A 72,089-nucleotide genomic window follows, 5' to 3' on the forward strand; every position below is an offset into this window, starting at 1 on the left:
AATGTTATGCAATGGCCAAGTCAATCACCTGACCTGAATCCGATTGAGCATGCATTTCACTTGCTGAAGACAAAACTGAAGGGAAAATGCCCCAAGAACAAGCAGGAACTGAAGACAGTTGCAGTAGAGGCCTGGCAGGTCATCACCAGGGATGAAACCCAGCATCTGGTGATGTCTATGCGTTCCAGATTTCAGGCTGTAATTGACTGCAAAGGATTTGCAACCAAGTATTAAAAAGTGAAAGTTTGATTTATGATTATTATTCTGTCCCATTACTTTTGGTCCCTTAACAAGTGGGAGGCACATATGCAAACTGTTGTAATTCCTACACCGTTCACCTGATTTAGATGTAAATACCCTCAAATTAAAGCTAACAGTCTGCAGTTAAACTACATCTTGTTTGTTTCATTTCAAATCCATTGTGGTGGTGTATAGAGCCAAAAAGTTAGAATTGTGTCGATGTCCCAATATTTATGGACCTGACTGTATATAAAATTATATATATATATCTTTTGAAGGGCTTATGGGAAATAGCCCTCCCCAAACAGGATATTGAGCTAAACCAGGAAGCAAATAAGAGAATCAAAATCTTCTCTAGGTGGAAGAGTGGATTTGATAATGAAGTTGGCGGTGCCTCCATCCAGTACAGGATCAGGATCAGTACAGTATCTTCTGTGAACAGAGAGATTTCCCTTCCTGGGAAATGAATGAGTAGTCTAAACAAAGTATTATAACCTTTTTGAAAAATATATAAACAAATCCAAATAAATAAATATAAATAAATCCAAACACTTAAATACAATAATAAAATTCAAAAAAATAAAAAAAATAAAAAAATAATAAAAAAGTCCAATGCAAAGTGTCCCAAAATGTCCCAATATAACCAAAAATAGTGTCAAACAGAAATGGTGTCCAAAAATTGTCCAAATATCCAAATTTAATTCATCCAGTCAGAAGAAATTCCCTTCCATCCCGTAATACCTCGAAAAAAACAAATTCAAAAATCTAGTGCATTACCTTAATACATAATATATTCTCTCCATGCAAACACAAAAACACAAAAATGTGCAACCACTATATATGTGTCTAAACAAAGTAATTGTGAGCAGAAGAACTATTACAACCAGCAAATAACATGAACCATAAGTATACAGATGCACACCAGTATGGAAATAATACAATCTTTATATAAGAAGAGATTAATAACAGTACATACATTCAATGTACAAACTGGTAATATCAGAAAAGGGTCCAATAGGAGTCCTGGTGGAATTGTGCAGATATATTTGGGCATATAAAGTCATTAATAGAGATACCTCCAGATGAATGTTGCAGCAAAGCCCAGTTGCAAGGGATGATGATGTAGCATCTGTCTATTCATCAGAGATGTGAAAATAAGTCCTCCAACTGTTGTCCAACCTACCTGGAACAGAGCATCTCACCAGCAAGAACCATGGTGTGGCACTGGAACTCAGATTCAGCCTATCTACTTGGTGCTTTTGTCCCTCACTTATTATTTCTAATCTGACATAGAACCGAACCTCTAACTACAGAAGTGACCATTGCATGCCTGACCTGGCTCTAGCCTATGATTATTATTGAGCTCTAAGCTAAAACTAGCTACAGAATCCCAGACCAGAAGGAACATGGTTAACTAGAATAACAGGAGCTGCATAAAAATACTCTATTGCAATAAACAAGTTCACCTACTAATACCGTAGACTGGAAGGTGGCCACTACATGTATACAGTAGCACGGACCTAGCTATCTGGCCCTGTGCTTGTGAGATAATAACAATAGGACAGAGATATGTCTGTCACTTGGGTTCAGAAATACACTCAAGGTGCTTGCTTCGGCAGCACATATACTAAAATTGGAACAATACAGAGAAGATTAGCATCGTCCCTGCACAAGGATGACACGCAAATTCGTGAAGCGTTCCATTAAAAAAAAAAGAAATACACTCAAGCAGCTACGGGAAGCTGCAGTTAAACTACTGGAGCACAGGAACACTTGCATAATAGTTTCTGCTTCTGATCTGGGTGAAAATACAACAGCAGCAGCAGCCCATGTGTGCATTAGGCCATGTGTCTCAGTGATCTGCCTCTTTCTCTTCACTTCCTCCTTTCCCTCCTCTCTCCCAAGGCAGAAAGTGTTAGTACATATTTCTACCTGTGCATAACAATGTGATATTAGCAGCTAACAGTAGAGGGCATATATATTACAAGATAAATTCACCTTTCCTAACTTGTTACATGTTAAACCCATATTCAGGGTGTAACATGTTAAGATTAGACCAGCCTTCGTTGCCCCCGCTCCCCTCTTTGACAGCTAGTGGGGGATCTTCTCCCCCCTCGCTAGCTATCAAATTTTTAAAAAGTGTGGCCATGTGGGGCTCCGCCCGGCTGGCTGAATCACTCATTCACAGTCTCTGAAGTGCCATGGTAGTTCATTCATTCATGCTGTCAATACATCTGCTTGCTTGTACATCTTGTACAGGCAAGCAGATATACTGACAGATCTGCAGGGGAGACCTGCATGGCACCAGAAATCTGCTAATCGCTGGTGCATTGGTTTACACCAGGGTTATTGAACTAAAATTCAAGGAGGTATGGTCACTAAAATTTTCTTCTGGGCGAGGTCTGAATAGGGTGTGCCCATCAGTGTGCCCCCTTACATTAGGTGTCGTCATCAGAGTGCAACTTTACATCATGTATTCCCATCACATTAGGTGTGCTCATCAGAGTGCTCCTTTACTTCAGTTGTCCCCATCAGAGTGCCCCTTTACATCAGGTATCCCCATCACATTACCTCTATACATTCAGTATTCCCGTCAGAGTGCCCCCTTACACTCAAAGTACCCCTTTCTATCATATTTCCCCATCAGATTGCCCATTTACATCATATTACCCATCAGAGTGCCCCTTTCCATCACATATGCCCATCAGAGTGCTCCTTTCCACAGTATGTGCCCATTTGTGCCCCCTTAACATAACATGTGCCCATCAGAGTGCCCCCTTAACATAAAACACGCCCATCAGAGGGCCCTTAACATAAAATAAGGGGCATGCTGATGGGCACATTTTATGTTAAGGGGCACTCTGATTGATACATTTCATGTTAAGGGGCACTCTGATTGATACATTTTATGTTAAGGGTGACTCTGATTGATACATTTTATGTTAAGGGGCACTCTGATTGGTACATTTTATGTTAAGGGGCACTCTGATTGATACATTTTATGTTAAGGGTGACTCTGATTGATACATTTTATGTTAAGGGGCACTCTGATTGATACATTTTATGTTAAGGGGCACTCTGATGGGCACATTCTATGTTGTGCCCACCAGAGTGCCCCTTAACATTAAAGGTGCCCATCAGAGTGCCTCTTAACAATAAATGTGCCCATCAGAGTGCCCCTTAACATAAAATGTATCCATCAGAGTGTCCCTTAACATTCAATGTGCCCATCAGAGTGCCCCTGTAAGACTACACCCTACCTTGAGGGCAGACAGGAGCTGTGCCGGGATCCTTGCTGAAGTATGCTTGTGTATACAGGCAGGGAGCAGGAGCCGGAGAGACAGTGAGCTACAAAGGGTGAGGCGCACATGTGATGTCATATTGCCGTGATGACCACCCTACTCAGTGACAGATCTGTCGTTGTGGGCTGGCGGTCCAGAAGGAAGCGCTGCGGGAGTTGTTCTCGGACCGCGGTCCGTTATTTACTGACCAATGGTTTACAGGTTCCTGCAGACAAAAATAATAAATGCACATTTTTTACCTGCAAATAATGTGCATTTATTATTTTTTACTAAAAGACGAAATTAACCTTTAAGCTATTTGGATGTGAACAGCTGTGGTCGCAGTACAGACTTTAGGGAATTATGTGATCATTAAAATGAACAAATAACATCTCATCCCGGAAATATTGACTATGCTATGATTTAGAGAACTATCTCTGGTGTACAAACAAGAAAGGTGCCTCTAAGTTGGAAAATGTCCAGAACTTGCAGACCAATGCATGACATGACAGGTGAGCTTTCTGCCATCACACGTCCAGTAAACTGGAATTTTAATCCCTAGGTTACCAGGCACAGCCGCCCATCAGCAAATCTCACTGTTATGTAATACAATCAGGCTCTTGTGTAGTTTTAAGTTTTTTACAGAAAATATAAACTTTGAAGCTTAATTTCCGGCAGCTTTTCCAAGTTAATTATCAAAAGCTGAGTCAAAGTCCATTGCAGATCTCTATCTCCAATCTCACGTGTTCAGCAGATCCATGGTTGTAAGTAGCGGCTGCATTTGCTGTTTTTATTTCTGTGTTTTATTAATTGGAAAAAGTTGGTGACTTTTAACAATATTCATTCTATGACAAGATCTTCTGATCCTGTTGTGTCACTGTGCGATGTGAAGTGGACTGCAAAGGATGACTATCATGTCACCTGCTGAATGTAATGAGAACTGACTTCTCCACAACCATCTTAGATTGTCCTCAGATGCCCCCATCTAAGGCCATTGTAATATATTGCAACCTATGTGAGAAGACTCAGCTGGAAGCTTTTATCCTCCAAGTCCTGGGACATGTGCCAGTTCCAGTCTTGAAACTAGTATGCAGCCCTGGAAGCAGAGGATTGCAGCTTCCAGCTGAGGCTTCTCAGGCAAGTATTTCATTTTTTGACTGATTCCCTTTAAGAGGGTTACATAATAACTTATTTTCGAACACTTGAAAATAAATGTTTTATATAACCTTTATCTTTCAATTGTAATGTGTAATAAAACAGCCACTTGTAGTCTCATTCAAGAGCCTGTGCTGACAGGGGGACAATGCAGGAGCACAATGGAGAGACAGGACCAGTCTCCTGGTCCTATAACAGGAAGTGTCTGGACAAGGACCTTCATGGCAGAATCACCAGGAATTATTTTATTGAAAGATGCAGATTCAAAAGGATTGAAAATTAATTTTCGAATTTCATTAACATGTTAAAGTATCTATGAGATGTTATTGATTGGGTTTGCATCTACTTTACTGGTACAAAATCATTAATACGCTGTTTGTTTGACCATTCTAGCCCGTGGCAGGCTCTCTAACTTCACTCTTCTTTCTCCATTTTTCTGCTATTTTCAGGTTTTTACATCTGTAAGTTCTACGTTGATACCATTCCTGTTATTATAGGCTAGAAATTGAATTTTGATTATTTGCAGTATGTTGAAATGTTATTCTGTTTTTTTGTTTACAGAATCACTTGTTTTCTTAACCACCTGCCCTCCAGAGGATTTACCCCCCTTCCTGACCAGGCCATTTTTTTTATTTTTTGCGCTATAAAAAAAGACCGACAATTTTGAGAAAAAAAACAATATTTTTTATTTTTTGCTATAAACATGTCCAGTAAAAAAATTTTAAAAATCAAATTTCATCATAAATTTAGGCCAAAATGTATTCTGCTACGTCTTTTATAAAAAAAAAATCCCAATACATGTAATTGGTTTATGTGAAAGTTATAGCATTTACAAATGGCAGTATATATACTGGGATTTTTTTTTCATTTTTACTAGTAATGGCGGCGATCAACGACTTATAGCGGGACTGCAGCGGGCATTCTGACACTGGGAGGAACTGACTTGGTGTTACTGACATCCCCAGTGACACCAATACAGTGATCAGTGCTAAAAAAAAGCACTGACACTGTACTAATGATACTGGGCAGGAAGGGGTTAACATGAGGGGCATTCAAAGTGTTAACTGTGTGCTGTTTTACTATAAGCTGTGTCCATGTGCTTCACTGTAAGCACACAGCTATGCAAAGCAGTGTGCATGAGCTGACAAGGAGGAGAACAGTTTTGTTTACAAACAATTCAACTCCCCATCAGATATGCTCGGCAATCATCAGGCACCAGTGAGTAATTACCGGCCGGGACCCGCTGATTGACAGCCGTGGCCATGAATGGCGGCGTGGGTAGGGCGTGCGTGCGACTTGCGCACGCCCCCTACCCAGTAATGCAAAATCACGTGTATATATATATATATATATATACGTGATTTTGCGAACCCCTGCTGCCCTGTAGCAGTATTTCTGCTATAGGGTGATCGGGAAGCAGTTAAAGCACAAACAACAAGAAGAAATCTATCATAGTGCAGCACTGCGTGAAGACGTTCAAGTGTGAACCCAACCTTGGTTCTCTCAAGGTGTATTTCTAGATAGCAAGTGACAAAAAAAAATATAACAGCACTCACTCCACAGAATACACAGGAGCTGGACTCAAACTGGTATTATTTTATACATTTGTTTGGAGACAGAAGTACGGAAACTAACAAGGATTGTTATCTTTTGACTCCAAATATCCTAGCCATCCTTCTGGACCCCACTACACATAGCAGCCATGGTGCCCTATGCTGCCAGTGTTGCTGCCAATGAATACTCTCTCCAGAGAAAGTATTCATTGGAAGCTCTCATTGGTCTGCAAGACTATGTGACTGCACTGACCAATGAGAAACACTCCTTTCTTCTGGAACACCTTACCAGAAGAAGAAGCCTCAGATGTGTTTCTCATTAGTCAGCACAATCACATTGCTACACTGACCAATGACCGCTTTCCATGGCAAGCAATATCATGGGAACTCACTCCAGGGGTGTGTATTGTGAAGTACATTATATGGACCACTACACAAGCAGCAGGGGGCATCACAGTCACTAGGTGCAGCGGGGTCTGGAGGAGTGACCAGCATGGCCGGATCTAGGGGGGTGCTGGGGTAGGCTATGCCCCCCCAGATTTTAGTTGTGCTCCCCCAAGGCCAACCCTAACCTGCCACTATACTACCCTAACCTGCCATTATGCTGCCCTAAAATTGACACAATACCACCCTAATCTGATACTTTACCGCCCTAGTTTGACATTATACTGTCCTAGCCTCACACTATATTGTCCTTGACTGGCACTATACTGATCTCAGTTATGCATTGTGTGGGAAGGAGGAGCTCTGCTGCCTGTGCCCAGGCTGTGTGCAGTGCAGGGATGGGAGAAGGAGCTGTGCCTCTGTCTTTTGCCCTGCCAGCAATGACCCCTGTCCTCTGCCCTGCCAGCAGTGACCTCTGTCCTCTGCCCTGTTAGCAGTGACCCCTGTCCTCTGCCCTGTCAGCAGTGACCCCTGTCCTCTGCCCTGTCAGCCCTGACCCCTGTCCTCTGCCCTGCCAGCAGTGACCCCTGTCCTCTGCCCTGCCAGCCGTGACCCCTGTCCTCTGCCCTGCCAGCAGTGACCTCTGTCCTCTGCCCTGCCAGCAGTGACCCCTGTCCTCTGCCCTGTCAGCAGTGACCCCTGTCCTCTGCCCTGTCAGCCCTGACCCCTGTCCTCTGCCCTGCCAGCCGTGACCCCTGTCCTCTGCCCTGTCAGCAGTGACCTCTGTCCTCTGCCTTGTCAGCAGAGACCTCTGTCCTCTGCCCTGCCAGCAGTGACCCCTGTTCTCTGCCCTGCCAGCAGTGACCCCTGTCTTCTGCCCTGATGACCTCCCATCCTCTGCCCCCCTGACATTTTTCACTGCACCCCCACATTGGACAGGCTAGATCCGGTCCTGGTGGCCAGCATATTTGGAGTTAGTTGACCTTTTCATTTTTTCATTTTCTTTAAATAATAAGTATAAGTGACACTGTCACAAGTATCTTGTTGTAGTGAATGCTCATTGGTGATGTACCAGCAGTACTGGCATGTTCTACACTGTGGCCGTTAACTGTTTGTTTGTTGGGACTGTATAAGTAATGTTAAACTCTTTCTATACATGCACTCCGCTTTGTATGCTTTGCTTATATTTTGCACGACACCATATTTTATATGTACCCACTTTCCTGAGACCATGAGAAGAAACGACCCTGCCTCAGTCACCTTGTTACCGTGAAGTTATTGTATGCTTCATTTTTGTTTTATTTATAAATAACAAACGGGTTTATACTTGCAATGTAATTGCAATGTAATTGCAGAGGGGCCCCATACCTCCTCTTCTAGGGTCCCCTGCTGGTGCTCCTAGCTCCTCCTTTTCTCAGTGTGCCACCATAGGAAGCTGCTTCCTGCCATGGCACACCTGCAGGCTCAATCCTGAACCACGCTTCCTGTATTCATAAACACACACAGGGCGGCTCAGCCCCACCAATGGGCACAGTGCTGGATCGAGTAATGCATTAACCACTTGGTGACCGTGATATAGCCGAATTCAAAGTGACCTTTTACCACATGATCAGCTGTGTCCAATGACACAGCAGATCACGGAGTAAATACAGATGCCGGTTATCAGCAGCACATTCCTCATGCTGTCACAGTGTGAGGAAAGTACTGCCCATAAGCGGCATCTGTCACAGAGGAGATCGGCACTGATCATCAGGGCACTGATCATCAGTGCCCTGCTGTGCCGCATAGCAGTGCCACCCACCAGTGCCTAGCAGCGCCTCCCACTAGTGCCTAGCAGTGCCACCCATCATTGCCCCCCAGCAGTGCCACCCATCAGTGCTGCCCAGCAGCTGTGCCCAGCAGTGCTGCCCATCAGTACCTAGCATTGCCACCAGTCAGTGTCATCAGTCAGTGCTGCCAGTCAGGGCTGTCAGTCAGTGCCATCGGTCAGCACTGCCCGTCAGTGCCGCCTATCGGTGCCCATCAGTGCCGCTTATCAGTGACCATCATTGCTGCATATAAGTGCATCATCATCAGTGCCTCCTCATCAATGCCCACCAGTGCTGCCTCGTCAGTGCCACCTCATCAGTGCAGCCTATCTGTGCCCATCAGTGCTGCCTATCAGTGCCCATCAGTGCTGCCTATCAGTGCCCATCAGTGCTGCCTATCAGTGCAGCCTCATCAACACACATCAGTGAAGGAGAAAAATTACCTGTTTGCAGAATTTTATAATAGATACAAAGAAAACCTTTTTTTATTCAAATTTTTGGCTTTTTTTGTTTATAGTGCAAAAAATAAAAACTCCAGTGGCGATTAAATACCACCAAAAGAAAGCTCTATTGGTGTGAAAAAATGTATAAAAACTTCTTATGGGTATAATGTTGCATGACCACGCAATTGTCATTCAAAACGCGACAGCACGGAAAGCTGAAAATTGGCCTGGACATGAAGGGGTATAAGTGCCCAGTAGGCAAGGGGTTAAGGTAAGCGATGTTTAGTCTTTAGAATCACTTTAAAAGTACAATAATATAATATTAATGTGATACCCGCATAAGCATGTGTATATAAAAGTTTAATGCACCGAATGAAGTCAGAACAGATATTTGGAATGCTGATTGTTTCTTTTTTGTATCTGTTCCCTACTGCAGAGGTTACTGTTAATATGTAACCACTGATCAATATTAGGATAGGAGATGCCTATCAATAACATTTCCAAGACAGAACAGATTTTTTTGCTGATAGATTGTAAGGGGATGGAGTGATTGCTCCTCTGAATAGTGAAACGTGATCCGATGGTGGACCCCTTTTCATGGGTATATGACAGGTGGATTGAAGGTGATATGTCACCTCTGTGACACCTGTTTTAACCCTTTAAAGGCAGCAGCACCTTGTGTCATTTTGGAACTGACAGAAGTAAGGTGTATGCAATACTTCGACAGGCAGGCTCACATTACAGTTGATTGTGTTTTGTCATCTCTTGTCATTTATTTTTTGCAGAAAATAGTTTTTTGGAGCAAACTAAAAATTTAGCATGACACAAACTTCAACTCCCCCGACACAGCGGAAATGTCACCTGTCCAAACTGAAGGTAGGTAACCACAAACAGAATTTAGAATTATTGCAATGCTACATAGCAGTCTATATTATTACCCATTGTTGAATGTGCAACTTGTATTGCTGCACCTATGGAGGCTGAATTCTTCCTGATCTCTGCCATCACCTCTGGGGAGGTGCACCCTGTATGTATCACCAGATCTAGGCTTTTTTTTATCATCATGGAATCTCTAATCAGATAAATCCCAAATCCAGTATAATAAATATTCACTGTGACAGCACTGTCACAATTGGGGGTCATATGAGCATACCTGGGTATTTGCCTGCTTTTCCTGGAGATGCTAGATTGTTCTTAGACTACGGGGTTTCCAGGCTCCATTCTCCACCTCCCCACAGATGGGTGATAACAACAGAAAACATACTGCAATTGTTTTGGCTGACTATTCATCTTTCTGTTTGCATTTTTATTTTTTTTGGGCAGTTGTTTTCTCATGTGTTGATATGTCCTGCCATTCCCACCAAAAGACCAAATATAGGGAGCGCTGACAGATCAACCAGATGTCTAACCCTTAATCCTATTCAGGCTGGGTCACATTGGACCTTCTAACAGCCAGCAAACATCGAGGCTGCGACTTGGTCAGGGTCTCAACCAGGGGCTGACTGACAACTCATGGGGCCCTCGGGAAATAGGGGATCATGGGGCTCCTGTGTCCTTGCCCAAACTCAAAAAAGCCTATGAAAAAGGTACCAGGGGCATCTCATGGGGCCCCCTACTGACCCCGGGCCCTCGGGCAGTGCCCAAGTTTCCAAATGGTCAGTCCACCCTGGTCCCAACTATATGAAGCAGAATGCAAAGATATGAGTGTATTATAATTGATTTTCCAGTCTGTGGCTGCTGCTTTAGAGATCTTCCCAAAATCACTTCAAGACACCCTAAGTCTACCAGCATGGTGGTGTAGCTGGAAATGGATGATGTTTTTCTAGTTCTTGACAGTCTGTACTGACTTTCCTCCTCCTATAGGTAGGAGAGGTGTCACGTATGGGTATCTGCTAAATACTGTGTATTCTTACCCTTGAAGGAGCCACTGATAGCAGCACCATGATCTCTGACACACCCGGAATAGAGAGGGGATATTTCTTGTGCAAATTCATAGTTTTTGCTTTATTGGTAGGTATATCTAACTGTGTTGCAAGCAGCTTTATTTGTTTAAGTTTACAGCTGACTTTATTTATGTAGCACTACCCTCGTAAGGGCCACTGGATTTGGTTTGGGTCCCCCTAAGCACTGCATGGCCAGGCAACACACATTTTCCACATTTGCACATCCAAAGTCAGTAAACAGCCCATGGACATGGGTTTTTTTTTGTTTTATTAGGGGATTGAACTTGGATAGGGTAAATGGGTTTTGGGATGCCCAATTTGATTAAAAAAAAGCAGAATGAAGATGTTTACTGCTCTATCACACTTAGTAAAAAAATGACAGACACTTGACTGTGTTCCAGCCGGAACCAATACAGTCCTTAGTAAAGTAATCTCCTTCTAGAGCATGGTGTTCCCTGGGTGGATTTCTAGTAACATGACAATGTGTAGCTCTTGGTCCCCTTTCTGCACATAACACCAGCCCACCTGGCTACGGTATCTGATCCCAGAACAAGGTATTTAGTAAGATATGAACTGTCACCTGAAGACTTTCCAGAACTTTCATCCAGCAGACTTCTCCCTTCTAGGCCCTGGGGGTGTAGAGGTACTCACACTGTCCTTGCCTGCAGCTGTGGATAAAACTGCTTTCAGGCCTCCCAGCTGGGCTGGTTCCTCCCCAAGCTTTGCAGGCTGTCCTTTCCCTGTAGACTGCAGGGCAGTGGAGCTCCCTCTTTCAGCTTCTCCTCAGCTTCCAGCCTCCAGCCTAGAAGCATATTCCCTCTCCTCTGGGGCTCCCTCCCAGGTCACACAGCAACACCTCTCAGCAATCCATCGTCCACCTGACTCCCCTGTTAGTATGGCTCTCTCATATGTATGGGATAGTCTACCACACTACCAGGGCCTCTTAGCCTGGGATTGGTTAGACTTCCAAGAATGTGCCGATTGAGGTCTCCACCTTTCCGCCAACTGACTTCTTGAAGCTTTCATGGACCTCCGGAACCAGATGGAGGTGACAGAGTCCCAAGCTGCTGAGTCATCCAGACTGACCTCACCCTGGACCCACAAAAATTTAGGCTCATTCACTACCATGAGCCAAAACTAAATTTACTGGACATTAACCCTACCTAATGGGTGTTACATTTAGATATATAACTCTATTAAAAGGTGCTTCTGTTGTTTGTTCCTGTTTATGTCACTTCACTGGAAAATGTAGGAAAATTCCTGTTAAATGAAGAATGTTCCTATTTTTCTGTCCACTGTGTATAAGTAATAGAAATCCAGTGGCAGTGAATGAGGTCATGTGGAAAGAATTCTTGCAGTATGATTACTGATCATGTGCCATTTAAATACTGTAAATTTACAGTTAGGGCAATGAGATACAATTGCAGTATAATTGCATCACCATCCTGTGACTTGAGGTGTGGCTGCAGAAATTACACAGTGACATCTGAATTGTTGTCTTCTCAGCACAGTTCTGTGTCTGCGATTAGTAAAATCATTTATCTGAGATTCGGCTAGTCCTGGTGCTGTAGAACTACAACTGCCAGCATTTTGGCTACATCCAGAGAGGAGTGTCAGACCTCAGAGAATAGCTTTCATGTATTACCCCTCATTACTATTTGTCCTGATAAGATTTATCATGGTGTGTTCCCCTGTGCTTCCAGGTTTTTCTCTTCTCCTTATCCTTTGTCTACATCACCAAATCTCTGGCGCTTGTCTATTCCCGCAGCATGATCACCCAGATAGAGAGACGCTTCAATATCCCCTCCAAGCTGGTCGGGGTCATCGATAGCAGCTTTGATATTGGTAAATTTTACAAAATGTTACAAAATGAAGGGCCTGGGTCACTAATGGGGTCCAGTGATTTGTGTATGAGATGTCCATGAGTGCGAAATGTGTATTCGTGATTTAAACAGTAAGTGGTTAAAACAGAAATTACCATGTGTATGGCCAACTTTAGGCTGATGGGTGACTGGAGTTGTGACACTGATGTCACTACTGCCGGCAGACAATCAGAAGCTGAGTTGGAAAGATCTTTTATCAGGCCAGGGATCTGGTAATCTCATTTATTATCCCAAGTAGCCCAAATCCAATGTACATGCTCCTAGCTCATTTTAGTAAACACATATACTTCACTTTTATTTTCACCGGTTTTGTTTTAATATTATTTGTGTTGTTGTTGTTATTATAAACAATATTATTACTAGAAAAAGTGTGCCAGGTCCAGAACAGGCAAAGTTCAGGATATTACGAAACATGGTAACCACCTCAATATTGCTGTACATACATACAGTGGGGATTGAAAGTTTGGGCACCCCAGCTAAAAATGTGTATTAATGTGCATAAAGAAGCCAAGGAAAGGATGGAAAAATCTCCAAAAGGCATCAAATTACAGATTAGACATTCTTATAATATGTCAACAAAAGTTAGATTTTATTTCCATCATTTACACTTTCAAAATAACAGAAAACAAAAAAAGTTTGGGCACCCTGCAGAGTTAATATCTTGTACTGCCCCCTTTGGCAAGTATCACAGCTTGTAAACGCTTTTTGTAGCCAGCCAAGAGTCGTTCAATTCTTGTTTGAGGTATCTTTGCCCATTCTTCCTTACAAAAGTCTTCCAGTTCTTTGAGATTTCTGGGCTGTCTGTCACGCACTGCTCTTTAAGGTCTATCCATAGATTTTCAATTATGTTGAGGTCAGAAGATTGTGAAGGCCATGGCACAACCTTCAGTTTACGCCTCTTGATGTAATCCCCTGTAGATTTCGAGGTGTGTTTAGGATCATTATCCATTTGTAGAAGCCATCCTCTCTTTAACTTCAGCTTTTTCACAGATGGCATTAAGTTACCATCCAAAATTTGCTGAAATTTTATTGAATCCATTTGTCCTTCTACTTGTGAGATGTTCCCTGTGCCACTGGCTGCAACACAACCCCAAAGCATGATTGATCCAACCCCATGCTTAACAGTTGGACAGAGGTTCTTTTCATTAAATTCTGTGCCCCTTCTTCTCCAAACGTACCTTTGCTCATTCCGGCCAAAAAGTTCAATTTTAACCTCATCGGTCCACAGAACTTGTTTCCAAAATGCATCAGGCTTGTCTATATGTTCATTTGCAAAGTTCAAATGATGATTTTTGTGGTGAGGACGTAGAAGAGGTTTTCTTCTGATGACTCTTCCATGAAGACCATATTTGTACAAGTATCTCTTTATAGTGGAATAGTGTACCACAACTCCAGTGTCTGCCAGATCTTTCTGGAGGGATCGTGCAGTCAAACGTGGGTTTTGAATTGTTTTTCTCACAATCCTGCGAGCTGTTCTGTCTGATATTTTTCTTGGTCTTCCAGATGTTGCTTTAACTTCCACTGTTCCTGATGACTGCCATTTCTTAATTACATTCCGAACAGAGGATATTGACATCTGAAAACGCTTTGCTATCTTCTTGTAGCCTTCTCCAGCTTTGTGAGCGTCAACTATTTTCAGTTTCAGTTTTCTAGACAACTGCTTAGAAGAACCCATGGTGCTGATTGTTGGGGCAAGGTCAGATGAGTATGGGCATTTAAAACCTTTGAGATTGACATCACCTGGTCTTCCCAGACTATGATTGAGAACAATCCATGACACTGGCAGGTCTCAGCTTTGCAAAGGGGGCAGTGCATGCTATAAATTCTGCAGGGTGCCCAAACTTTTGCAGACGCCATTTTTTTGTTTTCTGTTATTTTTTAATGTATGGATAATTATGGATTATTATGGATAATTTATGAATAACTGAATGTTTGTCACCGTTCCACGGGCATGCGCAATTTTAAAGCAAAACATGTTTGGTATCTATTTGCTCGGGGAAACATCATGTTTGTATATTTTACCAAAACAAAAGGGTATTATTTTGTGTTTGTGTACACTAAATTCATTTAAGTGTATTTTTTTGCAAAAAATTAGCATTTTAAAAAACGCTGTACAAATCCTATGTGATATTAAAAAATTGCAACAACCACTATTTTATTAAATTATATATAAAGGCACATACTACTAGAAAGCAAATGCATATACAGTATAAAGTGAAGCTGCCCTCCTATAGTGACATACAATCACTCCAAGTGAAAAACAGAAAAAATAATTTATAGGCGCTACCACAATGGAACATAAATAATATACAGAATACTGATGGAGTTGTTGCAAAAAATACTTGAACACTGTATTCCAACAGTTTTCCCTTAAATCCAGTACATAGCAGAAAACAAAACACTGTGCATCACTTTATAAAGAGATTCTGATTTGTATGATCAGCATTGGTGTGGATCTGATATTTTCCTGCTATTTATTGCAGGCAATTTATTGGTTATCACTTTGGTCAGCTACTTTGGAGTAAGATTTCATCGGCCGAGAATGATCGCCACCGGATGTTTGATCATGTTTGTAGGCAGCTGTGTGACAGCGCTACCCCATTTTATTATGAAGAGGTGAGGATGAAAAAAATCATTACTTTGAAAAGTCTACGATGTCAAATAATAAGAGTGTACAGTATATTAAATATATAAAACTTCCTGTATTTTGTAAATGTGATCTTTGCATTTATCAATTCCTGCTATAGTGTAGTTTAAAGGGGATATTGAAATTCAATCACATGTAAAAAAAATTGTCAATGGAAGATTTGAGGCGGGGGGGGGGTAGTTGTATCATTTAACTCAGTTATACAAACTAACTGAATTCCTCTTGATATCAGCATCTTTGGACCCCCTGCACAGTTGCTGTTAGACAGGGAGATGGTGGGGAAATATTAGGAGCCAGTTAGGGCTCTGGGCAGTCAGACAACAGTTTGAATATGAGGCAGGAAAGTGATGACTTCACCAAGGTGCTGCTACTGCTTCATTGTCAAATCACAGGCTAGGGGTGAGTAAGTAACCAAGCTGTATTTCTTTACTATGTTGAAGAAAACCAGCTATGACTATTCTGTTTCTCAGGAGTGCCTGGATCACAAGACTGGCTGAACATTATTCCATATACAGTGAAGGAAATAAGTATTTGATCCCCTGCTAATTTTGAATGTTTGCCCACTCACAAAGAAATGATCAGTCTAAAAATCGAATGGTAGGTGTATTGTAACACTGAGAGACAGAATAGCAACAAAAAATTCAAAAGAAATGCATGTCTAACAAATTATGCACTGATTTGCATGTTCATGAGGGAAATAAGTATTTGATCCTCTTCACAAAACATGACTTAGTACTTGGTGGCAAATCCCTTGTTGGCAATCACACAGGTCAGACGTTTCCTGTAGTTGGCCACCAGGTTTGCCTACATCTCAGGAGGGATTTTGGCCCACTCCTCATGGCAGATCCTCTCCAAGCAGTGGTGTCCCGAGGCAGGTGCAGGGAGTGCGACCCGCACCGGGTGACACCGACTGCACGGGGTGACACTGGACCTGCTCCCCGAAAAGGTAAGTTGTAAAGCAAGCCAATGATCCCCGCAGGATGGATCGGATCTGCGGATTGAGCATAATGGATCAGAGTCCGATCCATTATGCTCAATCCGCAGATCCGATCCATTCTGCAGGGATCGCCGGAGGGGGTGTCACCAAGTGTTACCGTACCGAGTGACACCAACCCTAGGGACGCCTCTGTCTCCAAGTCATTAAGGTTTGGTGGCTGACGTTTGGCAACTCGAACTTTCAGCTCCTTCCACAGATTTTCAATCGGATTAAGGTCTGGAGACTGGCTAGGCCACTCCAGGACCTTAATGTGCTTCTACTTGAGCCACTCCTTCGTTGCTTTGGCCGTGTGTTTTGGGTCATTGCCATGCTAGCCCATCCACGACCCATTTTCAATGCCCTGGCTGAGGGAAGTTCTCACCCAAGATTTGACGGTACATTGCCCCGTCCATTGTGCCTTTGATGCAGTGCAGTTGTCCTGTCCCCTTAGCAGAAAAACACCCCCAAAGCAGAATGTTTCCACCACCATGTTTGACAGTTGGGATGGTGTTCTTGGGGTCATAGGCAGCATTCCTCCTCCTCCAAACATGGCGAGTTGAGTTGATGCCAAAGAGCTGGATTTTGGTCTCATCTGACCACAACACTTTCAACCAGTCCTCCTCTGCATCATTCAGATGTTCAGTGGCAAACTTCAGACGGGCCTGGACATGTGCTTTCTTGAGCAAAGGGACCTTGCGGGCACTGCAGGATTTCAATCCTTGTTGGCGTAGTGTGTTACCAATTGTTTTCTTGGTGACTGTGGTCCCAGCTGCCTGGAGATCATTGACAAGATCCTCATGTGTAGTTCTGAGATGATTCCTCACTGTTCTCATGATCACTGACACTTCACGAGGAGAGATCTTGCATGGTGCACCAGACCTAGGGAGACTGGCAGTTGTTTTGTGTTTCTTCCATTTGTGAATGATTGCACCAACTGTTGTCACCTTCTCACCATGCTGCTTGGCGATAGATTTGTAGCCCAGTCCAGCCTTGTGTAGGTCTACAATCTTGTCCCTGACATCCTTGGACAGCTCTCTGGTCTTTGCCATGGTGGAGAGTTTGGAATCTGATTGTTTGATTGCTCCTGTGGACAGGTGTGTGTCTTTTATACAGGTAACAAAATGTAGCACTCCCTTTAAGAGACTGCTTCTAATCTCAGCTTGTTACCTGTATGAAAGACACCTAGTAGCCAGAAATCCTGTTGAATGATAGGGGAACAAATACTTATTTCCCTCATGAACATGCAAATCAGTGCATAATTTGTTAGACATGCATTCCTTTTTAATTTCTTGTTGCTATTCTGTCTCTCAGTGTTACAATACACCTACCATTCGATTTGTAGACTGACCATTTCTTTGTGAGTGGGCAAACATTCAAAATCAGCAGGGAGTCAAATACTTATTTCCTTCACTGTACCTTACCTTCTATGTATACTATAGTTTAGGCATGAATATTTTAGTAATATTCAGTAAAAATAATTTAAATTTATAGGTGCAATAGAGATAAATATTTAAGCGAGATCAATGCTGATGTAGTAGTACCCCCTTAGGAGTTGCTGAAGTTTGGATCCCCTTATAGTCTTGCACAGCCAGGCAACACACATTTTTCACAGACTTGCATTCCACAGACAGTAAATAGTCCATGAACTTGTTTTTTTTTTATTTTATAAGGGATAATAAACTTGTATGGGGTTGAGGAATGCCCAAGGAACTGTAAGCTGAGGACAACTTCCAGGCAACTATATACATATCTTTATACAAAAAAAATCTTCCGGGAGATCTATCCAGCCTCTCCTGGTGTACCACCCCAGACCCTAGATAAATCCTCTTCTTTACCTAGCTGTCTGGAGGAAATACCTAGGCAAGGGGATCCAGTTCCTGCCACTTTAGGGTGAACAGTCCCGGGTAAGAAGCTAATCAGATTTCCCACCAGAATGCTCTTTTCCCCTTAACTGGCCCAGGGGTGTAGAATTACTCACTCAGTCTCTGTCCTGTGAGCTGGTTTAGGTAGGTGGCTGCCTTTAGGCCTTCTGCTGAACTGACTCCTTTCCTGGCTCCCCAGGTAGTCCTCCCTCCGGGGTCTGGTGAGGTTGAGCGATCCTCCTGACAAGGTCCCTGCCTGTAGGTAGGCTCCTTCCCACTGGGCTCCCTCCCAGGCTCCTGCATCTCTTCCTCTCACTCCATCTTCCACCCGAACTCTCCCACTGCTTAACAGGCGCAGTCATACTTAAGGGCTGTCCTGACCCCATGCCAAGCCTCCTGCCTGGGGATTGGTCTGGATCCCCTAAATATGCAGATCAGCCCCTCCTCATCCCTGCCCACTTCCTCTAGAATCTTCTCCGAAATTCTAGAGCAGAAGGAGGTATCAAGGAACTGATCTACAGAGCCTCTCATCTCTGACCCAAATTTGACCCTGCTGACTATTCCCAGGCTGCTGCTCAGCCTTTCTAACTAAAAATTAGCAACTAGCTACCCCTAGCTATCAAGAGGGGCTCTACACTGAACACCCTTAAGCATGTTATGCAACTCTAAAAAATGATTCCTTGCAGTGGGGCTGTGCCTGTACTACAAGGGTCAATTGCTCATTTTGGCCTAGGGGAACAAAATAAGAAGAATCACTTACCTGATCCTCTACTCCTCCAGCAGCTTTACTGGTCCCCTTAGCTTCTTCTCCTCCAACCTCCAGTGGTCTAGGATTCTGACTTTATCAAGACCAAAGCAGAGTCCGTAGCCCTGCACTGGATTTAAGGATGCTGAGGGACAGTCCACAGCCAAAGCATGGGGGAGCACCATCTGCCAGCGGCCAGGAGAGCAGCGGATCAGGTAAGTAAAACTGTTTCTCCTCTCCCCTGGACAAAATGAGCAATTTACCCAAGCAGAGAGGGTGCAGACCCACTGCAAGGGATCATTTTAAATTTCCTGGAGTTGGACTTTAAATGAAATGTAATGCATTATATTATCCCTGACTGATTTTCTTTCCTATACAGATATCAGTATAACACAGTGGCCGACTACACATCAGACAATATAACATCTCAGGCACACTTGTGTCTGGTTAATCACAGCCGTCCCTTCACAGAGCTGGACCTCCCAGAAGGTAACTTCTAGAATTAGGTTCTTGGTAGTTCATCAAATCCAACAAAGCCAGAACCTTTCGCCAATCAGAAAGCAGTGGTTTTATAACTCTTCTGCTCCTTCATATCTCTATCCTCTCATCATGCTGCGGTCTCTCTCTTCGGCAGAATGTGCAGTTGGCTCTTCTGAGTCCTTCATGTGGATTTTTGTTCTGGTTGGAAATATTCTACAAGGAATAGGTGAGACCCCAGTAGAGCCTCTGGGACTCTCCTATGTGGATGATTTTGCAAAGGTGGAAAACTCACCATTTTATATTGGTAAGTCGTATTTACTGCGAGAGACATGAATAGTTAATCTATTTTCAATTTCAATTTCCTTTCATTTGAAATCTGGTACAGTAACTGGTCAGATAAATGGAAATCCTGCCACAAAAGTGTATTTTCCCACACTAACAGCATTCATAATATCATACAGTGCTCTGTGATAAATACATACCTATGCATGTTTGCTCCTCAAGATGGGGATTGTCATGTAGAGATCCTGTAATCCTACAAGAGACAAAATGGATGCTGCATCTGATGTCTTCTTCTGCCCTGCAGGAATAATACAGACTCTGTCCGTCCTTGGTCCGCTGTTGGGGTCCTTGTTGGCGTCTTACTTTGCACAGATCTTCGTTGATATTGGTTTCATAAATCTGGGTAATGTTATGTGGTTCATTTTTATTTCTCTAGAATTTAAACACTTTAAGGGCAGAGATTTCTGGGGTTAAATGCTATTCATAACAGCCAATGATATTATTAAGAAATAGTGACATCAAGACTTAAGAAGTGTACATTGTTTCACCATCTCTCTCCATACAGATGAGGTATATATAACCATGACAGACACGCGTTGGGTAGGTGCTTGGTGGATGGGATTCCTGGTCAGCGGAGTCCTCAACCTCCTTGCTGCTGTGCCCTTCTGCTTCTTCCCAAAGACTCTGCCCAAAGAGGGGGAAGAGGGTCTAACTGAGCTGAGGGAGACACTGCAGTCACCAGTACCTGAAAACAATACAGAGACTGTCAAAAGAAAGGAGCTGACATTGCAAGGTGAGACTAGCCACAACAGCATATAGTGATCTCATGGGGCCACTCATATTCAATGTAGTGAAAGCTGACAGTTTTATGATGTTATGTGATTACTGAGAGCCAATGTAGTAAAAGCTGGTAATCTGATGATGTCATGTGATCATTTAAAGCTGATTTAGTAAAAAATGGTAGTGTGATGATGTCATATGATCAGCCATACACCCATACAGCCAACTTGACAGGATCTCCCCCCCCCCCAAAAAAAAACACAGTTTACTATTCTTCATTTGTGAATGAACAAGGTGAGTGATAAGTACTGATCACTCATTGTGTTCATTCACGAAAGAAAGGGCTGGTAAATGTGACATATTAACTGGACCCTTCCCCCACTCTCCATCCAGAAGGATCCTATTGTGTTCTTTCAGCTTCTGGTGGGAAGGAGGGGAGGGAAGTTGACAGCACTGTGGGGATGGGAGCGCACAGGGGGGCCTGAGCAGCAGGGGGGAACATATGGTGCACAGGGAGGGTGATAGGTGCAGATCTGATCCCCTGTATGGCTCTTTCTGCAGCAGCTGAAAGCCTGCGGGAGGGAGAGGAGAAGAAGCCAACTTTCAGCTACTTCAGAGAGAAGCATACATGGGATCGGTTCCAGTAATTGCCCCCCCCCACCATGTGGATCACCCTCCCTGCCTACATCCAATTCACCCATCTGCCTGGGCCCCCCTGCTGGCTTTGGCCCTGTACAGGACGATTGGTCGTACCCCCTTATCCATTGCCCTGATGGTGTCATATGATCACTTGACGCCAATGAGCTATCATTCCATATGTGCAATACATATGCAATCCGTCAGCTGATATTAATCTCAGCCTTCTCTGTTCTTGCAGGATTTCTACTCGTTTTAAAGAATCTATTGAAGAAGAAGGTCTATATGCTGTTCATTCTGGTCACAGTCATTCAGTTCGGAGCTTTTGGCGGGTTTTTTTCATTCTTCCCCAAATACCTGGAGCAGCAGTATGGGAAGTCTGCATCAGAGGCCATTTTTTTGATTGGTGCGTTCAGAGTCTGAAAAGCTTAGGGACTTCTGGAAGTTGGGGACTAGGGGTGAACTCAAGGACATCCAGAAGTACCAGGAGCTCTCCAGGAACATCACTTGAGGAATATCTGTCTATGTCCTTCCCCTGTCAACTAACATGTCCTGTCTTTACAGGGATGTACAGCCTGCCTATCATTGCTGTGGGATACTTCCTGGGTGGATTTTTAATGAAGAGATACAAGATCTCCACCTTTCTGGCTGCCAAGATTGGTTTTTGCACCTCCGTAACAGAATATCTTCTCTATTTTCTGGCCTTTGCTTTGTTGTGCAAGAATGCGGCTGTGGCTGGACTCACTGTCACATATGATGGGTAGGAAATGGGGAAATGGTTATTAGGGGGTTCTGTCTTCTTATTAGGGGGCTGTATAATCAATTTCATGCAAGGCTTTAGCACTGATGATATGGTAGGGTAATTTGGTAGCATTTGAGTATTCTGGCACTGTCAGCATTGTAGTGAAAGTGCAGTGTTTTATGGTTTTTTTTCTTTATTTCTTTTTATGATATATAACATACAGTGAAGGAAATAAGTATTTGATCCCTTGCTGATTTTGAATGTTTGCCCACTCACAAAGAAATGATCAGTCTAAAAATGGAATGGTAGCTGTTTGAAACACTGAGAAACAGAATAGCAACAAAAAATTAAAAAGAAATGCATGTCTAACAAATTATGCACTGATTTGCATGTTCATGAGGGAAATAAGTATTTGATCCCCTATCATTTAACAAGATTTCTGGCTACTAGGTGTCTTTCATACAGGTAACAAGCTGAGATTGGAAGCAGTCTCTTAAAGGGAGTGCTACATTTTGTTACCTGTAAAAAGACACACACCTGTCTACAGGAGCAATCAAAAAATCAGATTCCGAAGTCAGGGACAAGATTGTAGACCTACACAAGGCTGGACTGGGCTACCAAACTATCGCCAAGCAGCTTGGTGTGAAGGTGACAACAGTTGGTGCAATCATTCGCAAATGGAAGAAACACAAAACAACTGTCAGTCTCCCTAGGTCTGGTGCACCATGCAAGATCTCACCTTGTGGAGTGTCAATGATCATGAGAACAGTGAGTAGTCATCCCAGAACTACACGTGAGGATCTTGTCAATGATCTCCAGGCAGCTGGGACCACAGTCACCAAGAAAACAATTGGTAACACACTACGCCGACAAGGATTGAAATCCTGCAGTGCCGCAAGGTCCCTCTTCTCAAGAAAGCACATGTCCAGGCCCGTCTGAAGTTTGCCACTGAACATCTGAATGATGCAAAGGAGGACTGGTTGAAAGTGTTGTGGTCAGATGAGACCAAAATCAAGCTCTTTGGCATCAACTCAACTCGCCGTGTTTGGAGGAGGAGGAATGCTGCCTATGACCCCAAGAACACCATCCCAACTGTCAAACATGGTGGTGGAAACATTCTGCTTTGCGGGTGTTTTTCTGCTAAGGGGACAGGACAACTGCACCGCATCAAAGGGACGATGGACAGGACAATGTACCATCAAATCTTGGGTGAGAAACATCTTCCCTCAGCCAGGGCATTGAAAATGGGTCGTGGATGGGTGTTCCAGCATGACAATGAGCCAAATCACACGGCCAATGCAAGTAAGGAGTGGCTCAAGAAGAAGCACATTAAGGTCCTGGAGTGGCCTAGCCAGTCTCCAGACCTTAATCCAATTGAAAATCTGTGGAGGGGGCTGAAAGTTCAAGTTACCAAATGTCAGCCAACAAACTTTAATGACTTTGAGAGGATCTGCCAAGAGGAGTGGACCAAAACCCCTCCTGAGATGTGTGTAAACCTGGTGGCCAACTATCGGATACGTCTGACCTCTGTGATTGCCAACAAGGGGTTTGCCATCAAGTACTAAGTCATGTTTTGTGAAGGGGATCAAATACTTAATTCCCTAATGAACATGCAAATCAGTGCATAATTTGTTAGACATGCATTTCTTTTGAATTTGTTGTTGCTATTCTATCTCTCAGTGTTACAATACACCTACCATTTGATTTTCAGACTGATCATTTCTTTGTGAGTGGGCAAACATTCAAAATCAGCAAAGGATCAAATACTTATTTCCTTCACTATGTAGGCTAAAAAAAAGATGAGATAGCAGGGAAGATTAGACTATACACACTGCTGGATAAGTCAGAGGAGCAATACCCCATCCCGCTCTCCTAGCAAAAGAGAGACCTACCCCATTGGTCAGCTCAGAGGCTTCCAATAGCTATGCAAGCAGCACTGAGCTGTACAATTAGAAAACTCAACTATGTATACATTTGGAAAATAAAGATTCCCATACAAATAGTGGAAAAAAAAGAAAAAAAATCTGACCAAAAAATATAAACCTTTCCTATTAGATTAAACATACACTATTTGTGTTGCTGTGTGAGTATTGCACGGCACATTTGGTCCACACAAAAAAAATCTTAATTTTTTTCAGAATTGAGGGCACTTCCTACTCGGATAACTTAACGGCGGACTGTAACCTGAACTGCAACTGCCCTACCGATATCTGGGACCCTGTGTGCGGTGATAACGGCATGGCCTTCGTCTCTGCCTGTTTAGCTGGCTGCTCATCCTCTAGTGGAAGAGGGCAGGATGTGGTAAGTGATGAATGACAGTGTTGAGATACATTTCAAATCAAAATGACCAATTATGTCATCATCCAAATGTTGTCATTATTACAGGTATTTATATAACACTGACAATTTACACAGCACCTTTCATGCACATTCATGTCAGTCCCTGCCCTCAAGAACCAAAAATGAAATGTTCTTCAGCAAGGGGGCCAAAGCAAAAAAGTGGTTACCTATGTGACAAGAGTGGCTTAATAAACCATAATTGTATCGTAAAAATATAAATTTTTATTGTAAACCAAAAAAGCCTAAAACACACAAAATTAATAATGCACACGCATCTTAAGTGGCATTAAAAACAGCTGAATGGTGTCCAACACAATGTGTATGTGTTGGTATTAAAGCCGCATCAGACCATCAGTCTGAATGTCACAGACCAAGTCTATTGGGGTGGAGGTGCACTTATATGGCTTACCATGTAATCCCTAATGAACAGTCAACTGCCCTCAAGGAGGTTACAATCTAGGGTCCCTAACTCACATTTATACATATACATACTAGGGCCAATTTAGACAGGAGCCAATTAACCTACCAGCATGTTTTTGGAGTGCGGGAGGAAACCCACACAGGCACAATGGGAACATGCAAACTCCAGGCAGGTAGTGCCATGGTTGGGATTCAAACTGACAACCCTAGTGCTGCCAGGGGGAAGTACTAACCACTTTGCAATGCATCTGCTTAGGCTAAATTTGGTGTAAACAAAAACACCTGGCTTTCCCATATGTAAGAAAAATATATTTTAAATATATTTTAAAAATATTCTTCCCAAATATATTGACATATATTTGAAATGCTACCATTTTGGCCACATTCAATATATTTCAAAATATATTTATCTCTCTATCTCTCTCTCTCTCTCTCTCTCTCTCTCTCTCTCTCTCTATATATATATATATATATATACATACTGCATGTTGAAATGCGTTTTTTAAGATATTACAAAATATATGAAAAATATTTTTAAACATATATATTTTTTAAATATATTCTTCAGATTTTTTTTTAACATATAAAAAGTCATTTTAACATATATTTTTACATATATTTGTAAATGCATTTCAAAAATGTAGATTTATATTTTTAAAGACATACAGTATATTTGAAATGTATTTTTAAAAATATTTTTCATATATTTTGTAATAAAAACGCATTTTAACATGCAGTATATAGATATATATTTACTGAAATATATTTTAAAATATATTGAATATGGCCAAAATTGCAGCATTTCAAATATATGTCAATATATTTGGGAAGAATATTTTGAAAATACATTTCAAATATATTTTTCTTCCATGTGTGTTTTTTTTTTAGGAAAGACAAGATGTTCATGTTTATGCTCATACAGTGGTCAAGGGATTTAGTAATCAAGTCAACTCTATGGTTAACCCTAACAATAACCCTAACCCTCCCTTTATCAGCAGAGGCATCTGTTCGTCATGTGAGTGCTCACATGACAAGATAGCATGATTTTGTATATAAACATTGGGGTTTCTCTCTTTCTCTGTCATGTCATGTTCTCAGCTCATGAGGAGTCAATTAAGGTATTTTAAAGTGTTACTAAACCCACAACAGTAAAATCAGCCTGTATATGCTGTAGAGCATGCTTGTTATACTCACTGTGGATCCTAAGGGGTTAATCCTTTGCATTGTGTAAAAAGGCTGTTTGATCCTGACTTCTCTGTTCTTCCTCTTGTTCAAATGTCCATATCTTATGTCCTGATAAGACAGACTGAACTTTAACCATTCTGCACATGCTCAGTTTAGTGTGTATTGCTTTTTTCTTGGGAGAGTGCATGTGATCAGCACAGGGTCAATCAGCACTGTCCAGACAGATGTCAGGGGTTTTGCATCCTCCTAGAGCAGAATGAAAACTCCTCATACAAGCCTTAAGTGGTGCTCTGCTGAACACTGATCGAAGTCACAAGACTGCTCTAACTGCTGATGAGAAAAGGTATTTAGCAGTTTATATTTACTAAAATAATTGCACTTCCATGTTGTGTGTACTGTGGGAGACCAGATATAGGGTTTAGTAACACTTTATGTATAACCCTTAAGGGTCTCTTACCGTTCCCAAATCTTTCAAAAACAAAAATGTTTTGATATTACATACACAAAAAAACACTTTAAATTACTCTTTTCCCCTTTGCTATAATGACTTTAACAGAAATTGCTAAATTTTGGTAAAATGTACTAATTCTAGAGCTAGAGGTGGCACTAATTATAGAAAAAAATGGCTTCCTGCCCAGTCGCCTGTAAGAAGATAGAAAAAATATATATAAAATACTAGAGATTGGGTGCTGTAGCTAATATGGTCAGAAGGTGTCAGAGCTGCTCCAACAATTTCATGTGCCCTGTGCTCTCCAGGCTACATACTGTATATTGTAACAAGATCAACATATTTGTTACTATTTGTTACTATTACATCGAGGATTCTGGACAATGTAAATTGTTACACAAAAAGATTGTTAGAGAACATTGTATTTAATTGTGTTTTCTTAAATACGGTCATACCAAGGTTTAGAATGCATCATAAATTTATTTAGGATTTTTCTTCTTGTTGTAATATGTTTTTTCTAAAGTAATGAAATTTGAATAAAATAGCAATATTTTAATGAAATAAATAGTTATTTTAAAAAACTAAAAAAAAACCTAAAAATTAATATTTAAATAATAAAAAAAAATTTAAAAAGTAAAAACAAATTAAATGTAATAAAAAAAACCCTAAATAAATACTAAAATATGAAATAAAAAAAAAGAAAAAAAGACCTTTGATAAAAAAAATCAACTCAAAAAAGAAAAAAAAATTTTTTTTTTAATGAAATAAACAAACAAAGTAATTTGAATAAAGCAATCAAATTTGAGACATTTATCCTACCGTTATTTAACTTTGGGATTTATTTCAGACTTCCAATATTTTGTTATCAATTATTTTGATACTGTAGAAGGGTCAATATACATTATATTTTTTTAATTTAGATTTTTTTTTGGCATGCCACTGATATTAAAATATAATATCCCAATAAACATAAACTTGGGACACAACAGCCACATATGTTGAACAGTACGTTGCATTCTTTTGTTCGAGCAAATTCTCCAACATTCATTCTTACCATCAGAATTATAAATGGTTATTTCAAGAAGGGTTACATGTAAAAGCTTATATTAAAGATCCTTATAATAAAGTTAATATGTGATATAGTATGGGTTATCTTACTTATATAATATTTGTTACTTCCTTTTCATTTACATTAGTTAAAAGAAATTAAAAAGTAAACAAACACTTAAGTTACATCCTTAAAGCTGAAGATTAGTCTGCTTACATTTTGCTTTCCCGGGTTTCTCTTTCCAACCCTAATTAACCACTTTTCCCTCCAGAGGATTTACCCCCCTTCTTGACCAGACCATATTGGTTCAGTGTTGAGTTGGCCCGCCCTTTGCAGCTATAACAGCTTCAACTCTTCTGGGAAGGCTGTGCACAAGGTTTAGGAGTGTCTATGGGAATGTTTGACCATTCTTCCAGAAGCGCATTTATGAGGTCAGGCACTGATGTCGGACGAGAAGGCCTGGCTCACAGTCTCCGTTCTAATTCATCCCAAAGGTGTTCTATCAGGTTGAGGTCAGGACTCTGTGCAGGCCAGTCAAGTTCCTCCACCCCAAACTCGCTCATCCATGTCTTTATGGACCTTGCTTTGTACACTGGTGTGCAGTCATGTTGGAACAGGAAGGGGCCATCCCCAAACTCCTCCCACAAAGTTGGGAGCATGAAATTGTTCAAAATGTTGCTTTAAGAGTTCCCTTCACTGGAACTAAGGTGCCAAGACCAAACCCTGAAAAACAACCCCACACCATTATCCCCCCTCCACCAAACTACACTTGGCACAATGCAGTCAGGCAAGTACCGTTCTCCTGGCAACCGCCAAACCCAGACACATCCATCGGATTTCCAGACAGAGAAGTATGATTGGTCACTCCAGAGAACACGTCTCCACTGCTCTAGAGTCCAGTGGCGGCGTGCTATACACCACTGCATCTGACACTTTGTATTGCACTTGGTGATGTAAGGCTTGGATGCAGCTGCTCGGCCATAGAAACCCATTCCATGAAGCTCTCCACACACTGTTGTTGTGCTAATCTGAAGGCCACACGAAGTTTGGAGGGCTTTAGCTATTGACTCTGTAGACTGTTGGTGACTTCTGTGCACTGTGAGCTTCAGCATGCGCGAACCCCGCTCTATCATTTTACATGGCCTACCACTTCATGGCTGAGTTGCTGTTGTTCCCAGTTGCTTCCACTTTGTTATAATACTGCTAACACTTGACCGTGGAATATTTAGTAGGAAGGAAATGTCATGGATGGTCTTATTGCACAGGTGACAACCTATCATGGGACCACACTTGGCATCACTGAGCTCCTGAGAGCGACCCATTCTTTCACAAATGTTTGTAGAAGCAGTCTGCATGCCTAGGGGCTTGATTTTATGGAGGTGATTGGAACAGCTGAATACAATGATTTGAAGGGGTGTCCCAATACTTTTGGCAGTATATTGTATCTCTTCTTGTTCTGTGACAACTATTGCTCAGAATGTAATGCCCGTCACCAATCATTAAAATATATCTTTTGAGTGGACTAGCCTTTTAATTCAAGTATTTTGTCTGTGGTGAGTTTGTTTTCTACATCCTTGGTATAAATTGATGTTCCTGTGAGTTTACAATGTGGCTCTGGTCATCGTTCTGCAGGTTTTTCACAACTGCAGCTGTGTTCTATCCACAAACAGCACCGCCATACTGGGCCAGTGTCCTCGGGAAGAGAAATGTAACACCATGCTGCTGTACTTCATGATCCTCAACCTGCTGTGCTGCTTCATCTACTCATTGGGGGCCATGCCAGGATACATGGTGCTCATCAGGTAATGTGCACTGAGCCAACAACTTCTCCATCTGCTTGGTGGGTCAGCCTACACAAGATTTGTATTTCAGTTAGCGGTGGAAACTGGTAGGCTGATTTACCTGTGACCTTCTTAAATGATGGTGGAATTCAGACATGAGATCTTCTTTCCACCATGGACCAAGATCTGTTCCTTCCCACCTGGGAACCCTTCATAATGGACAGGTGAACAGGCACTCGACTGGGGATGCCACTCCACCAGATCTAACTAAACTGCAACCTCCACAGACTCTTAAGCCTAATATACACAATGAGAATATCGGACAAAAAAACAAACAAATTCGGAACGATCGTACAATAATCTGATTGTTAGAACGCCGCTTTTGATACAGTTCATGTTAAAATGTTAAAGTAAATATGTTTGTTTTAATGACATACTTTGTTTTAGAACCAGTGATATCATCTGGTCTCTGTTCTTGTCTATGCAATGTGGGCAGATCATGGTTGGTGGGAGGGGCCTACAGAGTTTTGAAAAAATTCCTTCATAGGTGGGTGTCAGTCTAAGGGAGTACGCATCCCTAGACAGGCTGCATGCCTTAGATAACACTGACATGTGATGCTGAGCCTCCATGATTGAAAGAGCTGAACTCCAATTAATTAAATTTGTAGGCTGGTGCAGTCAGACTGGGAAGAAGAGGGCTGGAAGATGCTGCCACCAAATGAGGCAGGCAGTATCTGAGCTGCTGCAGCTTCTGATGCACACTGTGAGAACCTCACAGTGTGTAGTGTAGTCAGAGTAAGTGATTTCAGGACAGGAGATGTGCCTGCACAACTGCACAAAGTTGAAGGTAAGCCTGGAGTTCCCCTTTAAATACAGAAAATAAAATATTAGAAAGCCTCCAAAACGGAGTTGTAGTCACCCAGTAAAATTACACATATAATGTATATCTAACATACAAGTACAATATATACATCTATCATATGCAACATATAATATAAAGTATACATTCACTCTGATACAAAAAATGAGCTTTAAAGCAAAACATTCAGTGACCTCAGTAGCTGCAGGCACTGTGGAACAGTTTTACACTGATAGGAAAGAACTGATGTTCTGCAGTTTCTGTTGAGTTGTTACAGTTCTCATAGGTTTTGTTTTGTGCTGATGTTATTTTCTGCTCTTTCCCAGGAGTCTCACCCCCGAGGAAAAGTCTTTCGGCCTTGGAATTCACCTCTTAGCTGCACGAGCACTGGGTAAGGATGCCGACCCACAAGACAGCTGTGTGCTGCACTATGCATGTTGCCTTTAGGACCCGTAAGGCTGCTGTATGTACAGAACATTTCTAACTGGTGCCACATCCATGTAGTTTACAGCTGAAGTCTGGGGAGACAGAAATAAATCAATTAGTCCAGTTCTGAGCAGATTAAAATTAATTACGTGATTCCCTTTTTATAACTAGTATAAGTGCCCAAATCTGTCTTTATATCAGCCTCCAGTTATCTCCTTGCAAAGCAGCACTGGGAACCAGCCGGGGCTCCATGGCGTTGCACACTGTTGTCGGTCTAACATTTGAGAGCTATCTCAGAGGGCAGAGGGATGATCTATCAAGTGTACAGTTATTCGTTTATTGTCCAATCACAGGCTGGGTTGAGTCCTGGACCAGACTGTACTGCTTAACTCCTGGGAAGGTCAGACACCTCAGGGACTCATACCCAGGGCTGATGTTAGAAACCAAAAGGCCCCATACAACTAACCTGACAGGGCCCCTTCCCCACAAAAAAAACAGGTTACTATGCTTCAGTTATAAATGAACACAGTGAGTAATCAGTGCCAATCACTCATTGTATTCATTCAGGATGGAAAAGGGCTGGTAAATGTGACATATTTACCAGACCCTCTCAACTTTCTCCATGCTGAGGGATCCTACTGTGTGTCTGCAGCTGACGATGGGAAGGAGAGGAGGGAAGTCGGCAGCCTTGTGGGGGTGGGGGCACACAGGCGGGCCTGGGCAGCAGGGAGAAACAGATGGTGTACAGGGAGGGTAATGGGTGGGGGGGGGCAATTAGTGGAATCTACCCCCTGTATGGCTGAAAGCAAGCCGGAAGGAGAGGATGGGAGAAGAAGCCAGTTTTCAGTTGCTGCAGTGAGAGCCATACAGGGGATCAGTTCCAGTAATTGCCCCCCTGCCTTGCCGATCATCTCCCTGCCCACATATGATTCACCCAGCTGCCTGGAACCCCTTGCTGCCTTGGCCCCGTACAGGAGGATTGGTGGTACCCCCTTATCCATGGCCCTGCTCATACCAGCTACATAAAGTGAGTTTTCAAAAACAAAATGTTTATGAATCCCTCGTGTTATATGGGGATCGCTGAATATCCAGTCTGTTGAATAACACAATGTCTCAATATTCTTCTATAGTGTCTGCCAAGGGATATCCATGAGGGTGCTAAAAAGTTCCATTATTCATGACTTGAACTCCAGGTTAGCAGCTGACATACAGTACATACAGTATAAGGGACACACCAAAGGATTCATCATTCTGTTTGGCCAGCAATGTGATCCAGGCACAGCTGCCAAGCCATACAGCTAGACAGTTACACCACTACTCTGAGCCTGCAGCTCTGCAGTTTTCATGTGTCAGCCCTTCTCAACCTTTCCACTGGACCATAATGAGAATCAACACACTAGTGAAGTAGTGCCTTTGGTCTTTCTCCTGTTCCCTGTGCCTTATAGCAGAACTCCAGTGAAAATGTTTTTATCCCATGCATTGGGGCTGTTCCTGCACTGCATGGGATAAGTGCTCCTTTTGTCTAGGGACTCAGGGATAAGCTGTACTTACCCTGTCTTCCAATCCTCCGGATAACCATGCTCCCCCATGTCCAGCAGTGGACTGTTCCTGCTGTCCTTACGTCTGGAGCTGGTCTATGGGCATGATGATGTCAGGAATAACCCATTCACAATACTGCTAGCATGAGGGGGGGGGGGGGGCAGGAGCATCGGGGACCAGTCTTGTGCTTGGAGGATTGCTGGGTTAGGTACATATACTGTATCTTTACTTTCAGAGCTCCTAGACAAAAACAGGCTTTTAACCCATGCAGTACGGGCACAGCTCCACTGCATGGGAAAATAAACATTTTTTCTGGATTTCTTCTTTAAACATAATAGAATAGCAACCCTCTGAGGTATAATGGAGACTGATTTGGATTCTGCATGGGTTCATGATAAAAAAAAAGTATAAAGACAGGTTTCAAGCTCATATTCTAATGTTAACTCACATGAAAAGACATTAAATTATTTTTTAATAGATACAGAAATAGGCTGAAGTTTTTTTTTTTTAATGAGCCCAGTACACATGTATACAGCACTGCTATTGCAAACACAACTACAGCATACAGGGGTTCAAAAATCTGATGTGAATCACTTTCAGAGGTGTTTGAAAAGCAGTAAGGAAAAAATATGTTGCCTCCTCACCACCTGTTTAACCCTACAAATGTCGCCCCACTTTACTGAAGCTGTGCCCAATACACGTGGTTGCAGAGCCGTTGCAGCATGGTCCCCTACACTTACATGGGTCACATTCGACAGTTGTCCCCCCTACCAGATGTGACATGCTGCCTAATGTTAGCATGTGTACAGCCCTGATAAACCGCATGCCCTTCTTTAGGTGGACAATTGAGGGGTGGAAAAACTCAGCTCAACTGCTGGCTTTTGCCGCTCCATGTCAATGAACCCTAAAAGTAACCAAGTGGTGAGAAAATACTTTGCACCAGAAACATAATTTTAATACCAACCTGGAGCTCAGACCCTCACATGACAATACAATTTAGCCATCAGAGAGGCAATCCTCTGTCTCTGAAGTACAAATTTAATAATTCTGTCTTGATAGGAAATGCAATTGTCCTCCTGTTACAGGTGGGATCCCCTCCCTAATATACTACGGAGCTGCCATAGACTCAGCCTGTATAAAATGGGGAACAAACTACTGTGGTGAACCAGGAGCATGCCGGATGTACGATTCTGATGCCTACAGGTATTTATTTATTGCTTATATTTATAGAGCTCCAACAATGAATGCAGCACTTTACATATAATACAGTATATGTTCACACCAGTCCCTGCTCTCAAGGAGCATACAATCTGAGATTTCTACTTCACATGCATACAGAGTAGGGCCAGGGGCATTTTCTGAAAGCAGTGGAGCAAACATTGGACTGAGCTTTTCAGGAACACTTTAGTAGTGAATTCTCTTTAGGGAAGAGGTTTAGCAGCAGCAGTAAAGTGAGTGAAAGTCCTTGCACAAGCAGTGGATGGACTGAGTTCTTCAGGATACCAGACACAATGGCTCCTATGAACAAAACTGGCTCTAGCACAAGAGTGGATAGTTGGTTGCCTCCTTACAATATCTTCCAGACACTATTCTAGTGATACCAGGCTAGATCCCCTGACAAGTCCCTCAGTCAGCTCCTAGCTGGGACCTCGCTAAACAGTAGACACATGGCAGGCTTGCCCAGGGGAAAACAGTCCTCCCATGCCGTGATATCCTCTTCAGGGACAAGACCCCTCTGCTCCAGGTCTCAGAGTATTTATACATCTTCCCAGAAACCATCTGGGCACCTCTCCCAGGTATTGGCCAGGGCCACATATATATTCAGCTGCTGATTTGACTCTCCCTGCAGAACATTTCAAGACAGACAGACAGGGAGGAGCAGTCAACCAGTGAAACACCAAATAGACCAAAATAGTCACATGCAGCTACACTGATTACAGGGAGCCCGGAACTAAATTTACCTAATTCTAGCTCCTATCTAGGAGGGTGCTACACATGTCTGCTTTGATTAAATCAAAAATCACCTCCGAGTTCTTCAGACTCATCCTGAAGCCAAGATTGTTTTTATGTCTCTGAACCCCTTGTTCCCTGATCCTCATATTTTTATACACGGCTTTTTTTCTCAGAGAATAGGTACAGAAACTCCCCCTTCCGAGTTACCTCTTGTCTCCGCCCCCTACCCACCTCTGAGCACTGTCCATTGGTTCCTCACCCTACCCATCTCCCAATACCTTTTAGAGAATACACAATGGAATGTGTTAATGATAACAATAAACCAGAAAATTGGATCTCCTACAGCTAGACCACCCCCAGCAACAATAGACCCTCACAACCAGGGGTGGACTGACAACTCATGGGGCCCCCGGGCACTAGGGGATCATGGGGCCCCTGTGTCCTTGCCCACACTCAAACCACACCCAAAAAAGCCTATGAAAGGTACCAGGGGCATCTCATGGGACCCCCTACTGACCCCGGGCCCTCGGGCAGTGCCCGAATGGTCAGTCTTCCCCTGCTCACAACAAAATACACCTCCAGCAACAATTAATCCCCCAACAAGAGATCCCCCAGCAACAACAGCTCCACCCCAACAACAAAAGATCTCCCAGCAGCCAGCACCAATAGACCCTCAAGCAGCAAGCAACAATTGACCTCTGACTCAACAGTAGATCCCTCCCAGTAACATTAGACAGTCCCCAAGATACAATAGATTCCACCAACAATAAACCTCCCCAACAACAACAGACCCCCTGGTGACAATAGATCCCCCAGCAGTCAGCATCAATAGACCTCCTAGCACACCCCAGCACCCCTTGCCATTACATACATTCAGTGCTGGAGGTGCTGAAACTGCGTTCCTGCTGAAAAAAAATCCCTGTTCTTATATATTGTCAGGAAGCTGTATATATTACTGTTGTATACCTTCCATGTCTCCACAGATATATGTACTTTGGGATCCCCTCTGTACTGCGATTCATCTCATACATCCCCTGTGTGTTCATCCTCATGGCACTCAGACATACATCCCGCTCAGAGGTGGTGGGATAAAAATCTCTGAGAAAGGATAAGGAGAGATGAAAATGATCACAAAATCTTCTAAACATTCCTGAAGGAAAAGCGACTTCCATGGACCTAACCAATAGGAGTTGCCGCGCCAAATCCTATCCATATAATGGGAGAAGAGTGGACGTGAAATTGTAACAGACTATTCGGCTGCTATTGGGTCAGGAGCCAGGGCACTCCTGTGTCTGCCTAAACCATGATCCATCCTGGGAACACAGCTCATGGACATATATTATTATTATGAATAAAATAAATGCCAAAAGAACAAGATAATATTTGAATAGCCCTTACAAATTAAAAAAAAAATATAAATCCAGATTTTGCTGCAATATTTAGCTTCATTTCAGATATCCCCCCCTCCCTCCAGTACTTTTTTCTGCCTCTAGATGTCCTCACTCTGATGGCCAGTATCATTCAACCCACTTTTTCTGAGCCCTGGTTGTCCTGTAGCCACTCTTAGCCTGTGACAGGACAATGAAAGGGGAAGTAGCAGTAGTAGTAAATTTCTCCATCATTCTGCTTTCTCCTCATATCAGCATGCTTGTTCTCAGCATATAAACTGATTGGCTTCTTGTGCTGCTTCTTCCTCTCACACTCCAGCTCTGCTGTACAAGGACTAAAAGATGCTAATACCGAGTCACTTCTACTTACACTGCTTGCATTTAAAAAATACATTTTTAAATGTAATAATGATTACAGAGTTGCATTAGCTCTGCAGAGCTCTATTTACCCCAAAACCAGATATGTAATACTGTATATGCAACTTACAATCATTAGATGTGTTGTCTGCATTAGTTTTCTTTTAAGGATTTTTTCCCTTTGTTTTCACCTGATGATTTGGCCTGTGCCCCCACTCTGGATGAAGAAGTAAAGCGAGCACCTTTGGACAGCAAGGAGACGTACTATCAGCAGGGGCGGACTGACTATTCAGGCACTCGGGCACTGCCCAAGGTCTCGGGGTTAGTAGGGGGCCCCATGAGGTGCTCCTGGTACCTTTCATAGGCTTTTTTGGGTGTGGTTTGAGTGTGGGCAAGGACACAGGGGCCCCATGATCCTCTATTGCCCGGGGCCCCATGACTTGTCAGTCTGCCCCTCACTATCAGATTTGAATACACTGACAAATTGAAGCCAAACTCCAGCTAATACGTTACAAGCAGTCACAGCAACAGGAAAAAGGTTTTAGTTAAATAAATAAAAGCTGATCATTGTAAGCACCCCTGTCAGTGGAAAATGGGTTGTCTCATCCCTGTAACTGATATATCTGCAAGAGAGCTTGTTCTATTTAAAAACAACAGGTCACCAGATGAAAATAGAAGAAAGAAAGCCTAACAAAGAAAAATAATGCAGCCATCACATCTAAGAATTATAGCTGCACTATAATAAATGTTTGCTTTTGGGTTTAATACTGCTTTAATTTTTGTTTTTTTACATCTACCTGGATTTCAGCTTTGGGCCTCTTGCATACTGCTGCCTCAAAACCTTTTTAACTGATCTAAATGCAGCATACTGATTTCATGCACATGCGCAGCGTATAGATGAGTTCAAAGAAAAATCAAAAATGTGTGTTGTGTGTTAGGAGTTTACATGTGTGCACACAACATGCAAGCAAATACATGCATGTGTGTGTAAAATGTTAACTTAAAGAGGTTAGATTTGCATTCTGGGAGCTAAAATTTATTTTACTCATGTATATGCTTACCCACAAATACGTGCAGAATAAACGCAAGCAGTTTTGCCCGTGAATACCGATGTTCAAACTTCAGTACTGTGTGCAAGTTCCCTTGAATTAAAACAGTAGCATGATCAATATGGAGAACACAGCCGGCCAGGGGAGACACTCATCTGCTTATTGGTTTCACTCTCTTGCTGGCTACTTACGTTCTGCAGTGTGATAATTCCACTCTGAACCTCACTGGGCACAGAGACCTTTCAGCTTGTGGGACAACAATCTAAGTACTAACAGACTGACAGTGCTCATCACTTAGCCAGGTTGCAGCTGAAGTTCCAGGTGGCGGACTGACAACTCATGGGGCCCCCGGGCAATAGGGGATCATGGGGCCCCTGTGTCCTTGCCCAAAGTTTTTTGGGCCTCAATGAATTAGATTGGCCGTCAGTACTTCAGGATTGATCAATTTTCAGATATATACCATAGTTTGTGAACTCTATAACTTTCCTACAAACTAAAAAATAAATACGAATTTGGGTTATTTTCACCAAAGACATGTAGCAGAATACATCTTGGTCTAAATTTATGAAGAACAATTATTTATTTGCAAACTTTTATAACAGAAACAAAGAAAAGTGTTTTTTTTTTTTAAATTTGGCCTTTTTTTGTTAATTTAGTAAAAGATAAAAACCCCAGTAGTGATTAAATACCACCAAAAGAAAGCTCTAGTTGTGTGAACAAAATAATAAAAATTTAGTTTGGGTACAGTGTTGTATGACCGCGAAATTGTCATTCAAAGTGTGAAAGTGCTGAAACCTGAAAATTGGCCAGTGCAGGAAGGGGGAAAAAGTGCCCGGTATTGAAGTGGTTAAACTAATAGTTACCCTTTATATACACAATAACTTCCACCACGAGTGTTAACAGAAACATGCACCATTCAGGCTTCACTGTTCAACAGCATCTGACCTTTATTCTGCCTGGAACCCAGCCTGGGTACTTCCATAAAAGAATTGCTTCCTCACTGCTGGGATACAGGAACAAGGTATTATAGCTGGGCATTGCACCCAAGAACTAGACAACACTAGCTTAGGTGCAGAACAGAAATGCTGTATTTTATACACTTCAAAAATAGGGGCAGTCCCCACATGAACTATAAAAACAAACATTACACATTGAGATAAACATTCCAATGATATTAAGATAAGGGATTAGGTAATAAAGTTAAGCTGACAAGACTAATCCCATCATGCAGGAACCTCCAGGAGGACTAGCCAACAGACAGAAACAATAGGTGACTCAATTAACTGAATTAACAATGGGACAAAGCCACAACAGTAAACACGTAACACCTTAATAAACAGATTACAGCAAGAGACCTCAGCATCAGGTTGTTTTGAACTGATTATATTAACATCTGCTCTGAGTCTCTGAGCCTAGGAGGGGGGTTGAAACAGTCAACACTGATTTGAGCACAGAGACCCCAAATCTGTATCGCGGTCCTCTGGTTCTCAAAGTCTGTGTGTTTTGAGGAGACATGGACTTGAACCCAAAGTAAAACAACTCCAAAGGTCCCCCAGGCACACACATCCCAAAGAATAGAGCCCCCTCAGATGCCAGGGCCCATGGTCAGTAGGCAAGAGGACAGTACAAAATAGACATAAGCAGACGTAAAAATAAAAGGTATTTAAATGTGAAAAAATACTTAGGTGGAATTAGCCTGGTCTTTGCTTCAGCGCAGAGTTCAGATCACTTACAGAGTCAAAGTCCAATCTGATGTAGCAGAGTTACTGTCCCCAGAAATGTGATTTCTAGTATTGTTGGCATTTTCAATGTCAAAGCTACCAAATGCAACAGCTTTTCTAGGCTCAAGAGGGTGTTGCAAAGAAAACTCTACCCAATCAAAGAGTCTGAGGGGTATGGTGAAGGTGTGCTGGAGAGCATTTTATTATGCTGAGCAGACGCACCCTAATGCCAACTGTCCAAAATACTGTACATCTATATTTCCAAATGAAAGGTTTCACAATCTGACAACCAGCATGTTATTTAGCAGAATGAAATTATGATTTGTTAGATAACAAACATGATACGGATCTTATGCATATTTCTATGTAAAAAGAGGACAAAGTGAGCGCTAAAAGCAATCAAAGCAGCCAAAGCACCAAAAGGATACCAAATAACCTCTCAAAACAAAATATATAAATAAGGTGCGGCGCTAAATAATGGCACTTTTGTCACTAGTCACTTTATTTTTATGATGATTTTATCATTTTACAATTCTTTTGGCATAATCTATACTATTATCATTGCTATTTGTTGATTATTTAGCGCCGCACCTTATTTATATATATTTCTATGTACCCTATTAGTCTTCTCTACATTGTAAATTAGGTGTGTTTGGCATCTAACTGATATCATCCTATCCATTAGTGTAACCACTACACTACTTTTTAAGGTAATTCCATTACAGTAGAAGTTATGGATTATGAATTAACGTTTAGAATTTAATGTGACAGTTCAGTTTTAGGTCAAAATCAGACTCACAGATGTGTATTACTCAAACTGTCCTCTTAGACTGTTTATGACAGGCCCATTTACAACAGGATCTCATTAGGAGTTGCTTGAAGACCCTGCTAGTGGGGGTGTAGATGGTCTGAAGCTGGACTGTGGTTGCCTAAATGTTTTATGTTCTATGAATTCCTAGCACAGATTTACACTTTTGTTATGGACTTGTGAATTCTGAGGACAATGAGGGTGGGATGATGTTCACTATGACTCCTCCATTCTCTCCACATAGTTTGGGGTTCATCTGGCTTCTCCACATGCAGAATTTGTGGCAATGGCACATATTAGTGCTCCTATTGCTGGCTCCTTTTTAGTCCTGACTACATAGCAGTGTGAGCCTCACGGTTGGTGCTGAGTGTATTCTGGCTGTCATTGTATTCTTTATGCCAGTGTTTCTCAACCTTTTTTCAGTCAAGGCATCCTCTAAAATTATAAACAGTCCCGAGGCACCCTTTAAAATTATGGACAATCCCGAGGCACCCCATTCTAAAATGTGAAAAACTATTCTAATAGTTTTATATAACGTAGCAACATCCACACATGTAGGACACCCAACATTAAAGGGGTTTTATTCTTCCAAAGTAAATACAATTTTGCACACTGGTACTGACTAGTATTCCAGTGTTTCTCTTCTCCCTAAGTTTTTCTCCATCACTGAGCTAATCTGACCCCAGCACTGATGGAGAGGGGCAGGAGAGGGTCAAACTAGGATGCTGTGCAGGCAGCTGACATCCTCCTTATCAAATGATGATGTAATTGGTTGTCAGGATGCCGGAGGCTAGAGGGTTGTAATGATGCATAGTGAAAACTGGTGGCTTTGTGTAACTAAAAGGCAGGCTTGTTCCACCTGATGGCTTGTATACAAGTTTTTATACAATTTGTAGACATTTTGCCAGGGCACCCCTGAAGAAACCTCAAGGCACCCCAGGGTGGGCACCCTGGTTAAGAAAAGCTGCTTTATGCAATCTGTTCTGCAGATCTTACAGTGCAGATTGTTCTCTGAGCAATGTGACTCTCCAGCCATGGTCAGACCCCAACATGCCTCGCAATATAAATATAAATGTCTATTTAATTTGCAGCAAATGTGATGATTGATTTCAATGTCATTACAGAAATTTAATTATACTCTCTACAGAAAATGAAATATATCTTGTTATTGGAGAGATTATAGGCTGGTCACATGACTTTCCTCTATGTTGTATGAGTGTGATATTGGCACAGACTATGACCATGTAACTGTTCTTGGATATTAGAGCGTAAGTTTCTCTGGTGCAGAGACTGATTTGATTGGCTCAATGATCTAAGCAAATCCCTATGTCAGATATTACAATAATAATAAAATGAATAATAGTGTGTGACTGTGGTGGGACATTACAGTGTAAGCTCTACGGATGAGGTTTACGTTCGGGGCAATGAAGGTCTTCCCCTGAACTCTGTCTGTAGCTTTGGCAAACTGCAGAACTAAATGGCCTGTTTGGCCATCCACCACACTGAACCTCCTGCTGTGCAGGAAGTCATTCTTTAGTGGAGGTGATACTACCGCTACTAATAAATCACAGCATCCCACCCAGGGCTGAATCCCCAGGCCCAGCTAAAAGTAATCAGTGGGGCCAGGGATGTCGGTTCACGTCACTTACCATGTGACTACTGGCTTTCTAGAATCCACTATCGATGTAAATGACAGCATTGAAGCTTTGCTGTCATTCCCAGAGAGAATATTGACAGGAGAAAATCTGCAGTAGAAGATTGTTATAGGACATTTACTTCATGTGATATGACAAGGGTAGAATATACACCTACCAACCTAACCAAGCCTGCTAGGCCATACCCTCCACCATCCCAGCAAAATACGCAAACAAGTTTCCGGAGTCAAAATGGCCATAGCAGCCTTTTATTAACCAATAAATTATTTTAACATAGATAACATAACATTCCAAATTATAAACAGATGAAAACGTGGTGGACTTTTGAAGGCCATAAACCCAACTTTACTTTTGTGGAAAACATTCCTTCAACTTAGGCCCCCACCGCAACCCACCGGCTTGGGGACAATCCTACTTATCCCCAGCCGCAACACACCGGCTCAGGGATAACCCTACTTATCCACAGTGACCACCATTTTACCTATTCTGAGTTAACCCCTTGTTAACTGGAATGTACAGAGGTCCCCATACCACTGATGGGTCCAGAATCTGTCTTCATACAGAATTCTTTTCTCCTCCGAAGACCAACCACCGCCAAGGCCACCGTGACAATCCAAACCAAAGCACGAAGGGGAGGGAGGATATGAAGCTTCTTCTTCTTCCAATCTTCCGCCACTGGACTTCCTAAGAACAGACCCTCCTTTTCCTCCTTGGGAGACGCTCCCCAACATCCCCCATCCAATAAGGTAAGCCTTAATCCCTAAAACTTCCTTCCCATAATTTAACCCTATGTTGTCTCTCTATTCCCTCTAGTCATGTCGACCCTGCGCTTATTTTTAATTTTTTTTGCTCTGGGCCTACCTTTAATTTTCAACATCGTGGGACATTTTTTTTAGACCTGCCACTTCAAATTCCCCAAGCATGGTTTATGAAGGAATTTAGCATTTTTATTATTTAAAAGTAGAGAAAAAACATTTTTACACGTGCAGCTTCCCACTGAATGGTATTTTTGTAAACATTTTTGTTTGCATTAGTACATGTTCCCCTTGGCAGTGCCCAATTCCCTATGATTTTTTGACGATCCTTCTGCTATTAGCCTTAAAAATGGAGAGAATGAATTTGCAGGATTTGCCCCCAATAGACTTGTGGGGTTCGGGGAAGGTCTGCAATTTACAAACTTTTTTTAACTGTTTGGCGAATTGCCATCAAACAAAATCTAGGCACATTCAGTTCATCAGTAGACTCTGGTACAGAAAGGAATGTGAATTAGGCAGTGTTTTCCATACAGCACTGCAGAATATGTCACAGCATCACAAATAAATGTATATTATCAATAGGTGGGTGTGAAGGGATTTTAGAATGTAAGCTTCCCTGGTGCAGAGACTGACGTGACAGGCACTGTGTGCTCTGTACAAAAATGCAGAATTTGTTACAACAATAACAATGTATGTTGGAATAATACAGTGTTCATGTATTTTGCAACAACTACTTCAGTATTCAGTAGAGATATATTCTTCAACCAGTAGATGGCAGTGTTTATAAGTTTGTATCTATATCTATGGTATACTCTATATCTTTTCTTTATAATAAAAACTTCCTGTTTCCTGTTTGCAGAGAAGCAGCAGATAAACACGTGGACTGTGCACTGTCTGTTCTGTTGGGCTATATACAGAATCTATAACAATGTGTAGCACCCTCCTTGTTAGCTAGGGAGAGCTGGGGTCCTGATTGTTAGAGAGAAGGGCTAAGTAGCAGCCTGCGTGCAATAGTCAGGAGGTAAAATTGTGGTCAGGGTTGAGGGGCTCTGTAGGCCAGTCCCTCTAAAATTTCCCCCTGCTCTAGAACTTGGGGAAAGCTCTAGAAGCAGTGGGTGGATCTGAGGAATAGCTAGCTTGTACTGTTAAGGCATCCTGGCCAATCCCCCAACAGGAGGTTGTGCAAGGGGCTGGGATAACCCTTAAAAGTGACTGAGCCTGCTCAGCTGGGGAGGGTTTGGGTGGAACACAGAGTGGAGGAAGTGAGGCTGAAGGCAGGAGCCTTGAAGTGGGCCCAGATGGAGAGAGGGGCTCACCTACAGGCAGTGGAGTTGGAAAGGAGGAAAGTTCAAAGCTTCACTGGCCCCCAGAGAGAAGACCACCTGTACAGCAGGGAAGGAGCGGCCCAGCTAGAAGGCCTGGTAGAAGCCACCAACCCATCAGCGGTACAGGAGAGGATCTAAGTGAGTACCCCTGCACCCCCTGGGTGGATAGGTGAAGGAGCACTCCGTACCTGGGACTGTCTATTTCTTAAAGTAAGAGGCATCGGATCCCCTGCTCAGGGATACCTCCAGATTGCTGGGTTTAGGAAGGGGAGTTCATCTAAAGTCTCAGGGATACCTCCAGATTGCTGGGTTTAGGAAGAGAAGTTCATCTAGGGTCTCGGGTGGTACAATAGGAGATGCTGGCTAGCTCTCCAAAAGAGACTGTGCTATGTGTGGAAGCTTGTATATAGTTCCAAGAAGTTGTCATCAGTTCCCTTGGGCATCCTGTACACCCCAAACTCTATCCTAGTTCAAATACCCCTAATAAAAATAATAAAAAAAAAGCTCAAGGACTGATTCCTGATTCTGGATGCAAGTCTATTTGGAAATGTGTGTTGCCTGGCTGTGCAGGACTATAGGGGGACCCGAAATCTCTATTGCAACTCTTAAGGGGGTAGTGCTACAAATGTATAATAATAATAGTGTGTGACTATGGTGGGACATTGGAGTGTAAGCTTCTTAGGTGCACAAACTGATGTGAATGGTGTTCTCTGTACAGCACTGCAGAATATGTCAGCTTTATATAGATGTATAATGATGGTGTGTGACTGTGTTGTAGATATTAGAGTGTAAGCCTCTCTAGTGCAGAGACTGATGTGACAGGTTCAGGATTTTCTGTACAGAACAGAGGAATATGTCAGATCTGTATAAATATATAACAATAGTGTGTGACTGTGGTGAGGACATTAGAATGTAAGCTTCTCTGGTGCAGAAATTGATAGGAATAGCTCAGTGTTCTGTGTACAACATTGCAGCATATGAGAGATTGCATTCACCTCCTTCCCTGGCTAGATTTCTGTAGAAGTTGTGGTTTCCACTCCTTATAAATAAAGCTAAAGTTTTTCCATCTTCCAGAAAATAACATCCGTTTAATACACGTGGACAGTCTGTGACGCTGGATTCTATTTAAAGATGAAGCAGAGTGCAGGGCACTTCACAGCTGTCCTCACAGATTCCACGATTGGGTTTCAATGAAATGAGAAAACCTCTACCAGCACTTTACCTGAAAGATAACAAGGTTGTATCATGTATGCTGTATAATAGGATTGGCCTAGAGCATTGAGGGGTCACTCCACCCAAAACAGGTATTTTAATGTTGAGAGAATGCTGCAAGGTTACAACCCCTGATAGTCCCTTCTACCTCTCAGGGACTCTGTTGGTGAGATCTCACAGGTGAGCTTCTGGGTCTGCAAACCTGCAGTGTCTATTATGAGGGGTATCCACAATGCCTGCCGAATCCCTGGAGGTGGGAACACAGAAAGGTGTGCAGACATACACAAAGGTGGAGTTACAGTAGGCATCACTTTTTCTAACCAATGCTTCTGACCCCTGCACTACCCACTCCTGGCCCCTACACTCTGTACATTACATACACATATCCCCTGCACTATGTACATTACATACACCTGACCATGGCACATTGTAATTTACATACTCCTGACTTCTGTATTATGTACATTACATGAGCCTGACCCCATGTACTTTATATACTCCTGACCCCTGCACTATGTACATCACATACCTCTGACCTCTGCACTATTCATTTTGGATAGAGCAAGGTAGGTTTATAACCCCTGTCAGATTTTTTTTTTTTGCCATCTGTGTCCCATTGCGGAGATTTCCCTTCACTTCCTGTCCCATAGCCAAAACAGGATATGAAAGGAAATCCCTGCAAATTGAGGGAATTCCTTTGGGACCACCAACCCACCAGAACTAGTGTCCCCATTGGAAAGTTTTCCCTTCATTACTTTTCTGGGGACAACCCAAAATTTGAGATTTTCTCTTTTTCTTTCAGTGATAATGGTAAGTAGGACAAAAAGAGAGGGTGAATCTCCCTAATGGGGGCACAAACAGCAGTAAAAACCTGACAGGGGTTCTAATCCATCTCACTCTATTCAAAACTAAAAAAAAAGAGTTTTAGTTATACTTTAAAGTATCCAGTCACAATGTAAAAAATAAAAGCCAGCAGCTACAAAAACTGTAGCTGTTGACTTTGAAAAAACAGCCACTTACCTGTCCCTCGATCCTGCAGTGTCCCCCCTATAGCCCATTTCACCGGCCGTCCTGTGTCCCCAGCACTGACATCTTCAGTGTGGGCACCTGGCTGTGACAGCTTGCGGCTTCACAGCCGGGTGCCCACTGCTCATGCATGAGAAGCGCTGCACTTTCTGAATAGTCCCGCAGTCTTCTGGGACCTTTCATGTGTCCCAGAAGACTATGGGGAGGGAGAGGGGAAGGACAACTTCCGTTTCTGATCGCCTAGGCAGGGGTCTCCAAACTATTGCCCTCCAGGTGTTGAGGAACTGCAAGTCCCATGAGGCCTTGCAAGACTCTGACAGCCACAGGCAAGACTCCAAGAGGCAGAGGCATGATGGGACTTGTAGTACTTCAACAGCTGGAGGGCCATAGTTTGGAGACCCCTGGTCTAGGTGATTGCAGCAAAGGTGAGAGCAGGTACCTGTCAATTTCGGGTACACACTGCTCCCCATAGGTGCCAATCCTTAAAGGGCAGTAAGAGACCAGTCCATAAAGCAGATCTTCCCTTTTTGGGTGGGGCTCTGCTTTAAGAGCCACCAAAAGCCATCTTAACCCTTTCATGACTTCAATACATCTTTACAAGTCCAAATATAAAATGCGCCTGGCCATGAGAATGTTCATTAACTTTTCTGCAAAGAAATAGTAATGTGCAACTGCATGTTCTCCTAGTTCTCAAATCAGCTTTCAATCAGAAAAAATGGTCATACCAGCGCTGCTAAAAATCGTCTGGGCATCTAAGCTTCAAAAACCTCTGGTCACAAAACTCCCAATTTCACTCATCCCTTTACCACTTTTCTCCAATTTTCCTTCCCAGCTGGATTATAAAATTAAGATGAAGGTGAAATTTAGAGCTGAATTGTGGCAAAATGTAAAGTGAGCAATTTGCCAATTTTATACATAAAGAATGTTATTCTACATAAACAGCAAAAACAATAATAGCACCAATATCCATTTCAGGAAATTCCAGTTTTGGGCTTCCGGAATGATCTTTAACCCATTGTGTGTGTGTGTGTGATGTGATGGCGGTAGATGAAATGCTATTTATACTTCAATATTCTTAGTATTAATCCCTCCACAGACAGAAGTTCTATGTAATACGCACATTGTTAATGGCTGCCGCCTCCTACGTGAAAGCCGCCACAATTGCATTTTGCGATATGTGTTACTAAAAACATTCATTGTGAAATCTGTTTGAGTGTCAGTGAATTGCACAGTCTGTCAGCTGTCATCGTGGATCTGTCGAAGAAGCTGAAATCACTTCTGTCTAAGTTGCCGTCACTTTGCTGAACTGGAAAAGTTCCTCCACTCTCCAGACTCCATACCGAATTATTAGGGCCCATCAATGCACACAGCAAGGGACTAAAAATGCAATCAATGTGCTTTAACTACTCAGCCTGGGTTCACACTTATGCGGTACGGTATATCGCATGTGATTCGTACAGGAAGCACAGAAAGATTTTTGTGCTTGTCCCTTCTAATGATTTTGGATGGAAGCTGTGTACTAAGGATCAGATTATCGTACGATCGCCTGGAAAACTGTATTTTTCATATGATTTTCTGATCGTGTGTACTAGGCTTTAGAGGCTCCCTGAACTGCCTTAACATCTGAGTACATGCTGATAACACCTGCTTAGCACACCTTCTAAAGCCAGCCAAAGACAGAGCGATTTTCTTTCCTGCAACCACAACACTGACTGTGTTGATGGGGGAATCCCTCCCACGGAACTATTGTGTTCTCCCAGCAGGGGTGGGGGAGCCATCCCCACCAGGAGAACACAGTGATTACTACTAAGGGCTATAATAGCTGCTAGCAATAATCACATGTAAAATCTGGCAGGCTGGTGGATCAATCAGCTTGGTTATATTCAGCCTACCAATACATGTTTAAAATTTTGGCTGGTTCAGTAGATTCCAATAGTCTATGGCTGGCCTAACTACCCTGAAATCCTGACATACTTTGCCTTTCCCACTGCCTCACATGTACCCACAAGACACATGATTTAGGGTAGCTTGCCGCCACCTAGCAGTTTGTCAACTGACTGATCTGCTAGGCCAGTGGCCAGATGCAGCCCTTTGCTTGCTTTTATCTGGCCCTCTAGGCAATATTCCTCCCACTGCAAGCAACAGCGTGGCATAGTTTCTCCCACTGACATCAACAATACGCACTATTCCTACTATTGACACCAATGATGGGGCACTATTCCTCTTATTGGCACCAATAATCGGGCACTATTCCTCCTATTGAAACCAACAATGGGGCACTATTCCTTTCATTGATACTAATGATGGGGCACTATTTCTCCCATTGATACCAATGATGGGGCACTATTCCTTTCATTGATACTAATGATGGGGCACTATTTCTCCCATTGATACCAATGATGGGGCACTATTCCTTTCATTGATACTAATGATGGGGCACTATTTCTCCCATTGATACCAATGATGGGGCACTATTCCTTTCATTGATACTAATGATGGGGCACTATTTCTCCCATTGATACCAATGATGGGGCACTATTCCACTCATTGATACTAATGATGGGGCACTATTCCTTGCATTGATACCAATGATGGGGCACTATTTCTCCCATTGATACTAACAATGGGGCACTATTCCTTCCATTGACACCAAAGATCGGGCACTATTCCTCCTATTCACAACAATGATAGGGCACTATTTCTCCTATTGAAACCAAAGATGGGGCACTATTCCTCCCCCTAATACCAGTGATGGGGCATTGTTTACCCCACTGACGCCAGGACATTTTCTTCCCGCAATGGCCACAGTCTGGCCCTCCTAAAGTTTGAAAGACAGTAAACCCGCCCTTTGTTTAGAAAGTTAGAAGACCCCTGTGCTAGGCAATCATACACACAGACAGATCTCTGTCTGACAGATCTGCTAGTTTACACACACTGATACTTAATCTGCATGTTCTGCAAACATACAGTGCAATTGTATACATAAAAGGCACGTTAGATGGAGCATACAGGCGGCGGTAATACAATGTATCTACGGACAAATATCATGCAGGTGATGAAGTGACTGTATGATCACAACAATGGTGAAACAATCCTCAAATGGCTGATTTGCCCCCTCACCTCCTCAATGTGACCCCAAGGGCAAGCTCGCTTTTAGGATCACACCACGATCCTTACAGGTAATAACTCGTCACAGGATAATAACTGCAAGAGATCCCATCAATGGTGGCACTAAACCTGTTTACAAGCTGATGTTTTACTGAGTACAAGTGAGTGGGCAATTGGCAGATTTCATTGTTTGTGCATTAATAAACCTTATTACACTATGGAGGATCTTTCTTTTCTATCATTATGATCCTTTATGGGAGAGTGAGCTATATTGTGGATACCTGTACCTGGAGGGCACCTGAGAGGAGTAAGTGCCACAATTGATGGGATATCTTGCTGTTATTATCCTGTGATGAGTTATTACCTGTAAGGATCGTGGTGTGATCCTAAAAGCGAGCTGGCCCTTGGGGTCACATTGAGGAGGTGAGGGGGCATTTCAGCCATTTGAGGATTGTTTCACCATTGTTGTGATCATACAGTCACCTCATCACCTGCATGATATTTGTCCGTGGATCACGTTTACATTTATTGGACATTTTATGTGGACTTACTGAGCTTTTTCATTTGAGATATTTTTCATTCATTTTTTTAATGTGGATGTTTATAGTGTGGTTATGTGTATATACATTCTTAGCACGTATCACTTTATTAGGTCGTATATCCCCCTGGTTGGGGATTCACTAGTGTTTTACACCCCATTTTTATGTACTCTTTTGATCCCTCATTTGGGGATATGGGGGGTTTGAGTTTTTGTTCATTTGTGTTTTCACTTAATAGGGGTTCATACAGGATCACTCCTGGTCAGGTGCGGACTGACAACTCATGGGGCCCCCGGGCAATAGGGGATCATGGGGCCCCTGTGTCCTTGTCCAAACTCAAAAAAGCCTATGAAAAAGGTACCAGGGGCATCTCATGGGGCCCCCTACTGACCCCGGGCCCTCAGACAGTGCCCGAGTTTCCAAATGGTCAGTCCACCCCTGGTCCTGGTATTTCACGCTGCACCTTGTATACGTAATTCACTTTGGATCCTGATTGAATAAAATCACCTTAGTTTTGCCATTATTTATTATTTATGTGCATGTTATTCACTTTTTATATGTTTATTATGTGTTAGTGGATTTGCGCTACACCATTTTTTTCTAATCATTGCATAAACATATGTACATAAATAAAAACACAATAAGACTTCATTCACACTGATCTGCCACAAAAACACGTAGGCATTTTTACTGCGCTTTTGCCACGCTTTCTGAGCATTTTTAAAGGACACATGACTTAAAAACTGCACCAAAATGCTTCTCAGAGGCGTTTTGAGGCGCTTTTCAGGCGTTTTCCATTGATTTCAATGGAAAGAGGCGTTTTTTTAGGCTTTTTTTTAAAATCCCCAAACATGCCCCAAAGATGCTGCAAACATAAGTTTTTACACCGCACCGCAAGCGCAAAGCCTAAGTCTGAAAACATACTGTACATAGATATAAATTCACATACATAGGGAAACATTTTTCTTGAGCTTTTCAGATGCTTTTTTTAACACAAAAACACTTGAAAAACTCCTCAGTGTGAAAGTAGAATAAGAAGAATAAGACATACCGGTAAGCATTCTATTCACTTTAAAATAAAAGGCAAGAAATGACAGAAATAAACTTTTACCATTTTGAGCAGTATGGTTTATCCTGCTGCTGGGACAACTTCAAAGTTCCAGCAATTGTTGTTGTTCAGGCTCCATACAAATTGCCATATTAATTTCTCATGCTCCTCATTTTATTGAATAATGGATGTGGGCTGGAATCCTTGGCCAAACACTTCTGGGGGGGTATTCCTATTTCAGCACCGAGGATGGTTCTGACCCCCTGAATTGATCATGGGTTATTTAGACCCATTGTTTCTGATGATGGAACCGGGGATCTGATTTCCAACATCAGTGCCTCTGGTCACAACAAGAAACAAACAAGAATTTCTATTGTTAATATGTGGTTACACCCCTTTAGCACCTGATGGATAAATGCATGTAGTAGCTGTTGGGATTTGAGCACAGGTACATGGTTGTTGTATTGTTGGGTCAGAAGCCAGACCTAGACCTGGTAGCTCTCCCCCACTTTGTCTTTTCCCCTATGTTAGCATTGTGCCCACAGTAGCATTTGTGTAGGCAGTGATGTATTTAGACTTTGTGCTGCCCTAGGCAACACAAAAATTTTGCGCCCCCTCCCATGAGAGAGTGAGAGAGTCAATAAGTGTGTATGTATGTATATATATATATATATATATATATGATTCTCTCTTTCCTCTCTTTCTCCCTCTCTCTCTCCCCCCCTCCCTCTCCTCCCCTCTCTTCCTTCTCTCTCTCTCTTCCCCCTATCTCTCTCTCCCCTTACTCTCGCCCCCCTCTCTCTCTTTCTCTCCCTTCTACCTCTCCTTTCCCTTTCTCTCTTTTCCCTCTCTCTCTCTCCTCCTCCTTCTCTCTCTCTCTCTTACCTCTCTCTCTTTTCCCTCTCTCTCTGTCCTCCTTCTCTCTCTCTCTCTTCCCTCTCTCTCTCTTCCCTCTCTCTGTGTGCAGTCCCATACGATCTGTCAGTGCAGGGAGGGAGACAGGGAGATCCCACAGACCACAGCACAGCTCACCTCCTTCGATCCTCTCCTCTCCCTGCTCCAGGCTGTCTCCTGGTCCCGGCTCGTCATCTGCTGGAGGGAGAGGTACAGGAGCATCGCTCTGCAACTGCCCTCTCCCACATCGTTCCTCCTGCTGTCCCCCGGGCCACTGCAAGAGTACCGAAGGTACCCCTCTGCTGGTGGCCTTGCATGGCTCTGTCCACCGCTGCTTTCAAGGTCCCTTCTTCCGGGGGGGCGGTGCCGCTCCCTAAAAATTGCAGCCCTAGGCAAACGCCTTGTTTGCCTCGTGGTAGATACGCCCCTGTGCGTAGGCAGAGCAGAGTAGGACTGGCCAGAGAGGGATCACTGTGACACAGTTGACCAGCTTAAACATGTATTGCAATATGTGTGAACCAAATATCCGTATTTATTGCAAGGTCTGCTAGAAAGGTATATAGCAGTGTGTGGTCCTTCAGAATGTCTGGTCACAACAACTTCAGGCACTGCATGGCTTTAGAATCCTTTTTTTCATGACTGTTGGGGGGGGGGGCACCACATGTCTTTTTTCATCCCCCTTGATATCCATACCAGACCTTCATCAAGGATAATGATCTGGTATTTATTTTAAAAGGAGCTGCACACCTTTTTTTGTGGGGGTCCCCCATTACTGTCTATAACAGACCCTCATCTAGAATAAGGCCCTGGTGGAATTGTGCACATATACCCAATAAATAGTTATTAATAGTGGTACATCTAGAGCAGCAAAGTCAAGTTGCAGGGTCCCCTGAGGATGATCATGATACAGATTCAGTTTTTGTGTTGGAGACCTGAAGACGAGATCAGCAGTGATGTGGAGTTTCTCGAGCTGTTGTCCAACCAGCCTGGAATGCAGCTTCTTCATACGCAAGAACTGTGGTGTGGCCACTGGACCCAATTCAGCCGATCTACTCTGTGCTTTAGTCCCTCCCTAGTAGTTTCTCATGCAACTGGACACCTAACAACAAGACGTGGCCATTGGATGCCTATCCTGGCTTTACATATGCTGGTTATTTTGCCCTGAGCTAAAACTAGAATCACAGGCCAGAAGGAACAGGGTTAAAGTAGTTCTAAAGGCAAGACATTTTTTACCTTAATGCATTCCCTGTCTCAGTCATTGTATCACTCCCCACCTCCATGTGTACTTACCTGAGTCCTAACTCGATCCAGTGCTGTGCCTATCTGCAGCAGCACTGGTCTCGGTTCCTCTCCTCACAGGACACAATGGCAGCAGCTGAAGCCATTGGCTTCTGTTGCTGTCAATCAATTCCTGTGAGGAGGGAATGTGGGGGCAGGGATAGCCATGCCGTTCGTGTCTATGGATACACACAGCAGGGTTCAGGAGCACGCCCATACAGCTCGCTATGGGGGCACACACAGGAAAGAAGGAGCTGAGAGCATCAGCAGACTCCAGAAGAGGAGGTCCAGGGCTGCTCTGTGCAACACCATTGCACAGAGTAGGTAAACATACCACATGTATTATTTAAAAAAAAAAAAAGCCTTTACAACTGGGAGCTGCATAAAACTAAAACAGCCAGTCTCCCAGAGACAGGAAGACTGACAGAGACTTATATATTATCATCTAACAGTAGAGAGCATCAGATCCCTACACATACCTTATTTAAGACCTAGTGATGTCATCACTGGGTCTCTGTGTTTCTCTATGCAATGCAGGCAGATCATGTCTGATAGGAGGAACTGGCAGGGTGTTGTACATAGCTTTCTGAAAACATCACAGCATCCTGCCTCTGTACTCCTCTCAAGAGCCCTCAGCCCTATTGCCAACAGTGGATTGACTCTTGGAAGGCATGATGCAAATATGAATGCCTTCATGGGTGGATGTCAGTCTGGAGGAGTGGGCATTCCAAGCCAAGCTGGGACTGAACCAGGTAATGTTCACATGTGATGCTAAGCCTCCATTTTTGAAAGATCTGAAATCCAGTGACTGAAAGGGGTAGGCCAGGGACAGTCTGGCTGGTGAGGAAAGGGTTAGATGATGCTGGACATCCTTTAGAAAGGAAATGAGGTGAACGTTATGTAAGCTGCTGCAGCTTCTAATGCACACTATGAGAAACTCACAGTGTGCACTGAAATCATAAGTGTTTCACATTCCTGCCCTACACCCATTGCTGACTAGTCATCCTTAAAGTGCTTATAAAGTCAAAACCTTTTTTTGCCTTAATGTATTCCCTGCATGAAGGTAAAAAATATTTCACCGCTTGTTGTGCCCCAAACTCCCCCCCCAAACACTTACCTGTCACTTCCCTTGATTGAATGCTGTCCCTGCCATCATCCCTGTTCTCCTCTCTTTCTCTTTTCACAGGACACACAGGTAGCAGCAGGAGCCATTGGGTCCTGCTGCTGTCAGTCATATCCTGTGGTGAGGGAGCAGGGGGCATGGCTGAGCCACGCTGTGTTTGTCTATGGACGCACACAGCCCTGTTCAAGAGCGCGCCTGCACATGTGCCCCATAGCATACAGTTTGCTATGGGGGCAGAAAAGGAGGAGCACGCAGCACCGGCGAGGGACTCCAGAGGAAGGAAGGGACCACTCTGTGCAATAGCATTGCACAGACCTGGTAAGTATACCCACTTTTTATTTTTCAAGCAAAAACATGTTTTTTATTTTAATATCCTTTTAAGCAGCACAGCTTTAAATAGATCTTTTCAGAAACAGTAAAGATATTAATGCACATTTAATAGAAGTTTACGTTCTGCTGCGATTCATGAGCTTGTATTGTGATGACAAGTAATGGGCTGAGCAGAGACAAATGTCTTTTAATTGCAGGATGATCTGCATTGTCAGTTATGATTCCGCCCGTAATTCTCATTACTCCTGTTTGTTACTGGAATTATGCGTGGAGGGGAGGCTTTGTTCACCAGGATCTATCTTTATACATACACCTTTATTATTGTACAGTATCTCTATCAGTGAACAACAATGTTTGTCACCTGCAATCTGCATGGTGGGTAGCACAAAAGAATTTTTATGTACTGGAGTAAAAAAAAAGTTATTTAAAGTAGATGGAAGCCCAGTCATATAAATCTCATGCTGTACAGCCACTTCCTGTTATGGGGTGACAACTCTCAGTCCCTGTATCCTAATAATGCTTCTGCGTTGTCACCCTGTCACATGCACCTGGAGAAGGCTGCAAACAACTGTGCAGACACGCATTGTGCAGGTATGGTTCACCTTTGTCATTCTCAGATGAATGATGTGCAGCTAAGCAAGGGCATGTAGACATGAACTGGCTGATAGAGCCATGGGGAAAAGAATGAAAATTGTAAAAAAATATTTTATTTAGAACAAATGACAATTGTTTATGATACAAAGAGCAAAGAGCAAATGATGTCATCCAGTTAGGATTTACATCTACTTCAAGTGGTGTCTTAAAATGAAACTCCAGGCAAATATTTGAAAAGAAAGTATAATAATTTTTTCTATTTATGTATTAAATTTAAATAAAGCCTATAAATAAAAATGTCTGAGTTTAGCAGTCTTTAGATGCAGTGGGTGCATTAGTTTTCAGGAGTCACACGCCGCCTGCATTTAAACTTGAGCGTTTTTGCTTTAATGTGATTTCGGAGCGTTTCAGACATTTTCCGGCTTCAGCGTTTTTGTTTTGGCCAATGGAAAACCAACTACTAAGAGCAGTAGATGGTTGATAAATGTGTGTGTTTTTCAGGTGCTCCTATTAATGTTTATTGGGGCTAAAAACCCACAATTATGCCCCAAGCAGTCTCCTGTTCTTATTTTGAGCCTTGAGCGACAAGCTCCTCTAGAAACACGTTTCAACTTGCTCAGGTGAGAATGGTAATGTCCTAGGGTGCCAATGTTCATTCCCTGTACTGTACAGAATCTATGAAGGAGCAGTATTGTCACCCTAGGACAGGACCAAAACACCTACCTCCCTCTCTCTTCTTTATATCCTTCGGGGGGGCATGTTGTGTAGTTCACAGATGATAGCATTGTTTGCAATTTCAGTTCAGCTTTTACAAAGTGACAAGGGCACTGGATTTCTGGAAGGATCAACAGGTATTTTCTGTACTTGCTGAAAGTGTTTTTAGCCTGAAAAAAAGAAAACAAATGCAGCCACTACATCTGAGGACTGGTAACCTGGAATATATGACATTTTTTGTTTCTGAGCTTGGATATACTTTATAGTTAACCTACAGAAATTAGTCTCATCAGCATTGTTTGATACAATTTTTGTAAATTCTAATATACACTCACACAAAGTGTCGGATGCAGTGGTGTAAAGCATGCCGCCACTGGACCCTAGAGCAGTGAAGACGTGTTCTCTGGAGTGACAAATCACACTTCTCTGTCTGGCAATCTGATGGATGTGTCTGGGTTTGGCGGTTGCTAGGAGAACGTTACCTGCCTGACTGCATTGTGCCAAGTATAAAGTTTGGTGGAGGGTGGATTATGGTGTGGGGTTGTTTTCAGGGGTTGGGCTTGGCCCCTTAGTTCCAGTGAAGGGAACTCTTAAGGCATCAGCATAAGAAGACATTTTGGACAATTTCATGCTCCCAACTTTGTGGGAACAGTTTGGGGATGGCCCCTTCCTGTTCCAACATGACTGTGCACCGGTGCACAAAGCAAGCTCCATAAAGATATGGAGGAGCCAGTTTGGGGTGGAGGAACTTGACTGGCCTGCACAGAGTCCTGACCCCACCTTTGGGATGAATTAAAGTGGAGACTGCGAGCCAAGTTTTCTTGTCCGACATCAGTGCCTGACCTCACAAATGCGCTTCTCGAAGAATGGTAAAATATTCCCATAGACACCCTCCTAAACCTTGTGGACAGCCTTCCCAGAAGAGTTGAAGCTGTTATAGCTGCACAGGGTGGGCCAACTCAATATTGAACCCTACGGACTAAGACTGGGATGCCATTAAAGTTCATGTGCGTGTGCTTTGTTCTCTATTTTGAGCTGGGTTCCCTCTTATCTGCTATGGTCCTGTTATTTCATTTACAAATGATTTGGCCTTGATTATCATGTGAGGTCCCCCTGTCCCCTCTGTGTTTTCTCTTTTGGGGTTGTTTTGTACCTTTAGTTAATTTTTATGTTTCAATCTGTTGGGTTTTGACTCTGCCTCTGCGAGGGCATCTGTTGTTTGCTCTATGTATGTTTTCACCAACTAAATACGTTTAAAATAAAAAAAGATTTAAAAAAAAAAAGTTCATGTGCGTGTAAAGGCAGGCGGCCCAATACTTTTGGCAATATAGTGTATAATAAAGCTGAATTTTAGCTGAAACCCCCCACCACACAGTTTTAGTCACATTATTTTCCTGTAATGAGGGATGTCTCACATTGTGCATGCAGCTGGATCATAGAAAAATCTTTTCTGCACGGATGCTGGTCCTCTTCATGTCTCTGAACTTCTGGCGATGCAGTGTTTAACAGCTTCATGTCTTTAGGCAGAACAGCAGTACAGATGGTCAGATGGGGACACACCCCTCCTTCCTCCTCCTCCATTGGGAAAAGGTCTTTCATTGATTATACTGCTTCTAACATGATCTGTGATTATGAAAGAGAATAATGTGACTGATCAGACTCTCCCCCATTCACAGACCGTAATACGAGAAATGTGGTAAATTACAGAACTTGAGGAAGGGACGGCGTGTCCCTGTTGGACCAACTGTACTGCTGAAGACTTGAAGCTGTTAACCAATGCAGTGCCGGAAGTTTGGGGACAGGAAGAGGACTGGTCATGTCTGCAGTGATGTTTTCTATAGGATCCAGCTCAAGTGCTCAATGTGGGACATACTTCATTACAGGTAACTGATGTGACTAAACCTGTAGGGCAGGGGCGGACTGACCATTTGGAAACTCAGGCACTGCCCGAGGGCCCGGGGTCAGTAGGGGGCACCATGAGATGCCCCTGGTACCTTTTTCATAGGCTTTTTTGAGTTTGGGCAAGGACATAGGGGCCCCCACGAACCCCTATTGCCCAGGGGCCTCGTGAGTTGTCAGTCCGCCCCTGCTGTAGGGATTTTGTTTGTTAGCTGAACTTCAGCTTTAAATATATATATGGGTTCTGTGGCCCTGAAAGGGTTAACCATCATGTGGGGGCTGAACAGGGCAGGAAGCAGTTGGCAGGTGTCCACAAGGTGTGGTGTGGAGCAGGAGATGCTTGTTAGAATAAGCTGTGTACTGTGTGGCTAATGAGACCATGCTGAACTGTGCTGACCCTTTCTTTGGACCCCTGGAGCAGGCAGGGACATTAAGCCCTGTTATGGGCAAAGTTTAGTCTCCATTCATATATCACAAAAAAGACAAAACTATACACATGTGGGAATGCATGATAGGTGCTAGCAGCGGTGTTTAATAATTGCTTCACAGTGGAAGGGTAGCACAGGAGTATACACATTTAAGCAGGCCATACATGGATCGAAAATCGAAAACATAATTTGTTCTGTAATCCAATGGTGCCACCAATGATTTAAAAAATCGATAGTTTTTCACTAATTTTCCAGCATGCCCAAAAAACGAAATGGGGAGGAACCACGAAAATCGACCGGTGCCATTGCCCCACTAACAGAGAGAAAATCGGCCGATTATTCTTAGGTCTGATTTTCGAACGAAAAATCATTCGGAAATCAACCCATGAATGGCCGGCCTTAAGCAGGTCGAATTCCAAATGATTTTTCGATCGAAAATTTAGTTCCTTCTGTAATCCGATGGTGCCACCAATGATTTAAAAAATTGGTAAATTTTCACAAATTTTCCAGCATGCCCGATAAACGAAATTGGGAGGAACCACGAAAATCGTCCGGTGCCATTGCCCCACTAATAGAGCGAAAATCGGCCAATTATTCTTAGATCTGATTTTCGAACAAAAAATAATTCGGAAATCAACCCATGTATGGCCGGCCTTACTCCCATTCACATATCACCTAGCAGAAACATGGGTTCCCCCCCGCAATTTGAAAAACGCGATTCACATGCTTTTCCACATGTCGTGCATAGGAAAACCCATTTACTTGAAATATTGGCCCTGAACTATGCGTTTTTTCATGTGACATTCATGGGAAAATCACACCTTGTTTGAAGTGTCAATCAGGATAGATAGCAAACGCACGTTGTGTGTTTTGCTGCAATTTGATATTTTGGACAGAATCTCACCAGTTCCGCACCTAAATGACAGCTACAGAATGTCTGTCTGCTTTTGTGTATGCTGTTCCGTGCCGGACACTTCTGTCACTATGTCAATGTAATGTTACCATAGGTTCACACCTAAGCATTTCCTGCAGTGTTTGGCGTTTTGCAGAAATGCAGTACAGTCCATTTAACATGATTTCCTAAGGGACAGGTTCACATCTCAGCGTTTTCACCCAGTGCGTTTTTTGGAAAGGGTCAGGGACTTTTTTTTAATGCAAAACGTTGTGTTTTTGGTTCTATAGACTCAATGGGAATGCTGCAGAAAAGTATGTATTGTGTTTTTGCTGAGTTTTTGAAGCGTTGTTTATGCATTGTGGATTTAAAATCTGCCTAGCAACAAGAAAAATAAAGAAAATTTAAAAAAAAATGCAGCATAAACGCAAGTGCAAATACGCAACGCAAAACTCAGTGTAGAAATGCCTCAAACGCAACTTGCATAGGTGTGAACCTAGCCTTAGATGTGACGACCATCTTTGAAAAGCTATAGTAAAGTGCAGAAAATATATTTCATGTGTGAACATTCCTTTATTCTTGAAAAATATGGCCTATGGCCAAGGATGTTGTGGGAGCAGGGATAGGGACTTGCACCGTTTGGCGCCCGCCAACACACAGCCAGTCGTAGTCCCCCTTACAGCTAGATCTTTCCAGGGTGATTGAGCATGCCATTATCATGAAGCCTAATGTAAAAGTCTAAGTAAAACCTTACCACATTCCCAAGGCACACAGGGAGTATTGGAGAAGGTTTGAAAAATGCTTGAACTCGATATAATGGAAGAATTGCAGAGTGATTGGTCAAGCCCAATTGTGTTGATACAGAAGCCCATAAGGAATCTGAGGTTTTGTAATGAATTCAGAAAGCTCAAAGTTTGATGTACAGTGGGGCAAAAAAGTATTTAGTCAGCCACCAATTGTGCAAGTTCTCCCACTTAAAAAGATGAGAGAGGCCTGTAATTGGCACCATAGGTAGACCTCAACTATGAGAGACAAAATGAGAAAAAAAAATCCAGACAATCACATTGGCTGATTTGGAAAGAATTTATTTGCAAATTATGGTGGAAAATAAGTATTTGGTCACCTACAAACAAGCAAGATTTCTGGCTCTCACAGACCTGTACCTTCTTCTTTAAGAGGCTCCTCTGTCCTGCACTCATTACCTGTATCAATGGCACCTGTTTGAACTTGTTATCAGTATAAAAGACACCTGTCCACAACCTCAAACAGTCACACTCCAAACTCCACTATGGTGAAGACCAAAGAGCTGTCGAAGGACACCAGAAACAAAATTGTAGACCCGCACCAGGCTGGAAAGACTGAATCTGCAATAGGCGAGCAGCTTGGTGTGAACAAATCAACTGTGGGAGCAATAATTAGAAAATGGAAGACATACAAGACCACTGATAATCTCCCTTCATCTAGGGCTTCACGCAAGATCTCACCCTGTGGGGTAAAAATGATCACAATAACGGTGAGCAAAATCCCAGGACCACACGGGGGGACCTAGTGAATGACCTGCAGAGAGCTGGGACCAACGTAACAAAGGCTACCATCAGTAACACACTACGCCGCCAGGGACTCAGATCCTGCAGTGCCAGACGTGTCCCCCTACTTAAGCCAGTACATGTCCAGGCCCGTCTGAAGTTTGCTAGAGAGCATTTGGATGATCCAGAAGAGGATTGGGAGAATGTCATATGGTCAGATGAAACCAAAATAGAACTGTTTGGTAGAAACACAACTCGTCATGTTTGGAGGAGAGAGAATGCTGAGTTGCATCCAAAGAACACCATACCTACTGTGAAGCATGGGGGTGGCAACATCATACTTTGGGGCTGTTTCTCTGCAAAGGGACCAGGACGACTGATCCATGTACAGGACAGAATGAATGGGGTCATGTATCGTGAGATTTTGAGTGCAAACCTCCTTCCATCAGCAAGGGCATTGAAGATGAAACGTGGCTGGGTCTTCCAACATGACAATGATCCCAAACATACTGCCCAGGCAATGAAGGAGTGGCTTCGTAAGAAGCATTTCAAGGTCCTGGAGTGGCCTAGCCAGTCTCCAGATCTCAACCCCATAGAAAACCTTTGGAGGGAGCTGAAAGTCCGTGTTGCCCAGCGACAGCCCCAAAACATCACTGCTCTAGAGGAGATCTGCATGGAGGAATGGGCCAACAAACTAGCAACAGTGTGTGCCAACCTTGTGAAGACTTACAGGAAACGTTTGACCTCTGTCATTGCCAACAAAGGATATATAACAAAGTATTGAGATGAACTTTTGATATTGACCAAATACTTATTTTCCACCATAATTTGCAAATAAATACTTTCCAAATCAGCCAATGTGATTGTCTGGATTTTTTTTTCTCATTTTGTCTCTCATAGTTGAGGTCTACCTATGATGCCAATTACAGGCCTCTCTCATCTTTTTAAGTGGGAGAACTTGCACAATTGGTGGCTGACTAAATACTTTTTTGCCCCACTGTATATCCAAGCTGATACCACCTTTAATGCTGAACTCCAGGAATACAGCTCTTTTGTAAAACGTAAAGGCACACTATGAGTGCATGACATCTCATGGGCTTATCTCTATTGTTTACATCTGACAGCTCCTGCAAGACAGCTATCCCTGTAGTTCTGGGAGCCCAATGCTGGATATTCTGGTCTCTGCATCTTCAGCAGTAGAGTCGCTGTAGCTGCTATGCCTACCCATCCCCTATTCCTGCCCCTGTGAACTCATTCAGAAAATACAAAGTCTTCTGCGAATAGGCAGCAGAGGGGAGGAGCGGACATATTTGTTCTGTGTGCTTCTTTCCCCTCTCACAGCCCTGAGTGTCTCAGATATAAATAATAGAGATTAGTCCACAAGGTGGCATGCACCATCTTTTACTTAACTCATAGTGTGACTTCACTATTTACAAATTGGCTGAATTAATGGAATTCAGCTTTAACCAAGGAAGCCAGAGAAAAGATAATATTTTCCACACCAAAGGGGCACTTCCAGTATAATAGAATGCAGTTTGGATTACATTGTGCTCTGGCTACTTTTCAGAAGGCAATGGATAAAACACTACATCCTCATGGGAAATACACCTCAGTGTATCTGAATGCTATTGTTATCTTTGGTACAGACTAGGAGTCCCATCTTCCCCACGTTTAGGCTGTGTTGGACTCTCTAAAGAAGGCGGGGTTTACTGCTAATTCTGAGAAGTGTGCCATTGCGAAGGAAAAGACCACGTGTCTAGGGTACATTGTGGGAAAGGGTTGGGTGAAACCTCAAATGCACAAGGTAGAGGCTTTTCAAGCTTAGCCCTGCCCCATCACAAAGAAACAGGTCCAAGTGCTCCTGGGTACTGCCATCGATTCATCCCCAACTTCACCACTGCTGCTGTGCCACTTACTGGCTCACAAAAGGTAAGAAGTCAGACGTGGCTACGTCAAATGACAAAATTGAGTAGGCTTTACTGAAGCCTAAAGCAGCCAGTATTTTCAAAACAGTTTTTATCCAAAATGATGCCTCTAGTGAACTTTTAGGCCTTTTTTGTCTCAATAAGTCAGTGGGGATGAACACCCCCTAGTTTTTCTCAGCAGGAAGCTGATGGCCACTGAGAAAAACTACACAGTAGTGAAGCGAAATGTCTAGCCATTAACTGGGCTTTAGATTCTCTGTGCTATTTTCTATTAGACAGAAAGTTCTGACCTGGATGAGACAGAATCAACACAAGAATGCCAGGGTAACCAGGTGGTTCTTGTCCCTACAATAGTTACAATTTTTGGTGGAACACAGGCCTGGGAAACAACATCCGAATGCTGATACCATCTCTGGGGTGCACTGCAGGGTGTCCCACATTGCCTTTCACACCACGAGGGGGAGAGTTATGTACAGGAAGCCAGGGATGGTTCGTAGAAGGCAGATATACAGTATATCACCATCGTTTGGGTTGTGGTCCTAGGATGATGACAGGAGAGTCAGAGTACTCAGGGTTTCTCACCCATGCAGGGTAAGGGGTTCCACAGTGAACCTTTGAAAAAAGAGAAAAATGATTTGCAGCTTTCCCGGGATTGTTTAGTGCTGATATGGGCTGCAGAATTCAGAGGCTCACAGAGATTTTGGGTGAGAGTGAGTCTCCAATTCTGACTACGGGTACTTTTATCCTGAAACGGTTAACCCACCTAAAGGAGGGGACTGAAAAGGGCAGGGAAGCAGTCAGCAGGTGCCCATGAGGTGTGGTGTGGGGCAGGACATGCTTGTGAGAAGGAACTGTTTGCTGTGTAGGCTATTGAGATACTGCTGGACTGTGGTCAGCTTTTCTTTGGACCCCTGGAGCAGCCGAGGACTTTAAACCTTGTTATGTTACAAGGTTTATGTTATACTCAAGTTTTCGTTTTTACCTGGGGGATGATGGACTGTTTTGTATTGCTTTCATGTTGAGGCTGGGTTCACACATATGTGGTGCGGTATTTCGCATGTGATTCACACAGGAACCGTATCGCATTCCTGTTCAAATCACATGCGGTGCGATTGGAGCCATACATTTTGTATGGCTCAAACTGCACTGAATCCGCACCAAAAAGGTGCAGGACCCTTTTTTGGTCCGCACTAGAATCGGATCACACCCATGCGATGCGATTCTGCACATCACACCTCATTTTGCGGACCGATTTGGAGGTGTCGTTAGCTTAAAATACACACTTTCAGCGGTTCACATGAACGGGGTGCGATTGTGATGCAGTGCGGCATTCGCACAGAAAACGCTGCAAATTCGGCACCGCATCAGTGTTTACCTTTTGAAAAACAATGTTTGTTTGCTTTTAAAAACACATCCAGCTAGTGATACACACACACACATAAATATATAATTAAAGCAGAGCTCCAGTCAAACCTAAAAAAAAATAAAAGTCAGCAGCTACAAAAACTGTAACTGCTGACATTTAAAAAACAGCCCCTTGGAATGCCCAGGATCCACCAACAATGAGGGATTGGATAGACAGAGTAGAATATGTTAGTAGGATGGAGGAACTTTGTTACATGGAGAAAGATGAAACGGAAAAGTTTAGAAAGATTTGGGGTAAATGGTGTGAGTTTAGAACTCCAGAAAAATACTTAAAAATGAAAGGTCCCCCGACAGTAGTACCAGAGAATTTAAATGGTTAAAGAGATCTATATACATGACTAGATTAAATGGAGGGGAAAGAGAGGATAAGATGAGATTGGACAGGGGTGTGTTGGGGTGGGTATGGGGATAAAGTTTATATGTATGATGTAAAAAGATTTATGATGGTTTTGTAAGGTATTTTTTTTCTTAAAAGAAAATTTATTAAAAGATATCATGGAAAAAAAAAGAAAAAACAGCCACTCACCTGTCCCATGATCCCGTGGTGAACTGGATTTCACCAGCCATCCTCGCTCCCCAGCGTCGGTATCCTAAGTGTGGACACTGGGTGCCCACTGCGCATGTACGAGTAGTGCTGCGCCTTGTGATTGGTCCTGTAGTCTTCTGGGACCTGTCACGGATCCTAGAAGACTATGGGAAGGGAGGGAGGACAAAGTCCACTTCCAATTTGCTAGGCGACTGCAGCGGAAATGGGAGCAGACACTTGTAAAAATTGGGGGACCCGCTCCCCAAAGGTGCCAATTCCTCACAGGGAGTGCGGGACCAGCACTTAAAGCAGAACTTCCCCTTTTGGGTGGAGCTCTGCTTTAAGTGCATTAAAATTAAAGCACAATATTGTTAGCACTTTATTTTATAAATGTGTGTAAATATTTGTTTTTTGGAGTTGAATAATTTCAAAATAGATATATGTGCTTTCAGGTATAAGATATGTAGAGGTATGATGGTATAAACGCTGCAGATTGTGCTGCTCAGACACTGTATTCTATATTATTATCACATACAGTATATGTTTCAAGCTTGTTGTGTGAAATTTGTTCTGACTTTACTTTGGAGGCAGGGAAGACGTCCTATAGATTCAGATGCAGCAATAGAGATCCTTTCTTTCCATTGAAGCCTTTCACAGAATTTAACTTTGAATGGATTGCATTATATAATGACATGGTTTAAAGATTTGCTCTCCGCCTGTTGTCTATGATATGATGAAAGAGGAAATATTGTGTCAAATATTTAATATATGTAATGCTCTGCCCTCCTACCAGTGCTGCTGCTTTATACAGAGCTGTACATAAACTAGAAGCAGCTGTCACAGTACAGAAAACTCTCTGAATCTTTTTTCCAGTGATAGTTTGGGGAGATTCAGCATGCTGAATGGAGCTGTGGGAGTCACATGACTGTCGCCCTGCGCTGGTGAGGAGCCCATGGGTTATGACGTCAGCCGTCCCCCAGGTGTGAGGGGTATAAAACAGCCAGCTGGCTGCCAATCTGAGATGAGACGTCAACCACAAGACTTCTACAGATGCCAGAAGTAAGGAATTCCCAGACCCCGTACTGGCCAAACTGACACCAACATTTCACTCCTCCAAACATCCTCGGAGTGCCATCACCCAGGTGAGCCTTCCTCATCCATCTCTGTACGCTTCCTTTCTTTCCCTTTAAATATTATACTTTGCATGTTCTCACACTTTTCTTGGAAACACAAAGAGTTAAGCGGAATTCCGCCGCATTTTTTCCTTCATTGTCTCTGTTATGCCTCTTAATCCTATTATTTCTCCCTGCAGCCAGTCAAAAGGGAGACAATGAAGCACCTGAGACTAATGGCTCTGCTCATTATTTTGTCCATCACCATCAGCATTTCCAACACAGCCCCCGTGGTCAGGTCAGTTGGGAAAGGGCAAGGAGGGGGGCACAGGGTCCTTTCCTTCTGGTGGAGTCAAACTCACAATGTTCTCTCCTCAAACTAGACAGAAAAATTCCGATATCGCCAACGGGACATCAGAGAACGGATGGACGATTGCAGTACAGACCAAACACACCCTGATTACACCGACCAATGGGATGTCGCCGCTGGTGACCACCAGAGAGAAGAGGTAGGGAGCTTTGCTCTGCTCAGGGGAACAGTGGTCTGGTTGTAGGAATGTGGGAAAAGTTCACAACAAACGTGAGAAATACAACATTTAAGGTGATTTTGTATAAGAGTCGGTAATTATATGTGTAGATCTGTCATCTGTATCATATATACATTATATTTAGATGCTGTATGTATTACATTGTGTCATATGGACATTTTATATAGTAATCAGTATCTATTGTTTGTGTTCTCTTCATTATTCGGGGTAATAGTCCTACTAATCTCTCCAAAAAATACTAAACATTCTCTCATCCCATCTATAGTAAGGAAGATACAAACCAATGCATTCTATAAATTATTTCTCACAAGTGTCCCATCTATATTCTGCAGATTATCCTATCACTGCCCTCTGTAGAGATCTGCAGAACATCGTTTCTTCCCCCTTCCAGATACATATTGATATATTCTGCAGGTCATCCCACCATTGCCCTCTCTAGAGATCTGCAGAACATTGCTTCTTCCCTTCTCCCTCCTTACAGATACAAATTGATATATTCTGCAGGTTATCCCACCATTGCCCTCTCTGTAGATCTGCAGAACATTGCTTCTTCCCTTCTCCCTCCTTACAGATATATATTAATAATATATTCTGCAGATTATCCTATCACTGCCCTCTATAGAGATCTGCAGAACATTGCTTCTTCCCTTCTCCCTCCTTACAGATACATATTGATATATTCTGCAGATTATCTCACCACTGCCCTCTCTATAAATCTGCAGAACATTGCTTCTTCCCTTCTGCTTTCTTACAGATGCATATTGATATATTCTGCAGATTATCCCACCACTGCCCTCTCTATAGATCTGCAGAAAATTGCTTCTTCCCTTCTCCATCTTTACAGATACATGTTATTGATATATTGTGCAGATTATTCCATCAATGACCTCTCTAGAGATCTGCAGAACATTGCTCCATCTGATCTACACCCATAGAAATACATATTGATAAATTCCACAGATTATCCCATCACTGCCCTCTTTAGAGATCTGCAGAATATTGCTCCATCTCATCACCCTCCTGATACATATTGATATACTCTGCAGATTATTCCATCACTGACCTCTTTAGAACACTGCTCTGCCCCATGTTCCTCCTGAAAGATATCGATACATTCTGTAGATTGTTCCATCACTGACTTCTTTGTAGATCTGCAGAACATTCTGCAGATTATTCTCTCACTTACCCCTCTAGAGATCTGCAGAACATTGCACTATCCCATCTACCCTTTACAGATACATATTAATATATTCTGCAGGATGATCCATCACTGACACTTTTAGTGATCTGCAGAGTATTGCCCCGTCCCATCTCCCTCCTAACAGATAACTATCGATATATTCTGCAGATTTTTTTTCATCACTGACCTCTCTAAATCATTACACAATTTGTTCTGGTTCATCTCCCACTTGACAGATGCTTTTGGATACATTCTGAAAATTATTCCATCACTGGCCTCTAGGGATCTGCAGAACATTGCTCCATCCCATCTCTCTTCTAGCAGATACATATTAAGATATTCTTCAGATTTATCCATCACTGGCCTCTTTTTAGATCTGCAGAAACTTTCTCAAACCTGTCTCCATCCTGGCAGATACATGTTGATATATTCTACAGATAAGTTCATCAATAACCTGTCTAGAGATCTGCAGAACCTTGCTCCCTCCCATCTCCATCCTGGCAGATTATTCCATTAATAACCTCTCTAGAGATCTGCAGAACATTGCTCCCTCCCATCTACCTCCTGACAGATACATATTGATATATTTTGCAGATTATTCCATCACTGACCTCTGTAGAGATCTGCAGGACATTGCTCCCTCCCATCTTCATCCTGACAGATACATATTGATATATACTGCATATTATTCCATTAACAACCTCTCTAGAGATCTGCAGAACATTGTTCCCTCCCATCTCCATCCTGGCAGATACATATTGATACATTCTGCAGATTATTCCATTAATAACCTCTCTAGAGTTCTGCAGAACATTGCTCAATCCCATCTACCTCCTGACAGATACATATTGATATATTTTGCAGATTATTCTCTCACTGGCCTCTCTAGAGATCTGCAAACATTGCACTGCCCCTTCTACTCCTTACCGATACATAATAATATATTCTGCAGATTATTCCATCACTGACACTTTTTTTGATCTGCAGAGCATTGCTCTGTCCCATTTGCCTCCTAACAGATACATTTTGATATATTTTGCTGTTTATTTTATTAATGATTTTGAACATTGATATGTGCCATCTACCTCTATCACTGACCTATGTAGAGATCTGCAGAACATTGCTCTATCCCATCTCCCTCTTGTTGGATAAATACTGATATATTCTGTAGGTTATATTATCACTGATAATTTTATTGATCTGTAGAGCATTGCTTTGCCCCAATTCACCCTCACGAATACAAATGAATAAATTCTGCACATTATTTCTGCATCTACCACCTGACAGATCTAAATTGATATATCTTGCAGATTATTCCTTCACTGCCCTCTCTAAAGAGCTCCAGAACAATGCTCTGTTCCATATATCATCTGACAGATAAATATTGATAGATTCTGCAGATGATTCCATCACTTACCTCTTTAGAGATCGGGTTTGAGGTAGTTTGTGTAATGCATGTTTGTGTGAATATAATATGTAGATTTGATTGCAAGCTTCTGTGGGCTGAAAGTGATAGGTATGTCCTTAGTAACCCCCCAAGCATTAGGTAAATAACTAGTAATTGAATTTTTGGGGGAAGTAATGTCAATTTTCTTTTTGTTGAAGTGAATTCTCTGAGAGTCGGGAACAATTATACACTCATCCCTGATTCTCAGCATTACTGTGTGAAGTCAGTAAGGTAACTTTGGAGAACTTTATAAGTGGCTTTATCTAAAAATCTTTTGTCTTTCCTGACACGTCAGCTATTCTGTGACAACCGTCTGACTCTCCGTGCCTGCGACGCCTTACTCTAATAGCTGAGTTGTTAGGGATGAAGTGGGTGGAAAGTGGTGGAAAAACGCTTCGTAAACTATTTTTTTTTTCTTTGCAGGAACCAGATAGAAAAGAGGAAATGCAACACGGCGACCTGCGTCACGCAACGTCTGGCCGACTTCCTGGTCCGATCCAACAACCACCACGGTCCCATCTACTCACCCACCAATGTTGGGTCTTTCACTTATGGCAAAAGAGATGTAGTGGGCCTTTTACGGCGTGAGTCCTTCGATTATCTACATCACTAACTGGTGGATGCCACTGTACAAACTAAGAACTAATATGAAGGGAAATGACTGAAAACTCTTCACCTTAAATATATTTTGAGTAATATCATTCTTCTGATGTTAAATTGAAGCTAAAATGTATTTCCGAGATGTTTCGGCCCCCTAATTCACTCAGCTGTCTGGTTGTCTCTGTGTCTAGATCAGTTGTCTCCAGCCAGTGGCTTGGGTATCACATGTGACTCACAGCTCCCTTTAATGTTGCTTGACAGCCACTCTTGAGCCACTCTGTTTGGCCTCCTCCCACATTGTACACTTTCTATAGGCATGTAAACAAGCAAGAATTGCATAATTAATTAAAACATTTCATTTTATTGCTTCTTTTTCATATTCACTAATCACCTGTTATACATGAATGTGGCCTATTAGATGGTTATATAAGGTTTCAGATCCTATGTCTAGAATACACAATGAATATCCACCAGAGGTTGTCAGATAAATAGGTGTTCTCAGCCTGTCAGATCCAGAAACCTCTGGTACACACACCTAATCCTATGTTGTAAATGCTGCAGGCATTTGGCAAGCTTCACTGACTATTTATTAAAGTGTATCTAAACCCAAAAAGTAAAATGTAATATTGTGAATTGCCAGTCTTAATTGTATTGACTGCATTAGTTTTCTTTCTTTCATTCTTTTATCCTTTATTTCCACCTGGTGATCCTGCCAGTAACACTTCCTTCCTAGGATGACAAAACATACTGTACTGTATCTATGAATAAGCCATGTTGCCACCTTGAAAAATTACTATAAAACATCTCCTCCTCTTTTCATAACGTAGGAGGAGGTGTTTTGTAGTTCACAAAGAGCTCAGAACAGTGTAACTGATAAAAGTGCATCTACATCCAGAGAAAAAATAGCCAGTGGTACACTATGAAGTCCAATGCTTATGAAACCTGGAAGATTCACCTACAGGAATTGTTTGTTGAATGTCATATTCAATGCTTTATTAATATGTCCCTAAATTTCTGCAGCACTCAGCCCAGAAGCTTGCTAAATGACAGATGAAGGTTGCTAAACACTTGGAAAAAAATCTGCCACCAGTTCACAAATTTGTGATTCTTCTACACTTTTATTTGTAGAGCTGTTTGATTGGGAATTTTTACAGTTGTACAATTTATGAAAACAATTATTGACATTGTTATTCAGGATTTATATAGCGCCAACAGTTTGCTCAGCACTTTACAAGATAACGGGAGACAATACAGCAACAATACAGTTCAATACAAGAGGGATAGGAGGGCCCTGCTCCTTGGAGCTTACAATCTAAGAGTGAGGGGCTAGTGGTACAAAAGGTAATAACTGTGGGGGATGGACTGGTAGGAGGAATAGAAGATTCCATTATTAGCTGAGGGCAGGATAGGCTTCCCTGAAGAGATAGGTTTTCAGGAATCACCTAAAAGTGAGCAGAGTAGGCAATAGTCTGATAAATTGGGGTAGAGAGTTCCAGAGGATGGGGGAAGCTCTGGAGAGGTCCTGGAGATGAGCATGTGAGGAGGAGACAAGGAAGCTAGAGAGTAGGAGGTTGTGCGAGGAGCTGAGAGTATGGTTTGGGTGATATGTGGAGACAAGATCGGTGATGTAATTTGGGGCAGAGTTACAATAATTCATAAATTGTTAGATTTTTCTTAAGCTGGCTATACATGATTCATTTTTTTTTTCATTCAACCAGCAGGCTGACAAAAAAAGTGTGGTGGATAGAGGAATCCTCCCTGCTGGGGCATTGTATTCTGACAGCGCTGATTGAGAAAACATTTCTAACAACCCTGTTAAACAAAACTCAAATTCTGTCAAACAGGCATGGCCACACATGGATTGAAATTCATCTGGTCTCTGCTGGACCAGCTGAATTTTGATATATCTATGGCCAACTTTAGACTGGACAATCAGCACCCTTGTATTTGGGAGAATGCAAACTTTGCACCTAGACAATTTGCAGATCGGCATAACTTGCAAATTTATTTTGTCACTTCATATACACAGCTCTCCCCAGATGGAGCAGAGGGGCACTTAAAGGGTTTCAGGAAGGATACTTCAGGGTTTATAAAACTGTATATGTTTCTGCAGATGGTGTGATCCCACCTGCTGCATCCAGAATGTGAAGTTTCATACTCCTATCTTACCATATGCAGGGATTTTCCAGCTCTGAGACTACAGTCTAAGCACCAGCAGGTTAAAAATGGCCATACACGGATCAAAATTTGGATGATTCAGCCAGTACAGCACATATATGCTACAGCAAGGTGGGTGGTCCTTAATGTCCAACCAATGCAGAACTGTGACCGAGCTGTCACTGACAGCTAAAACTCACAGGCTGAATGATCAGGAACTGGGCTTCCGATGACATCAGTACTATGCAACCAATGAAAGTACAGGAAGATTGGGAGCTCCTCCTACAGGCCTTGGCTATCAGAGCCCATTTAAAGCATTGACTATGGTCAGCGTAAAGGGGTTGGGTGAATTTAATCTGGTCTATGGTTCCATGCCGGGTCTAATTCACTTTCAGTCCAATCTGATTTTTTAAAGAGTCACTGGCCCTCAGAAAATGTGACTTGACATGGTTGATTTGATGCCAAATGAGAGTTCAGAGCTCCAAATGCAGCCACATGTTCTGGTTCTGGGAGAAGTAATTAACACACCCAATCAAAGGGTCTGAGATGTGTAACAATAGATGTGCTGGAGTATTGTATTATGCTATGAAACTATACATTCATATTTCCATATGACAACGTTTCCCAATCCAACAACCAACACATTATTTAACCAAATTAAATTACAATTTGTTAGACACCAAATATGATATACAGTACTTTAGATATTATCTATGCCTCTTCATTGTCAAATATGTCCCATTAGGCTGCTGGACCTTGTAATATGGGTGTGTTTGATGTCTGCCTGATTGGTATTGGCCTATTTGTGTAACCATTGGTTAGAAAATTAACTCCATTATGCAGGAGTTATGGAATACAAACCAAAGTCAAGAACTTGAGAAGCATGAATTTTCAGTTTTAGTAAAAAACAAAACAAAACAAAAAAAGACTTGCAGATGTGAATTGCTAATTAGATGGTTTACAACAAGCCATTCAGACAGTCCTCATTTGGAGTCTTTTGCATACCCTGCTACTGGAAGTTTTAAAGTGGTTCTAAAGGCGGAAAGTTTTTCTTACCTTCATGCATTCTATGCATGAGGATGAAAAACCTTCAGTGTGCAGCTTCTCCTCAGCCCCCCTTATAATTATCTGAGCCCGATGGTGATCCAGCGCTGTGCATGAGAAGCTCAGTTCTCCCAGGTCTCTCTCTGCTCATTGGCTGACACACAGCAGTGGGAGCCATTGACTTCTGCTGATACCAATCACAGCTAGTGAGGAGGAAGTGGGGGCAGAGCTGAGACATGCTCTGTAAGACATATTCACATACAGGGCCAGCTTGGGAATGAGCTCTGGGGGCACTTGGCAGGGGGGAGGGGCCAGGAGCGCAGTCGGGGGACCAGGTAAGAGGAGGATCTGGGGTGCTCTGTGCAAAACCATTACACAGAGCAAGTAAATATCACGTTTGTTATTTTAATAAAGAAAAAAACAAGCTTTACAACAACTTTAAGACATCTTAGCATCCTTACATAGCTGGCCTGTGTTATGTCAAATGTGTTTAAGGCAGGGCTGTTTACCTTTTGTCAAATATATCACCTAAAATGAATGCCTAGCTTTAAATCTGACCCTTTTTGTTTCTGGTTTGCAAATTTTTAAGAATTGAATGTGGCATTATATTAAGTACA

The 72,089-nt window shown here is 42.6% G+C and overlaps 2 protein-coding genes and 1 non-coding gene across 3 annotated transcripts; all 3 read left to right on the forward strand.

The window, feature by feature from the left end:
* Positions 1-1,843: 1,843 nt before the first annotated feature.
* LOC149452688 (U6 spliceosomal RNA) lies at positions 1,844-1,950 on the forward strand. The gene has a single exon (XR_016314858.1). It is a non-coding gene; the product is annotated as a U6 spliceosomal RNA (small nuclear RNA).
* Positions 1,951-4,182: 2,232 nt separating this feature from the next.
* LOC149452689 (solute carrier organic anion transporter family member 1A2-like) lies at positions 4,183-35,262 on the forward strand. Its single transcript, XM_089689119.1, has 15 exons — positions 4,183-4,285; positions 9,650-9,740; positions 12,511-12,652; positions 15,174-15,306; positions 19,300-19,409; positions 19,555-19,704; positions 19,987-20,085; positions 20,248-20,475; positions 21,340-21,504; positions 21,663-21,858; positions 23,979-24,141; positions 28,914-29,083; positions 30,248-30,312; positions 32,972-33,089; positions 34,823-35,262. Exons 2-15 carry the CDS (start codon positions 9,684-9,686, stop codon positions 34,929-34,931), a joined length of 1,905 nt encoding a protein of 634 aa, XP_089545245.1. The 5' UTR covers positions 4,183-4,285; positions 9,650-9,683; the 3' UTR covers positions 34,932-35,262.
* A 28,988-nt stretch (positions 35,263-64,250) lies between these two features.
* Positions 64,251-68,634, forward strand: IAPP (islet amyloid polypeptide). Its single transcript, XM_089689078.1, has 4 exons — positions 64,251-64,526; positions 64,697-64,794; positions 64,880-65,005; positions 68,095-68,634. Exons 2-4 carry the CDS (start codon positions 64,715-64,717, stop codon positions 68,282-68,284), a joined length of 396 nt encoding a protein of 131 aa, XP_089545204.1. The 5' UTR covers positions 64,251-64,526; positions 64,697-64,714; the 3' UTR covers positions 68,285-68,634.
* Positions 68,635-72,089: the final 3,455 nt, after the last annotated feature.

This window comes from Staurois parvus, unplaced genomic scaffold (assembly GCF_062004578.1).
Source record: "Staurois parvus isolate SC_StPar_1 unplaced genomic scaffold, SC_StPar_1.0 ptg000469l, whole genome shotgun sequence".
Lineage (NCBI taxonomy): Eukaryota > Metazoa > Chordata > Amphibia > Anura > Ranidae > Staurois > Staurois parvus.

Bases quoted from the DNA above. Each gene is read 5' to 3' on its own strand.
- LOC149452689 (XM_089689119.1), top strand. From the start codon at position 9,684: ATGACACAAACTTCAACTCCCCCGACACAGCGGAAATGTCACCTGTCC. The intron at 9,741-12,510 runs GTAGGTAACCAC...CTGTGCTTCCAG, and splicing joins GTCACCTGTCCAAACTGAAG to GTTTTTCTCTTCTCCTTATC. The intron at 19,705-19,986 runs GTAAGTCGTATT...TCTGCCCTGCAG, and splicing joins AAACTCACCATTTTATATTG to GAATAATACAGACTCTGTCC.
- IAPP (XM_089689078.1), top strand. From the start codon at position 64,715: ATGAAGCACCTGAGACTAATGGCTCTGCTCATTATTTTGTCCATCACC. The intron at 64,795-64,879 runs GTCAGTTGGGAA...TCCTCAAACTAG, and splicing joins AACACAGCCCCCGTGGTCAG to ACAGAAAAATTCCGATATCG. The intron at 65,006-68,094 runs GTAGGGAGCTTT...TTTTCTTTGCAG, and splicing joins GTGACCACCAGAGAGAAGAG to GAACCAGATAGAAAAGAGGA.